This window comes from Chenopodium album, chromosome 3, assembly GCF_948465745.1.
Source record: "Chenopodium album chromosome 3, dcCheAlbu1.1, whole genome shotgun sequence".
Lineage (NCBI taxonomy): Eukaryota > Viridiplantae > Streptophyta > Magnoliopsida > Caryophyllales > Amaranthaceae > Chenopodium > Chenopodium album.
In genome coordinates this window covers 68569433-68641521 of record NC_137836.1, presented here as the reverse complement: position 1 = coordinate 68641521, position 72089 = coordinate 68569433, and the positions used below count along the sequence as shown (strand labels likewise).

General features: G+C 35.8%; 2 protein-coding genes across 4 annotated transcripts; both read left to right on the top strand.

Moving 5' to 3' along the window:
* The first annotated feature begins 25738 nt into the window (after positions 1–25738).
* LOC145624081 (uncharacterized) lies at positions 25739–37498 on the top strand. Of its 3 annotated transcripts, XM_081677028.1 has the most exons (12): positions 25739–25923; positions 32550–32851; positions 32926–33162; positions 33272–33570; positions 33660–34067; positions 35433–35702; positions 35779–36110; positions 36217–36408; positions 36500–36616; positions 36716–36797; positions 36887–36988; positions 37072–37498. In XM_081677028.1, the coding sequence occupies exons 5-12, from the start codon at positions 33846–33848 to the stop codon at positions 37171–37173; spliced, it is 1419 nt and encodes a 472-aa protein (XP_081533154.1). In that variant the 5' UTR covers positions 25739–25923; positions 32550–32851; positions 32926–33162; positions 33272–33570; positions 33660–33845; the 3' UTR covers positions 37174–37498. The 3 variants fall into 3 exon arrangements, 2 of the variants coding, with proteins under 2 accessions (XP_081533154.1, XP_081533155.1); XR_014110379.1 differs by lacking the exon at positions 37072–37498 and having other exon boundaries at positions 36500–36605; XM_081677029.1 differs by lacking the exon at positions 36500–36616.
* On the top strand, positions 28935–31085 carry LOC145625261 (uncharacterized). The gene is made up of 2 exons (XM_081678325.1): positions 28935–29597; positions 29643–31085. Exons 1-2 carry the CDS (start codon positions 28935–28937, stop codon positions 31083–31085), a joined length of 2106 nt encoding a protein of 701 aa, XP_081534451.1.
* Positions 37499–72089: the final 34591 nt, after the last annotated feature.

Below are 72089 nucleotides of genomic sequence, written 5' to 3'. Positions count from 1 at the left end.
GGATTTACCCAGAAAGGACACGGAATTTCCCCGTGTCACAGTAGAGGCACCGTGTCACGGGGAATCCCACCGGCAAACGGGGAAAATTCCCGTGACACGGTGGACAAATGCCGTGACGCGGAAGCCTGTAATCCGTTTTTTCGTCTAAATTCATTTTTAACCCTAATTTCGTTCAGCATTTTTAAGCGTCGATTGATAATTTCGGGCCATTTCTGATTTATTATTATTAATTGGGCCAAAATAAATAAATAAATAAATAAAATAATAAAATAAAATAAAAGGTTTGGGCCAAAATAAATAAAATAAAAAGGTTTGGACTGAAATTAAAAAAAAAGAACTATGCTTTAACTAAACATCAAGACTGATCCATGGACTATTTAAAAATTGAATTTAATTAAATACGATTTTTTAAGCACTCTTGGGATTAAATACTAAACCCGACCAATAATGACAGTTAAAGGTTGTTCATCATCGGGTTTGGTTTCGGGGAGACAATTTTAGGTGTCTACAATTACAAATCTATCATTTAATAGATTCATAATTTAAATGTTGTTGTAAAATTACATTAATTAAAATAAATTAATCATTTGAAGGAATAAAATATGATGTATTCTTTATAACTTGTATGATTTGTTATTATTCTATTATTATTATAAGATATGAGGAATGGGGTAATAATTATAAAGGAATGTATATAGAAGATACATATATACAAAAGATTTGGAATAATATTACAACTAGTTAGGTCTCGTGCCATGCACGGTTATTTCACTAAATTTAATCAATAAAAGAAGAAAAAAATTGTATTAAAAAATAGCATAGATAAAATACATCTATAACATATTTATTATATTCTTATTTTGGGTATATAAAGAAATGAAACATGAAATATAACGAAAGGGTCAATTAGACAAATGAGTATATTAAAACTACATCTTCATGTTAGACCATATGAGTGTTTTGAATATTCAATGATTAATTAGTAAAAAAAATTCTTTTTTTATTACTCAAATAAGTATTTAAAATTGTGTGTTACACTTAGGGCTTGTTTACTTCAGCTTAATTTCAGTTCAATACAGTTCAGTTCAGTTCATCTTAGCTCCTAATTTCCTTCTCTCATAAAATATTCATTCCAGTTCAGCTCCTAATTTCCTTCTCTCATAAAATATTCATTTTTGTTCAGTTCAGTTCAGCTCAATTTAGTAAATGTGAACATGCCCTTAATGGGAAGGAATGATAGCCCCGCTTTGATGTTTAGTCAATTTTTTTCCCTAAATAATGATACTATATGAAAGTATTAGAGATATAAATACAAAGATTTTAATAATATTAACTTACATGACTAAACTCCCTTCATATTTTTATTAGGCTATTCGTATTTGAATTAGGCGATAAACCAATTAAAGTACTAAAAAAACACAATTTCAATTTAATAATAATAATAATAAATCTATTATTTAATAGATTCATCATTTTAAATGAAAAAAAAATAATGACGAATTTGTCATACAGAGTAATAATTATGGAAAACAGAGAATAATAACTAAAAGGAATTTTTTTTTTTTTGGATGGGAACTAAAAGGAATATATTTACTATAAAAGATACGTGTAAAATATTTGAAATAATATATTGTGATAGTTATATTATACCAAACTTCTCAAACAAGATTTTAGCAAAAAATGGAAGGGGTATTTTAGGAAAAAAAAACTACACAAGGAATTGACACGTGTCATTCCTAGTGTCTGTTTTAGTATTATGTTATTATTGATTGATTTAAATTTTAATCATAAATTATTTAAGTAAATAACAAAGGTATCATTGGTTGATTTGATATTCACATTTCATTATAAACATTTATAACTTCTATTACATATTTTTAAAAATAAATATTTTCAAGATAAAAATATATACTCCGTATATGATATGTAATAAACGTAGTACATAATATGTTTTTCCAAAGAAAAAAAAAAGAAAACTACATATATCACAATTATGTTAAGTTTTTTTAAATGTTTTTTTTTTGGAAGGATGTATCAAATCTTCTATTATACTCATATAAATAATCATTATTATTATATATATAAAGATTTATTTCTCAAATATTATAATTTTTATTCAAAAAAAAAAAAAAAAAAAAAAAAACTAGGGACACACTAGGAGATAACAATTAGTATATAGTTTTTTTTTTTTTTTTTTTTTTTTTGTGGACAATATCAAAGGAGCGAAAAATAAACTACAAATGGTTTGAAAGAGTCATCCGACATTTCATTGCAATGTCATTTGCCCTTCCAACCTGATCCCTATGGACTTTTAAGATCGTGCACCTCTAGAACGAAGCCCCCACTTCCCTTACCTCTTTAAGCATCCAGTTAATGGAGATCTCCTTACCAATGGTATCTTTTAAGTTATGTAAAAGGGAAATAGAGTCTGATAACAGGAGTATCCCTTGTTTGCCCTTCGATCGATCCCACTTCATCGCTTCAAGACAAGCCCATGCTTCACATTGGATGACAGAAGCTGCTGCTCCGTGTTTACCACCTTCTTCCATTACAAACCCTTGTGGGTGAGTCTTTAGAGCCCAACCAATACCTGCTCGTAAGGTCTTCCTATCCCATGACCCATCCACGTCCATTATAAAATAATCAAAACCAGTCCTCTCCTTACCTAGGTGCACATAATTGAAACCCGGAGGGATGATAGGGTTATCCTTTCTAATGGTTTCCTCGTTTGGCAAGTGTGAGACTTGCTGGTTATAAGTCTCGTGGTCTTGGACTACTAGGTTTACGAGCTCCCTTACCAAACTTGTCGTTCCCCTAGATCCTCTAAAGAATTTCTCATTCCTACCTTTCCATAACCCCCATAAGGTGGCAATAAACATTACACACCTGTTACTATGCTTACCATCCTCACTATAAAACAGCAAGATATAGTGATGAATCCATCTCCTCAAAGAGTTGGACCTAGGAGAATCAGGGCAAATGTTCAGGGAGCCACCCTCCAAAACCTCCTTTGCCAGAATACAGAAACAGAAAAGATGTTGACTATCCTCCACCTCCTCCCCACAATGATCACAAACCACCTTAATATTAATCCCTCTTTTAGCCAAGTTATCCTTGACTGCAATACTATCATGGAAGAGCCGCCACAGAAAAATTGTCCATTTTGGCTGGATATCCATCCTCCAAATAAGCTTAACGAAATCATGCTCCCTGGCCGAGAAGTTAGCTCTTTCTATCCCCATATCCTTGGATATAAAAATGATAACCTTTAAATAAGATAAATTCATCACATAAATCAAAGTTAACTTAAAATAAACACAAATAACTAAGTTACACGAAAATAAACGAAAAATAACTTATTGATTGAAAACAATTATAATATGCCAATATTTACAACTACCATTGCAAATTTTGTTAATCCATGTCAATTATCTCGGGATTCAATCACCCATATTTCTTTCTCTTCATAGAGCAACCTAAGATACTACTTCATAGTACAGATGGATTTTAATCTCATAGCTTGGATACCACTCCTAAAAATTTATTACCATATAATAATGTAATATATATGTTCACCTTTATATATACTTACATTCAAAAACTTTTTGGCCGACCCATATCAACAGCTTAACCAGGCATAAATTGAGAGAGAGTGATTTTTGTACATCTGGTTCACAATTTATGCAACTATTTTTAAATTTCGATTCAAATATTGGTTTGCTGAACATGATATACTATTTTTTTAGAAAAAAAAAAAAAAACTCTTACCTCACTGCATCAAGCACACCCCCAATATGACCTTGCAAATACTCTGCTCTTGATAGATCATTTAATGATGAATTATACTCCATCACTTGGCCTGGCATAAAATTACAATTAAATGCCAAAGAGTTGTTAATAGTACTTAACTTGTTCATGTAAATCTTCAACGAATAAGGAGAGAAAAAAGAAAAAAAAATTAAACGTAGGTGCATAGTGCTCATGGTGCGAGTGCCTCCCACTCCATGCGTACTAAGGGCCTGTTCTCTCATCAATTCAGGTTAGCTCCAATCAATTTAGTTCAGTTCCTAATTTCCTTCTTTCATAAAATATTCAGTTCAGTTCAGTTTAGCTTTAATCAATTCTGTTCAGTTTAGTTTAGCTCAGGTCAGTAAATCAGAATAGGCCCTAAAAGAAAATAACTTAATGTTACTCATTTACCTAGATAAACTATAATTATGTTTTTGCAGTCTGAATTATATATTTACTAGGTTAGTTCCAATGCCATGCACGATTATTTTAATTGCTCCATATTTTCTTTTTATAAATAAATTTATAGCATACAAAATAAAAAGTCACTGGTAACATCTTTGCATAATAAATTATATTCCCCCATCTTTCAAAAAAAAAATAATAATAAAATAAAAAAATTAGATTCCACCAAATTAAAATTACATCTTCTTAAAAAAGATTATTTATTTCCTTATTAATCCGTACTTAGTTGCGCAACAACTTAAGAAAGTAAATATTATTACTTATTTATTTGTTTGATAAAAAGAAACTTTATTTTTAAATAAATTCCTTAAATATTTTTTTTTGATTAAATTAAATATTTTTAAAAAAATACTAAGGATACAGCAGAATTCGACATGTATCATTGTTGGTGTGTCTTTTAGTATATAGTTATAGTTATTGCTTTACTGTGTTCTTTTTATTACGACATATTATCTTTATGAATGTAGATTAAACATATCTAATGGTAAGGTGCACGAGTTTAATATTGATGATATTGTCGTTTTAAAACACCCAGATGCATAAATCAAACATTGAATAAAAAATAATGTTACTAAGAGGATCGAGAAAGAGTAACATAAAGGGAGGGGAGAAAAGGTCATAAGCCATTGCAGTTTGAATTATAGTTCATGTAGCAAACAGCAAAGGGGGAAGAATGTACCATTTTCATGGATGTAAACAAGAGGATTGCCATAAACATTCTTGAAGTACTCCAAAAATCCTTGTAAACCCCATGGTAAGTTAGGATATGTATGTTAAGAGATCAAATGGAAAATATATGTAATTAGATTAGAAAGAAGAGAGAAATGCAAATGGAACAACTTTAATCGCTAAAATGTAATTTCATAGTAATTATCACGTCATCAAGAGACTCACTGCTACTGTTAAAAACTGCAGCAAATTAAAAGAGAAATATATCAGCTAATCAGCATATTAAAACACAAATTTCCCTTGTTCTTTTATGTTCTACTTGTATTTGGTTACACAACCACATTCAAAATAATATTAAAATTGTGAGTACCTAGGATAAAATGGTAAGAGAGAAAATGTAGAAAAAGATGGATTTTTACAAGAAAAAGGTATGTGAGAGAATGTATAAGAAAATGTAATTATTGTGGGGTTGAATAGAAAAGATGGTAAAAGGGTTAAACAAAGTGTGTATAACAAAAAAAATAGCCTATATCTTTAAAAAAAAATTAAAAGAAATAAAAAAAAATAAAAAATTAAATAAGGCTATAATTACTAATAACAATAATAGTAGCAATCATGCACTCAAATAAAATAAATAATTCTAATTTTTACCCTAAAAATCTAATTTCATAAAAATTCTTGAAGTTTTTAAACTTTGTTTTTCTAGATTTTTCACCGAAAATTCACATTTATTGATATAAAACAAATAGATATGCAAACTTAATGCTTTTTTTTTTTTTTTCGGGGTTAGAGGGAAGACTATTTATAAGATAAAAGTAATAATATTGGTACAAAGTCCTAAAGTGAAATTATAGTTTAAGAAACACATACACAATTACACATCCATCTTGCTCTCACATCAACTATGTAATCCCTTGGCTCCTGGATAAGCTTTGTGTCTTTGGCAAAACTAATAGTGTAATAATTCAGTCCTATAAAGTCGATTGATCCCTTAATCATTTCTGATTAATTTTTGGTAAAACGAGGAAGCCTTGTGCCAACAATAGTTTTCATTATTCCTGGATAATCTCCATACACAAAGGGATCCATAATGAACCTGGTGACAGACAAACCATGACAATTTAGCTATAAGATTACTTGCATTCATTGTTTAAAAAGCCCTTTCCAAAACCAAAATTATGTACTCATAGTTTTACCATTAATGTATGGATGAACAAAGTTTCAAACTTAACTTTTGATCTTTGGATCCAAAACCTCATTTAAAATTCAAATCAAATGGGAAAATTTCAAACCTTAGCTAAATTTATTTGGTCCAACATGTATGTCCATAACACTAATCTACAACATTTTTGGATGAGAGGAATTGAAAGAAAAAGATTTACATCATTACTTAATAACACATGTTTAAATCCGAAAACTATTTGGAGTTGATTTAAGAAATACAAAAAAAAGAGGTTAAGGTAAAGCCCCTTAATAAAAATAAAAATTGAGTGAAAGAAACAAGCTACGTATGTTGTTGATTGTCTTTTGTGAGTGTCTTTTGTGTTAAAGCCCCTTACATCTTTTAATTTATTTTAGTGTGAATGTCTTTGTGTTAAACCATAGAAGTAATGTTTCGGTGTGATCTGTTAATGTGTTCCCTTTTATCCCATGAAAATTGATTTAAATATTGTGAAAAGAGGGTGAAATATTTTTTGAGGTAAAGATCGAGTAATCTTTATGAACCAATGTTGTTGAATTCCAAGATAATACTAATAGTTTTTTGTACAATACAAGTTGACATGGTTAATTTGAGGACAATGTCAAAGAGAGTTAATGGAGAAATGTGATTCATTGTAGGTAAGTTGGTGATAATGTTCAAGTAAGAAATAGTGCTTTGAATCAGGAGCTAGGAAACTTATGTTGCATAGTTGGGACGTTGCATCAAGATAAGCCCATGACTTAGGGAGACATGGGCATGCCTCGACGGAGAAGTCGCAAAGTTGGGAAGATTCAACGAGACACACCAATGCCCTAGCTAGGGAAACATGGGCGTGACTCAACGGAGAATATTAGCACTCACACTGACACGCCCATGTCAAGACATGCCTGTGTCATTTCGTTTTCAAGTTACTGCTTTTTTTTCTAATCACCATGTGTGACACACCCATGCCTTAGGGAGACATGGGCGTGCCTCAACGGAGAATATGAGCACTCACACTCATGTCAAGATATGTCCCGTCTACATGCACCTTCCAAACCTAATCAAGGTTGTCCGGAGCAACTGGCCTTGTCATTTTAATAATGAAGTCGGCAAACGCCTGACCCTTCACTGCCTTTCTTGGTTCAAGACTTTGAATTTCAATATCCCATTTGAGCATTCTTCCGGATGAGTCCAGGGTTGTCATTGGACGCTTGAGGGGCTGATCAATATAGATCACTACCGGATGTGCCAAGAAATATGGTTTCAACTTCTTAACAGCCATGTATAGAGCGAGGCCAAAATTTTCAACAATGGGGTACCAGAGTTCAGCATTTCTGAGCACATGGCTAATAAAATAGACCGGAAGCTGATTGTCATCTCTCCCAGCAAGGAGAACAATACTGATGGCATGATCTGAGACGGCTAGGGACATGAAGAGCGTCTCCTTTGGCAGAGGGCTAACAAGCCTTGGCAAGGAGTGTAAATGTTCTTTCAATTTCTGAAAGGCCGCCTCAGCATCATCTCCCCATTCAAATCTAATCTTCTTCCTGATTTCTTGGAAGAAGTAAAGGCACTTGTCACCTGACCGGCTGAGGAATCTCCCAAGCGCAGCCAGGCAACCGGTAAGCCTCTGAGCTTCCATGACAGTGCGGAGTGACTTCATGTCAATTACCGCCTATATCTTCTCGGGGTTAGCCTCTATCCCCTTTTAATCAATCAGGAATCTAAGAAACTTGCTAGACTCAACACCAAAAACACACTTCTTGGGATTTAACATGACCTTATGCTGCCTGAGTGTAATGAAGGTTTCTCGGAGATCAGCAAGGTGATCCGTCTGTAGCTTGGATTTGACTATCATGTCATCAATATATGCCTCTACATTCCTCCCAATCTGATTAATGAAGAATGTATTAATCATCCGTTAGAAAGTAGTCGGCGCATTATTCAAGCTAAACGGCATCACGGTATAGCAAAATAACCCCTGATCAATGACAAAGGCCTTCTTCTCTTGATCTTTTTTCCATAGGGGTATCTGATGGAAGCCGTAGTAGGCATCCATAAAACTCATAAAGGCATGACCGGCTGTAGATTCGACCAACCTATCGATCTTTGGGAGCGGATAACTGTCATTTGGACATGCCTTTTTGAGATCTGTGTAGTCAACACACATACGCCAGGTACCATTCGGCTTCTTTACAAGCACAACATTCGCAACCTAGTCGGGGAAGTTACATGGCCAAATGAACCCTGCGTCCAGCAGCTGCCGCCTGACTTCTCTCCTCGCCGTGGTTTTATTTCTTTTGCCGGATGGGCTTCATTTTTGGATCCACGGCGAGTTTGTGGATTGCGAGATCCGGGCTGATGCTTGGCATCTCCTCCACTTCAAAGGCAAAGATGTCTTTGAATTCTTTCAGCAGGTGGTGCAAGTCTGCACCAAGCCTTTCAAAGGCAGTCGTCCTCACCTTAACCATATGCTCTGGACAGTTGTCATCTAGTGGGATATCAATGTGCTCACCAGCCGGCTGGGGACAGAGATCATCTGACCGTTCCTCGGTCAGTGATTACTATTTCTTCTCCTTCTTCACCTCCACTAACTTTTCAGTTTTTTTTTCTTGGCAGCTGCTGTAGGGGGTGAATCAGGATCCTTGACATTGTCAAGGTCTATTGGCTCCTTCAGCTGACCGGCTGCAGAAGTAGTCAGCTTGACGTTTGAGAAAATCACTCTCTTGCCGTCTTCTGATCCCCGTTGAGGGAGCCAACAGTGCCATCATCCCTTTCATACTTGAGAAGCATGAGAGCTGGGATTATGAGGGCCTTGCACTCGTTCAGAGTGGGTCGGCAAAGAATGATGTTGTAGGCGGTTAACTCCTTAACCACCAAGAATCAGACGACCATGTGTCGCCCTTCTCCTTTCTCCCCCAGCCGGATGGGAATGTCAATTTGTCCGACTGGTTGCACGACTCCTTCACCAAAGCCAACTAAGGGGTGGGAGACATCGCGTAGACCGTCCCGCTTGTAATTAAGCCATGAAAGACACTTGTAGCTGATGATATCAAAAGAGCTACCCGTGTCTATGAGGATCCGACCAACCAGCTGGTTGGCGACCTTGCATTCAATGACGACTGGGTCGTCATGCGGTCGGCAAACTTTGCCCCGATCCTTCCTAGTGATGAGGACGTCTCGGAATGTTCCACTTGAGGACGCCTGTCCATCATCAACTGAATGGATCATCCTCTTTAGATGATCCTTGGTGCCCTGAATGGTCGGGTCATTGCTTGCAAATCCGCCTGCTATGGTGTAGACCGGATCCTTATCTGTATCCGAACTACTAGTAGGTTGGACAGTTTTTGACAACTGTCCCGGATTCGTCTTAGAAGCAGCTTTGGACTTCGAGACATAGTACTCAAGCAAGCCCTTGTTAACCAGACGGTCCAACGTCCGCTTGAGATTATAGCAATCGTTGGTGTCATGGGCCACCTCTTGATGGAAGTGGCAGAATTTATTCTTGTTCCGCGACTGAACGGAACTCTTCATTCGGCTTCTCAATGGTTAGTCGGTCCTTCACCTCTGTGAAGATAGTGTAGCAGTCTTTATTGAATTCATACCGCAATACATACGGTTTGAATTCTTTCTTTTTCTTTTTGGACGGCTGATCAGGTTCCTCATCCGCCCAAACTTCTTTTCTCTTTTTTCTCTCTTCAGCTTTCTGAGCTGGCTCAACAGACCGACTCTCCTTTTGTTTGTCAAACTTCTTTGAGTCCAACTGATGGTTGGACGAGCAGAGGTCGGTAGCTTGAATAAAGATTTCCGCCTCTATCAACGCCTCTTGAAAGGTAAAAACCCTCTTACGGACAAGGTCGAACTTAAAGGTCAACCCGTCCTTCAGACCCTTGAAAAAGTCTGTATAGGCCACCTCGTCAGACAGCCCCTGGATTTGGATTCTCACCAGGTTAAACCGCCTGACATAGGAGCGGAGTCCTTCTGTATCTCCCTGTCGGATGGTGCTCAAGTTGAGACTTGTCTTATTGGCAGGGATGTTTGTCGAGAAGTTGGAGGCAAACAAGAAGGCAAGTTTCATGAAGCTCTCGATGCACTCGGCTGGCAGGTTGCCAAACCATTGTTGGGCAATGCCCTTCAATGTAGTCGGGAAGCACCGGCACCACATAACATCCTCTAGCTCCTGCAAGTGCATGAGGTTGGAATAGGCCATGAGGTGGTCCTCCGGGTTGGTGGTACCATCATAAGTACCCACCAACACATTCTTAACCTTGGCCGGTTGTGCGGCTTCGATTATCTCCTTGGTGAACGCAAAAGTTTGTTCACCAAGTTTGAGCAGACGGAGCTGCTAGTCCAAAGGTTGAACATTGAATGCCGCCTGACCCCCAAAGAGGGCCAGCTACATGAAATGAGGGGAATATTGGCCGTAGACCATAGGGGGTACATATAGTGCATTCTCGATCATCTGAGGGCCAGAGTGGACGGTGTTACCGCCTGTATTGCTTTCATTCAAGTATTGAGCATTTCCTGCGGATGTATTCTTAAAGCTATCTGGAAAGCTCGAGGTAGAGGTTGACTTAGATAACTGCTGACCTCTCCTGCGGGTGATGATCTCCCGAGCGTCAAAAACTGATTTGTTGTTACCCACCGGTTGTTCATTCCGGCAAGTGGTTGTTGTATTCTTCTAGGGTAAAAGAATCCTGGACCAGTCAAGGGTCCCGGCCGCCTTGTCCTTTGGATGTGGAGTTGGCTGCCTGTCCCTGACTGGCTTTCTCCTCCCTGGAAGAGTCTTTCTTGCCGACTGACCCTTGATTGGGCTAGTCTTGCTCTCTTGATTTCACCCTTGAAACTATTTCATAAGTTCGTCCCGGGTGACTGGGCCGGATCCGCCTACCGTATGGGTTTCCCCTTCCGGCTGACCAGGGGTCGGCTTGTACCCGCCTGGCTTGCACCTCGTTCTAGACTGTCTCTAGGACGAATGCGCTTGGTTATCAGAGAGCCATCCTTGGCTATATATGTTTCGACTTGAGGATCATCATCCTCTTGGCCAGTAAAAACCTCTGACTGGTTAACTGGGCGGTCAGGAGGTGGTACAGACTCTTGAACGATCCTTGAGGTACTCTCCCCACAGACGGTGCCAAATGTTTTAGGTGTTTTGTCCCTCGGGAGAGTTACAGGTCAGAGACTGGTTGCGCGCAGCCTGTACCTGCAAAACAACGGAGACTCCGGGTGGTTGGAGCTCCGCCTCCGACGATCAAGTTAGTACTTGAAGGTAAACGGAAGAAAGTGCGCAAAAAGAGGTTAGATCTTCTCGGATTCCGAGATCAGGTATTTCTCTGATGTAAGAGAGTGTAGGGTATGCTGTAATAATTGTAGATGCCCCAAAAATGGGGAAATCTCCCTATTTATAGGGTCATTGGGAAATGCGCCCTTGATTAGGTCACTCTGACCTAATCATTCTGGGCTGCGCCGAATTACGACTTTCTCGGGATTTGGGCCATTGAAGGCCGCCTTTTTCTCCCAAGCTCTGGGAGAGACACGTGTCAGAGGGAGATTGGCCTAATTCAGACCAAACTAGGTATGACACGGGTCAAGGTCTGATTGGACCACATGGCATTGGTAAAATTACCCAAAACAGACCCTCCACATGATCATTGGGTCAGAGGTAAGGTGGGCTTCGATTTGGTTTAGGCTCAGTTTATTATTTTGGCCATAACTTATTCGTTATAACTCGGATTTGGGTTTATAATATATCGTTGGAAAACTGTTTTCAAGGCCCATCCAAATATTCCATGATTGGACCCAAATTATTGACCATTATAAACTGGTCTAAACGTTTCTATAAAAATGACACGAAATGAATTATTTTGTGTTTAAACGCACGAAAAGAGGAAAATAAGTTATGGTTTGTGAAAATGGGCTAGGAATTGGGTTGGTTTATGAAATGTATTGGGATTGAATATGGATTCAAGCACTCCAAGAAATACTCAACCCGACCAATAATGGCAATGAAAGGTTGTTCATCATCAGGTTTGGTTTTGGGAAGACATTTTTAGGTGTCTACACCACCTCACTGGTGCAGCGCCCAGCAGAGCATTACTTGGCCCTTCGTCTTCTAATAGTAGATCTCTTTCAAATATAGCTTACATAAAATAACTCGCCGACCGCCGCTTGTATTCCTAGCTTTAGCATTTAAATTTAGAGGTTTTGCATCTAAGTTTGATGTTTGCTAATTATAAATAACAATTAAGCTTTAATATTTTACTAATTATAAATAGCACTAACAACTTGAATAATACATACAGTTTTGTTTATGTACTTTATAAAAGCATTTCCTTTTACTCGTATAATGTTCTATAGCGTTTATTTTTCATTTAATAATTTCGGATCGGATCCGAAATTTTTGGATATCCGAATTTCTGGATCGGATTCGGATCGTTTATTTACTGATCCGAAATTTCCGGATGTCCGAATTTTTCGATCGGATCGGCTCGGATATCCGATTTGGCCAGCCTTAGAGATTTTAATGAAATTTTGCATGAATCGGTGAAAAAGAAAGGGTCGTGATAGAGCTTTGTGGCAAATGGAGAATTTTAGAGATTCGATGGATAGGTGTTGGCATGTGAATTACGTATAATAATGGCCCATGGGGAGATGAAAATGTTCAATGCCGTCTTAACAATGCCCTTGTGTTGTAATGTTGGAGGGATATGTTCCCTAATGTAAAGCTGATTCACCTTGAGCATGAGTGGAGTGATCATGCACCCTTGAAACTAATGCTTGAGCTTGAAGGGGATGAGGCGAAAAGGAAACCAATTAGAATAAAAGGTTAGACGGAGATCGCGGGTTGTGAGGGGATGGTTGATCATGCCTTGGCTATTGAGGGGATATCGGTGGAGAGTAATATAAGTTGGCCTCGCCTGCTATGGAGTTGGCAGCTTGGTGTGAGAAGGAGTTCAGTCACATTTTTAAGGAAATTCAAAAGAGGAAAAGGCTAGGTGTTTTGAATAAGGGGGGAAGGTTAGAGAGCCAAGTGAAGGAGAAAAGAAAGGATGCTAAGTAGATCACTAACCTACTTCATCAAGAGAAATTATACTAGAAGAAAAATCGAGAGCTTTATAGCTAGAAGCACAGGGGACCGAAATTCTATTTATTTCCGCCGAAAGGCTTCTCATCAAAAATAGAAAAATATTATTTTTTGCTTGAGGACGAGTGATGGGGTATGTACCTCACAAAGAGTAGGAGGAGATCGATCGAGCAGGTTGTGAGTTACTTTTAGAGCTTGTTAAGTTTCTCTTCTCCGGAAAATTTTGAGGATGCTCCGGTGGGTGTAGAAAGGTGGGCCACGGATAACATGAATGTTGTTCTAGTGCATCATGTACGGAAGATGAAATTCTTTGTGATCTTAAGCAAATGCATCCCTTGAAGGCCCTGGGTCCAGATGGTATATGTGCCTCATATATTTCCTGACTTGTTGGCATATTGTGGGTCCTATGAAGGAATTATGTCTTCGATAAGTGCAATTACTAGATATATCAAGGATCACTCTGTTGTTTCAATGAATACTACAAGAAGAGGGGTTGAATTGTAGTATGACAGAATAGTCAAACTTTTTGCGGAATTTTAAACTAAGCTAGAGGAACTGAAACATAAGCTAAAGGAACTAACAGAACAAGAGATATTTTTACGTGGAAAACTCCTTGGCCCTAACAAGGAGAAAAACCACGATCACTTGGGATTTAAAGAAAAGAATCTTCACTAGAATAGGGAAAATGGTCCTATTACAAACTAAAGACTCTAACTTCAAGTTCCTCAACGAACTTGAAATCCCGAGGAACAAGTCACCCAACTTGTTACTCTTCTCTTCTCTATCTCTCTTCTCTTTCTCACAGACAGAAGTTCCCTCAAACTTCCCCATTCCCCAAAATACAAATCGAATGAAATAACTCTAGTATAAGAACATAAGAACACAATTTCACTAATGTGGAATTGGACTCTTAACTCGAATAAAGAAGACCAAAGCTGAAAACTATTTATAGAGAAATAAACGCTTTGGAAAACTCTCTTTGTGTAGCAACTCCATTACGCCACTACTCCAACCCACTAAGAAGATCATGTTCCTTAATTCAAGGAAACATAAACTCCTCAATTTTCTTGGCCATGACATGAAGAAGATCATGGGGAGTAGGTCAAAAGTTTTGGAAAACATAAAATCAGATTTTATTTTTGAAAATCAGAATAAAATAAAATCCTTCTTTTAAAAAAAAGATAAACGTTGAAAAACTGTTTTCCTAAAAACATGCTAGCACTATTTAGACCAATTCCACACATCAATTTTCGAGTATAATTCTATCCTTATACTTACATAAATCCTAAAATATAAATATATATTTAGTCTTCATGTCCTCTGATGAAGCTTCTACTACGAGGCTTTTGTTCCTCAAGGGGAACTTCTCTTCTCTGGTGAAGATTCCGCTCTGAAGCTTTTGTTCCCTGAGGGGAACCTTCTCTTCTCAAATCTTCTTTTCTGAAGCACCAGTTCCTCCAAAGGAACTCTTCTTTTTGGATAGCTTTGCTTCTAGCCTTCTTGTTCCTCATGGTATCTTTACAAGACTCTTAGTTCTCCTGGTCTTTGCAACTGATCACACACTTAAACAATCAAGCACTTATTAGTTTGTAAGTAAGTGAGGTTGTGTCATCATCAAAATCATTAAGTCCAATAATAATCCCCCTTTTTGATGATGACAAACAAACCAAACTTACTTACAAGGAAAAAAAGAAATCTAACCTATTCTAAGAAGGATTTCTTCAAAAAAAAAAACCTATTCTAAGAAGGAAAATGCAAAAACAAAGTACAATGCAGAAAGGGGACTAATACTAAGAAATAAAAGCAATGCTAAAATGAAAAACTAAGGAAAAACTTGTATATACATTATACCTGCTTGTAGAGAGTAGGCAGTTTGTGAAGATTTCGAAAAGAGACCATAGAATGATTAAGTTTCCTTGATAGTTTGCATCTCTTCCCCCTTTTGGCATCATCCAAAACCAACACACAAGCAATAGTATACCATAACATAGCACCATCTAGTAGTCTAGTGTTAAGACAAGAAGCATGCATAGAGAGCAAACATTCACAAAGCATATAGGAAGAATAAGCATAGATATTAATCATCCAAAACTGATTTAAAACATCGGCCAAATGTACCAAATTCGCATGTTAACAAATGAAATTAAAAGTGCCCAATAATTAAAGACCAAAATAAACTGTTCACAAAAGCAAATAACATAAGTGTTTCATCAAAATAAAAAGGCTGCAAGGTAAAATAGGTAGGAAGCAATGCTTTGGTCATCATCAACTGCAAGATCCTCCAGCTTCTTGCTGATTTGAGAGATAATGTCCTTGACAGTGGACAATCTCCCCTTCTCAGTGCTTGTGACCAGCTTCTTTACATCATCATCAAGAGTGAGTACACTCTTCTTCAGTTCCTCCATCTTCAACTTTAACTGCAATTGTTCCTTCAGCACTGTCAGGAGCAGTTCCTTCATCTCCTTTACATCTTTGCCGGGATCCTTTGGTGGGGAACTGAATGCTACAAATCATGTACCTACAGTTGCATACTTTCCCGAAGTAGGAGTGCTAGGAATTTTCTGCAAATTGTCCTGCATCCCAGTGATATCAATGCAGATAGGCATTGGGTTCTCCTTTTTCTTCATCAACCTTAAGCTTTTGCTCTTCTTCCTTCCCCCTATTTCAATCACCTCTTCAACCTGCTTTTCCTCTTCCTCTTCATTCTCCTGAATATCTTGCACCACTCCCTCAACTATCCCTATTGCCTTCTCTTCTTCCCCTCAGATGGGGCACCTACTTCCTTCGGCCTTTTCTCCTTTTCCTCCTGCACAACTTCAAAACATCCATCCACAACCATCATCTTATGGTTTTCAAGGAAAATGGGTTGCATGTATTCGGTGTTTTTGAGGGGCAAGGGTTCCTTTTCGGCAAAGGAAATGTCAAAGCTTTCAAACACATAGGTAAGTAGGTTACCATAACCAACCTTCCATCCTTTTAGATCACGGTGGGAAAGGTGTTGGATCATGATAGAGGGAAAATTGATTTGGATCTTTTTTGCTAGGCAATAAATTAGGACAGAGTCAAGCTTGTTGGCACTGTCCCTCTTTTGTGAGCGAGGGATGATATCATTGAACAAAAATTTCAGCAGGATTTTATCAAGAGGGGTAAGGTCATTGTGATTTAATTTATGTAGAAGGGTCACCACAAACATACTCCACAATATCATCTATATTAGCATCAGGAAGAGGATTTCTTCTGACATTATTTTTGAAATACAAGTCATAACCAACATTAGGCACATCAAACAACTCAGCCAAATACATTACATCAAACTCAATCGCCTTCCCATACACTATGATATGAATAGTACCCTAATAATACTTAACATTCTTGCAAAAATCTTTCATAGCATCAACATATAAGCTTTGATTAAAACATTCACTCATCAAATTAACCCAATTTTTAGACTCAAGCAATTAAGCAATTCATACTACTTAGCAGACTTAAACCAAGGTAGATTCATTGCCAAACCTGTCACAAAGTGATCGGCCAATTCCTCTTGCCTTTTCATTGCCGCAGGCTTGTCACTATAATTGACACCCAGTTTCGGAGCACTATCTTCTTCATCTTGCATGTCATCGGATTTCCTTTTGCGAGAAGAGTGAGATTCGGTGGTCAATTCAACTTTTGGTGGCTCCATGGCTTCGTTGGCAGTGTTTTCCGGTAGGTTTTCAATGGTGATGTCTAGAATAGGGTTATGGATTGCTTTGGTTTCGGCTTGGGTTTTTAGTGAAATATCCATGGGAGAGAAATTTTGATCTGAGTGAGGAGTGAGAAGGTGATTTTTGAGGGTGTGAATTTAGGTGAGGTTGACATCCTTTTATGGTGGAGGTAACTTAGAGGGTGTAGACACCTAAAAATGTCTCCCCGAAACCAAACCTGATGATGAACAACCTTTCACCGCCACTATTGGTCGGGTTCAGTATTTAATCCCGAGAGTGCTTAAAAAATCGTATTCAATAGTCCATGGATCAGTCTTGATGTTTAGTCAAAGCATAGTTTTTAATTTCAGCCCAAACCCTTTTTATTTTATTGTTTTATTATTTATTTTGGCCCAAACCTTTTATTTATTTATTTTCTTTTTTTTTGCCTAAATAATAATAATAAATCAAAAATGGCCCGAAATTATCAATCGGCACTTAAAATGCTAAACGAAATTAGGGTTAAAAATGAATTTTGACGGAAAAACGGACCACAGACTCCCGCGTCACGGGAGGTGTCCACCGTGTCACGGGAACCTGTCCCGTCAGACGGTGGGAATCCCCGTGACATGGGACACCTGCCGTGACACGGGGGTTTCCGTGTCCTTTCCGCGTAAACCCTTAACGCGTTTTCTTTCCCGTTCAGCATATATTTCCCGCGTCACACAAAAGTACACCGTGTCACGGGAATGTTTCCCGTCTGACGGTGGGATTTCCCGTGTCACGGTACACTTTGCCGTGTCACGGTATACTTTTTAGGGTTTTTATCATTTTAGGGTTCCGTGTGTTCCCTCAGCACATTTTTTCTATAAATACCCCCTCATTTCTGATGTACGGGGTATCAATTAATTCTCTAGTTTTTTCTCTCTCCTATGCTCTAGCCTAAAAACTAGCCTACCCTTCTTCTTTCAAAATTCCTTCTTCAAGCACTCCAAGGAGTCCATACTTTACTCGTGGTTTTGTCCTTAAGCCAAGGCGTGAAAGGTATAACTGTTTGAGGGTTTGGCCCCAAATCAATTCTATTTAATTTAATTTAATTATTGTTTTATTATTATTTCCTCGAAGTTACTAACTCGTTTATTATTTTGTAGTTGCAAACAAACAGAATCAAAGTGAGAATTATGTTCCTTTTATTTCTATTATTTTTCTAACGATTTTGTATTGTTAGAATTATTGTTAAATTGCTTCCAATATTGATGTTATTCTATTATTTTTATGATCACTATATTGCATGTTTAAAGGGAATATGTAATTGAAAATCACGCCTAATAAGATAATTTGGACAACCGGTTTAGGTTCCTTTTTAATCTTGTTGTTTAATTCAAGTGATCACAAATATTTTAGAATTATGTGTTGCATTAATATTCAACAAATTTAGCTAAATAATAGTTTGGAGCAAATTGAATATTTTGTTTGTATGCCTTTGAGATCGCAGGAATGCTTTTCACTATAAGAATCGAGTAGAGGCCAATACGGGCGAATGTGACTCCATGACTCACTTCGTACCATCAACCCCGATCCTCCTTTCGTGGTTCCGAACCATATGGAGTTAGTAATCTCAAGGATTATGAATGGGGTGTAACCTTCACGGGTCAATCGTTGTTGCCTTCGTTGTCCCTTTATCGTGGTTGTCTTTTATGATCCGTGAACGGCTTACAAGTTCCTAAAAAACTTGTTGGCGGCTCCCTACTTTCCTTGTCCCTAATCGTATTATGTCAATTCCCACTTCCTATGAGTGCCAAGCATATTTACACATGCTTTTAATGTAGGCGCACTTCGAGTATTTGCATTTGCATTTTCGGTTGCTTATGTCTGCACACACACACACTCAAACTATACACACACAATCACAAGTCATACTCATGTCATGTCATGTCGTGTTAAATCAAACTTTGTCAAGTCAGTTGGTCAAGTCAATCATAGTCTATACAAGTCCCCTGGCAAATTTTACTTTGCAGGTCTCAATTACAGCCCACGTCCGAGGACAAGCGGACCATCTATAGCCCACGTCCGGGGACAAGCGGACCATCTACAGCCCACGTCCGGGGACAAGCGGACCATCTACGGCCCACGTCCGGGGACAAGCGGACTACCTACAGCCCACGTCCGGGGACAAGCGGACCATTTACAACCAGCCCACGTTCGGGAACAATCGAACCACCATCATTTCACGGCGCAAGGTTCTCAATACACAGAGACTTGCACTCTCATCATCTTTCGACTTTCCTCAAGCATGGAAAGTATTATCCGGTGAATTTCTTTAAGCATAGAAAACCACCAAATTCATACGTCGACTTTCCTAAGGCATGGAAAGTATCATCCGGTAGGTTTCTTCAGGCTTAGAAAGCTACCAAATTCCTCAGTCGGCTCTCCTCAAGCATGGAAAGCATTTCAACAAACATCATCCGGTGGATTCCTTCAAGCATAGGAAAATACCAAACTCATTTGTCACCGATACACTGGTGTCAGATAAGTGTTCTATTCCTTTACTCTTTTATCTGTGGCACGGGAAACTTTACCGTGGCACGGGAAACTCTACCGTGTCACGGCAAATTTCCACCGTGACACAGTGGATTTCCAAAAAAAAAAAAAATTCCCGTGCCATGTCAAAATCCACCGTGGCACGGGAAACTCTACCGTGTCACGAAAAATTTCCACCGTGGCACGGTGGATTTCCAAAAAAAAAAAAATCTCGTGCCACGTCAGAATCCACCGTGGCACGGGAATGTTTACCGTGGCACGGGAAAGTTCACCGTGTCATGGCAGCTTGTCACGTGACACGGTATAGTTTTCCGTGTCACGGTGCCCTTGAAAAAAGTCCAGTCAGCTTTTTTTAAGTCTTCCGTGTTAATTTGGTCCTCCCATAGTCATTTTGGTTATTGTTCACATGTCTAGCCATACGATCATACCACGAGTCTTATAACATCACTTAGTCACTCACGAGTCAAGTATAGTCCACACACTTTCTTTATGTTCCGACTCGAGTCGTGCACCAGGTCGTTTATGATCGTATATTAGGTTCATGCACCCTTTTTCGTCATAATAAAAAAATGAGTGGAGTTTTCTCACCTGTTTTCAAATGTCTATTTTTTCCTTCCTTTCCTATCTTGAGCAATGAGTCAAACAATTAAGTGAATTATTTTATTTCACAGTACTTGGTCAAGGAACAGGGATAGATTAATACGATTCGAGTCATTACCGCAACAATCTCTCATATCTAATAGGCGTTCAAAGAGAACTTTTCCATCTCCATTATTCATCACCTTTCAATGTCCACTAAAGAAGATATTCAGAACATCAACAAATCCATCGAGGCACTGTCTGCCATGATGCAAACCCTTACCACTAGGGTCACTACCATGGAACAAAACAAGGTCACTGTTTCCACCCTTGACAAACTGAAGGAACAAATGAGTAAGATTTCTGAGGAATTCACTTATGTGGAACGGCCTCCCACTCCTTTGGATGTGAAGGACAGACTCCCTGAAAAGTTCTCCACTGCAGATATTCCAAAGTTCAAGCCTACTGATAATCCAATATTCCATTTGAAGGCGTTTTCTGCAACCATGGCTCTTAAGGGATTGGACGTAACACTCTTCCCTACGGTGTTCCCTCTCTCCTTAGAACATGCTTGCCAACAATGGTTTTATTCCTTAGATGCCAAGCATACTGTGACTTGGCAAGATGTCACCGACAGATTCATGAATCGTTACAAGTGTAACATTCAAACTAAAACTTCTGAACGTGAACTCTCCATTCTCAAACAGAAAGAGAATAAAGGCTTCACCGCTTACCTGAACAGGTGGAGGGTAACATCTTCACTCTTGGTAGATCCCCCCAAAGAAAGAGAGATGGTTCGCCTCTTTATTTAAAATCTGACTCATAAATATAGGGAACATCTCAAATTTCTTCCACTGAACACTTTCAAAGCTGTATACGACATCGGCATCAATATCGAGGATGAGCTAATAAAGACTGCTGGTAGTAACAATAATAACACTTGGAAAAACAAGAAGAATGACCATCCTTCTTCTTCGTCTTCTAATCACGAAAATACTACCAACAATATAAGCCAAGTTGATCTCAATGAAGTGTTAGCTCTTGATACTCCATTGCCCAAGAAGAAAAGAACTTACACTCCTTTAGGAATGACTTATGATGCGGCCTTTGATCGCCTTTACAGTCAAGGCTTGATCACACCTATTGGGCCATTTCCAGAGCCAAAACCTAAAGAAAGCAGCGCCAAATGGAATCCCAATGCCCATTGCAAGTACCATCAAGGAAGGGGCCACACTACGGATCAATGTTGGAATTTGAAGGACGTCATTCAAGACTTGGTGGATGCAAACAAACTTCCTGTCCTTCCAGGCGGCAAGAAGTAATGAACACAAGGCGCACAACAGATCCTTCGTGCAAGATTTCATGATTTCTTTCTTTATCATTCATCTCCATTCCCCCATTCATGTCTAGCATAGGTTTTCCATTCTGAATTTTTATATGTTTCATGTGTTTTGTTCACCTTTTCCATTAATAAAATGAGCAAATTTCCTTTGCATCTCGATCATAGAATTTTTCATTCATTCATTCATTCTCAAAAAAAAATAATGAAAAAAAAAATTCAATTACCGAACTAAACCCAAGGTACACCAATGACTTGAGGCACCTTTGCAACCATGTCATTCCCTGTTAACCGTTCAATCACATTACATTTCTTCATCAACCATTTTGAGCCTCGTCTAACGTTTGGCCTTCATTTCTTCAACCCACATTCACTTAACCCTGGGATTGGAAGATGTGTAATTGTATAACATTCAAAAAGCAAGTAAAAAAAAAAAAAAAAAAAAAAAAAAAAAGCAGCAAAGCAACAATAAAACAATGTCTAAAGGCAAGTGTTCCAATGTCTTTGATATGAACATGTCTCAAATTGCGTCTCTCATCGAGTGCTTGGTACCGTGCCTAAGAAACATGAATGCTAAGTGAGTGATGGACCGCATGATCTGAGATTGACTACATTGATTCAAAAGAATGAAAAAAAAAAAGAAAAAAAAATGTTGAAAATAAACTTGTAAAATTCAAAATTTTCAAATTCAAAATTACACATCTTGGGAATTCTCTCGGGTCTTGAGCCTTTTATCCCTTTCTTCCTTAAACCATCAACTTAACCACATTACAACCCTTGAAAGACCTCTTTGAGGTGTACATACACTTTTGCAAAGTTCGGTTAGAGCTACGTTCGGCCTGATTCCTAGCGGATACGTAGGCAACCTCACATTGAGGTGCGGCCACATTCACATTCATATCTATGCATGATCGAGTCAAAGAATATCCAATGCTTATCTCTATATCCCTACCCATTTAGAGCTAGACTTGGGGGCTTGAACCCACATCACATTAGCTTACCTAGCCTAAAGAGTCATCATCTTTGACTCTTCTCACATCTCTTTCCATCGCCATAACCCTTGCAGCCAGCCTTAGTATCACATTCACACACTTCACTCACACATCCATATCCATATCAATCACCCTTATCTTTAAGAGCCCTTTATCATGAAATCTTGTTTCAACACTGTGCATGTTTCATCATATTTAAAGACAACATTCATTAGAAGAAATATTGTATACTTGCTTAGCTTCCTAACCTGAGCAATATTCATTGTTTCATGCATCGCATAATGTGCTGAGAAACATTTATATATCAATGATTTTTAATCATACAAAGCATATCGTGCTTAGCTCCTTGACCTAAGCAACCTTCATAATCACTTCATCTATATACGTGCTTAGCTTCCAAACCTAAGTGACGTTCAAGATCGCTTCTTTACACCATATATGATGCTTAGCTCCATGACTTAAGTTCATTCATCTATCGTGTCACATGATGTAATTGTCCTTAGCCTCCTGGCTTAAGAACATGCATCATGCATACATTATTTTCAGGACAAGCAATTCAATCCATACAATTTATTTCGTCTTGCTCAAGGAGGAAGTTCAAAACTTCTTCCCTTTTTCATTATTTTATTTTGGGGAAGTTCAAAAACTTTTTCAAATTTTTTATCGAGGGAAGTTCGAAAATAAAATTTCATTTTTCATGTATTTCTTTTTCGGGAGAAAGTCGGTACCCTCCACTCGTCTCATGACAAAAATGATGGAAAATTTTTGCTTTTGCATTTTCGGTTGCTTGTGTCTGCACACACACACTCAAACTATACACACACAATCACAAGTCATACTCATGTCGTGTCAAGTCAAACTTGGTCAAGTAAGTTGGTCAAGTCAATCATAGTCTATACGAGTCCCCTGGCAAATTTTACTTTGTAGGTCTCAATAACAACCCACGTCCAGGGACAAGCGGACCATCTATAGCCCACATCCGGGGACAAGCGGACCATCTACAGCCCACGTACGGGGACAAGCAGACCATCTACAGCCCACGTCCGGGGACAAGCGGACCATTTACAACCAGCCCACGTTCGGGGACAATCGAACCACCATCGTTTCACGGCGCAAGGTTCTCAATACACAGAGACCTGCACTCTCATCATCTGTCGACTTTCCTCAAGCATGGAAAGTATTATCCGGTGAATTTCTTCAAGCATAGAAAACCACCAAATTCATACGTCGACTTTCCTCAGGCATGGAAAGTATCATCCGGTAGGTTTCTTCAGGCTTAGAAAGCTACCAAATTCCTCAGTCAGCACTCCTCAAGCATGGAAAGCATTTCAACAAACATAATTTGGTGGATTCCTTCAAGCATAGGAAAATACCAAACTCATTCGTCACCGATACACTAGTGTCAGATAAGTGTTCTATCCCTTTACTCTTTTATCTGTGGAATTAACATTTTTTGCAGGTATCGGCGTAAACAGAGTGATTTAGGATCGCAGAACGTCTTAAATCATTCTCCGTCCCTATCGGCTACTTTGACTATCATTTTCGAAACTGACGTTTCTACAAACTCAGTCAAAGTGGGGGCTTCTGTAGACACCTAAAAATGTCTCCCAAAACCAAACCCGATGATGAACAACCTTTCACCGCCACTATTGGTCGGGTTCAGTATTTAATCCCGAGAGTGCTTAAAAAATCGTATTCAATAGTCCATGGATCAGTCTTGATGTTTAGTCAAAGCACAGTTTTTAATTTCAACCCAAACCCTTTTTATTTTATTGTTTTATTATTTATTTTGGCCCAAACCTTTTATTTATTTTATTTACTTATTTTCTTTTTTTTAGCCCAAATAATAATAATAAATCAGAAATGTCCCGAAATTATCAATTGGCACTTAAAATGCTGAACGAAATTAGGGTTAAAAATGAATTTAGACGGAAAAACGGACCACAGACTCCCGCGTCACGGGAGGTGTCCACCGTGTCACGGGAACCTGTCCCGTCAGACGGTGGGAATCCCCGTGACATGGGACACCTGCCGTGACACGGGGGTTTCCGTGTCCTTTCCGCGTAAACCCTTAATGCGTTTTCTTTCCCATTCAGCATATATTTCCCGTGTCACACAAAAGTACACTGTGTCACGGGAATGTTTCCCGTCTGACGGTGGGATTTTCCGTGTCACGGTACACTTTGCCGTGTCACGGTATACTTTTTTAGGGTTTTTATCATTTTAGGGTTCCGTGTGTTCCCTCAGCACATTTTTTCTATAAATACCCCCTCATTTCTAATGTACGGGGCATCAATTAATTCTCTAGTTTTTTCTCTCTCCTATGCTCTAGCCTAAACACTACCCTACCCTTCTTCTTTCAAAATTCCTTCTTCAAGCACTCCAAGGAGTCCATACTTTACTCGTGGTTCTGTCCTTAAGCCAAAGCATGAAAGGTATAACTGTTTGAGGGTTTGGCCCCAAATCAATTCTATTTAATTTAATTTAATTATTGTTTTATTATTATTTCCTCGAAGTTACTAACTCGTTTATTATTTTGTAGTTGCAAAAAAACAGAATCAAAGTAAGAATTATGTTCCTTTTATTTCTATTATTTTTCTAACGATTTTGTATTGTTAGAATTATTGTTAAATTGCTTCTAACACTAGTAGAAAAAGTGCTATTTGTAACGCCCTATTAGTAACTGGCGTATATTATGCTAGTTACAGAAGCATCAGTAGTAACTGACTAAGATAATGCCAGTTACAAATTCCATGACATTAGTAACCAACGTAGTAAATGTCAGTTACTAATATGTGGTGTATCTTTATTTGAAGTTTTATTAGTAACTGACTAAATAAATGTTAGTTACAAATGTTCAGTCACAAAAAATTTGACTAAAAAACTTGTAACTAGCTTATAAACGCCAGTTACAAATACTTAGTCAAAGAAAGTTTGACCAAAGCGTTTGTAACTAGCTTATAAACGCCATTTACAAATATTAAGTCAAAAAAAGTTGACCAAAACATTTGTAACTAGCTTAGAAACGCCAGTTACAAATAACAAGTCAAAGAAAAGTTGACCAAAACATTTGTAACTAGCTTACAAACGCCAGTTACAAATAATAAGTCAAAGTAAAAATTTTGTAACTAGCTTACAAACGCTGGTTATAAATAATAAGTCTAACAAGACTTTTTGTTTTTTTTTAAACCAACAAATATTAAGTTTCTATTTTTTATTTTTATTTTTATTTTTTTATTTTTTTATTTTTTTTGAAGGAAAGTTTCTAGTTTTCTAGTTGTAAACTTTCTCTTAATTTTATTTATTTTTCATTAACTTTTTTTTTAAAAAAAAAGTAATTTTCATTTAAATTTTGATTAAAGAAAAAAAAAATTAAAGGTAGCTATTACTGAATTCGCAAAAATAAAAAAAACTAACTAATTTTTTCGCTCCCCCTTCACGTACTGCGCTGCTCGGCCTGCTCCTCCTTCCTCCTTCACTGCTCCTCCTTCTCCTTCACCTCTCTTCCTTCTCTTGCGCTACATCGCACTCCATTAATTGTTGCTTTGGTTTGTTCGAATTTGGGATCATTTTTAGGGGATTTTTATCAAAGTTTTGAGGTATGTGTTTCTTCTGAATTAGGGTTATTTTACTCTCGAATTAGTGTTTTTACATGTAAATTCGAATTGATTGTTGTTGTTTTCAATTACTTGATTAATTTTTAATGAAATTAGATTATAAAAAAACCAAGGAAATTAGGTTTTGATGAACAATTTCGAACAAAAAAATTAAGAAACGCTTATTGTTTGTGAACTGCTTTGTGTAATTGGGGTACATGCATGTCTAATTGGGGTACACTAGCCGATTATATGAGGCTGCTGTTTAACAGATAAAGGTTCTAATTGGTGTACACTAGTCGTGTATATCAGGCTTCTGTTTTTCTCAGCGTGTGTAAATTTGTGTGTGCAAGTTAATTGAGATTACCGTTACATTGAGAATGTTGCTGTTTTTATTATTGTTATTGCATCTATGTTGAACGCTGCTGTGGTTGTTGTTGTGTTGAACGCTATTATTGGCAAGAAAGAAAGGATTAGGATGGGAAATTTGATTCTTATTTGAAGTCATATATGCATGTGGTAGTACACTTAAATAAGTTATAAGCGATTTTAGTTATAGAACTCTTAAGAAGTTTATATGGATTCCATGAAAATTATGCATTATGCTTCGTTTAGATTATGATCTTAGGCTTTTTGGTTGGTTTGTTTGATTTAATTGTTTGTATGAATCCTAAAATCAGGTTGAGCCGTTGAGTTATGTGAGAATCCTCAGTTTTATCAATGAGCTGAAGAGTAGTAGGGGTAAGTATGATTTTACAATGGTTAAAGTCACAATGGTATAGCAAAATTGAGGTATCAAGTTTACATGTAGAAGTTCTAGAGGGGTTGAGTTTTAGTTCATTCATGTCAAACAAAAAGCCTAGTATCATAGTCTAAATCGTTTAATAATGGTCTATTAAAAATTGTCTTTTGAAAGCACATTTTTATACTAGCATGGTATTTAGTTGCTGTCAAGCTTTAAAATTGGCTGCTGCTAGTAGCCTAGTATCAACTATTCTACTACAACAAGTAACAGCAACTTCACCCCTTGTCTATGTCGGTTATAAGTAATAGAGAAAGAGGCCAGCCTAATATGAATTATATTTAAAGTCCCTTTAAGCCGATCAGTTTAAGATGCATAGACCAGTTTAAGATGCATATGCTGTTGTGGTTGTTGGTGTGTTGTAATTGTAGTTTCTTGTTACTTATCTTGGTCTAATAGTTATGCTAATGTGTGTATCAAGTGGCTGAATTTCATCCTTTTGCTTTGTTGTTCCTTCTTGACAGAATATAAAGGCCAGATTGCAATCAAAATCTGAAACACTACTTTGTATAGTATAGTGAGACATAAAATATCCAATAAGATAATGAGCATATGGTAGAGTTTAGTGAGACATAACTCAGACATTTATCAGAACTGATTTTGAGAGCTAGAAGTGTTGACATTTATCAGCAAAGTAGGATATATTGCTTTCGCCGCCACTGTTCAGGCTATCACACTTTAACATCAGAACTGATTTCAGAGCTGAAATTCAGAACTGATTTCAGTGCTGAAACTCATAACTGATTTCAGTGCTGAAATTCAAAACTGATTTCGGAGCTGAAACCCAGAACTGATTTCAGAGCTGAAACTCAGAACTGATTTCAGTGCTGAAACTCAGAACTGATTTCAGTGCTGAAATTCAAAACTGATTTCAGAACTGATTTTAGAGCTAAAACATCAGAACTGATTTCAGAGCTAAAACTCAGAGCTAAAAGTGTTCTTTGGGTGATTTTTTGGAGCTAGTGTTGCTGTATTCTCTGATCCATGCTTTGTATCCCAATTTTCCCAAGCTTTCAGCAGAATGGGATCATAAGGACCTTGACAAACCTTAATACTGAAAAAAAAAATTAAGAATCTATTATAGTTTGTGTGACTGCTCTGTGTGTGTGTGTGATTCTGTGTGTGTGACTGTGTGTGTGTGTAAATCTTGTATTGAATCTATCACTTTGATCTATTAATACATCTATCTCTTCGTCTAAACTGCTAATATGAATTTTGGTAGAATAATCTCTAGTAGGTGTATGAAATTCTACTATTCTAGTCCAGTATATGCTACATCTAGTGCTATTATAAATGATTTGGATATGTTTTATAATCATTGCACTTCATCTAGGTGCCTAATTTATTGACAGTTTGACACTGAAACTGCTCCTATATATGGAAAGCAAAAAAAATAATTATTTCTTTCATTCTAAGTAGTTATAAGTCTGGGTAGAACTATCCTTTGGGATAGTGAAATGGTATGAAATTTGTATTCTGGTAGCCTGGTAGTCATATATGAAGTGTGTAGGCAGAGACTATATTATATACTATCATATTTGATTAAGTAAAGCTCAAATAGGTTAATAAAGGGGGAGGGAATGAGAGCTAAAATTCAGAATTGAAATCTGAAATGAAATGCCAAACTGAAATCAGAGTTGAATCAAAACTGTAATTGTATTTTGGATGGTAGTTGTTATATTTAGAATTGAAAATCAGAACTGAATCAAAACTGAAATTCAAGACTAAAAATCAGAACTAAAATCAGAGTTTTGGATCCTTTTGAGTTTTGAGTGACGAGATAGTACTTGACCAATTCGCTAATACTTCAACATTCAAGTTCAAATCCACAACTTGGTTAGCTGTAAAAATGGAATTGTAATATGCATTAATGAGTATTTCTTTGCTTTTTTTTTTTTTTTTGGTGAATCCACAAATGTTTGTGTCTATGATCCATAGTTAAGTTTGATCAGTGAGATTTCCCACAACCTATCAAATTTATGAAGTGTGCTTGCATTTTGTTCATACTTGTGAGTGGTAGCCTGGTAGTCATATATGAAGTGTGCTTGCATTTTGTTCATACTTGTGAGTTTGACTTTTTTTGAGGTATTTTATCTTGTGGGAGTTGATTGATAATCTCTGGTTGTTGTTCTATTGTAATTGTCTTTGTTTGTTTCTAATGTACTTGTTCTAATAGTTATATGCTTGCTTTTTCTATAATTTGTAGTAAGAAATGAATCGTGATTGGATGTATGTTGAAAATCGAACTCAACCCGAGTTCTTAAACGGGATTGAGGAATTTTGTAGAACTGCTATTGAACACCAAAGGACTGCTAAAGGAGAAACAATCTTTTGCCCTTGTCGTGATTGCAACAATGTGAAGAAGTGGAAGGAAATTAGTGTGGTTGAAAACCATTTATTTCGCCGTGGGTTCATGGCAAATTATACCATTTGGTATTGGCACGGTGAGAAAATAATTCCTACAACTAGTAGGTCATCAATCAATGACGCTGATATGGAGAATAGTGAACAATATGATGATAATGAAAGGGATACCGATGATTTTTTCGAGGAGGATCACATTCCTGAGATGATGGATGGTTTGGGTGATCATGTGAACGAAGAATCTCGTATGTTTGAAAATGTGTCAAAGGCCGCCGAGACACCTTTATATCCAGGATGTGCAAATTACTCTAAGCTTTCAAGGGTTTTAACATTATTTAACTTGAAAGCAAAGAACGGTTGGACCGATACAAGTTTCAATTCGTTGTTAGAAGCTTTATCAGACATGCTTCCCGAAGGGAATGACATTCCTAAGTCTACCTACTATGCAAAGAAGCTATTGTGTCCCTTAGGTCTTGAGTACACGAAGATCGATGCATGTCCTAATGATTGTGTACTTTTTCGAAATGAGTATGAAAACCTTGATGCTTGTCCAAAGTGCGGTGTTAATCGCTACAAGCGCGAGGGTTCAAACCCCAATCGCAAGAAGTGGCCACCAGCTAAGGTGTTATGGTATTTGCCTATAATACCGAGGATTAAACGACTTTTTTCTATCAAGAAGGATGCAAAAAACTTGGTGTGGCATGCACAAGAGAGGAAGAAAGATGGGTACATTAGGCATCCCGCTAATTCGAAGCAATGGAAACATATTGATGATACATTTCCGGAGTTTGGTAAAGAGGCTAGGAACCTAAGACTTGCATTAAGTACCGACGGGATGAATCCTTATGGTACCCTTAGCTCTCAACACAGCACATGGCCGGTGCTTTTGTCAATTTATAACTTGCCTCCTTGGCTATGCATGAAACGTAAGTACATCATGTTGTCGCTTCTAATATTGGGTCCCAAACAACCCGGTAATGACATAGATGTCTACTTGGAGCCTCTCTTGGAGGATTTGAGACTTTTATGGGATAAAGATGTTCCAATGTTCGATGCCCATACAAGTACAAATTTTACTTTGCGGGCCATGATTTTTTGCACTGTAAGTGATTTCCCGGCTTATGGGAACTTGTCTGGTTACAAAGTCAGAGGGAAAAAACCATGCCCTATTTGTGAGGACAAAATGGAACCAACACGCCTCAAGAATTTTGGAAAGGATGTCTATATGCATACTAGACGATTGCTTCGTCGAGATCACCCTTATCGTAAGAAAAAAGCTGAATTCAATGGGTTCCCAGAGAAACAGTGGTTGCGTGAGCCACTTAGTGGTATAGAGTTGTGGGAGAGAATCAAAGATGTTGAGACAATTTTCGGGAAAGTTGGTAAACCTACCTCTATTACGGGTCTTTGGAAAAAGGTGTCTACATTTTGGACTCTTCCTTATTGGAAACATTTGTCTGGTAGACATTGTCTTGATGTTATGCATATTGAAAAAAATGTATGCGATTCAATCATCGGGACATTATTAAATATACCTAACAAGACAAAGGATACTAAAGATGTCCGGAAAGACATGAAGCTTGCAAATATTCGACCACAGTTATGGCCCGTGGAAAATGACGAAACAAAAAAGACATTTTTGCCTCGAGCTTGCTACACATTGTCTAGAGAGGAGAAAAAAATATTTTGTGAGTGTTTGTATGGCATCAAAGTACCTACAGGGTATTCGTCGAACATTAAGCGTTTAGTTTCAATGGCCGATAAGAGATTAATTGGTATGAAATCCGATGATTGCCATGTAATGATGCAAGTGATGTTGCCTATTGCACTTCGAGGTCTTTTGCCAAAACATGTTAGGCACACTATTGTTAAACTTTGCCTATTTTTTAATGCCATATGTAACAAGGTGATTGATCCAGATAAACTTGATGAAATGCAAACTGATGTTGTAGAAACATTATGCAAATTTGAGATGTATTTTCCTCCTTCAGTTTTTTAACATAATGGTTCATTTGGTTGTCCATCTAGTACGAGAAATCAAGGAATGTGGCCCGGTTTTTTTGAGATGGATGTACCCTTATGAGAGACACATGGGAACTTTGAAAGAAAACGCGACCAACAAAGCACATCCAGAAGGTAGTATTATTGGAGGTATTATTGCAGAGGAGGCTAGTAACTTTTGTTCTGTGTTCTTAACTATGGCTAAAGAAATTGGAGTTCCAACATCTCGTCATGAAGGCAGACTTCAAGGGCAAGGGACGATCGGTCGTCAGTTTGTGAAGCCTCCACCAGATAGAATCCAGAGAGCTCATCGTTATGTTCTTCAAAACCTTTCAGAAGTCCATCCTTATATAGAAACTCATCTCAATTATTTGAAAAGAATGAATCCAAGAATAGGTACATATGCTTTGATACAAAAACACAATCATTCTTTTGTTGAATGGTTTCAAAACCAAGTGAAGTGTGAGTTAGGGCAACCGAATAATAATGTATCTGATACGATCAGATGGCTTTCACGGGGTCCTCAATTGTTTGTGAACACTTATGAAGGCTATGACATCAATGGGTATTGTTTCTACACTAGTCGCCAAGATGATAAGAGTGTACATCAAAATAGTGGTGTTATGGTTGTCGCATCTTCTACGGAATACTCAAGCTCTAAGGATGCTAGGCCTATTAATGCAACACAGTCATATTATGGGGTCATTCAAGAGATATGGGAGCTGAATTATGTTGATTTTGTAGTTCCTGTTTTCCGATGCAGGTGGGATGACAACCGGCGAGGCAAAAAGATAGATGAACTATTTGGTTTTACTTTAGTGGATTCAAGTCGATTTGTTGATGGGGAGGAGCCCTTTGTTTTAGCTTCATAAGCAAAACAAATTTTCTATATAAGGGATAACATTGATCATAACTGGCAGGTTGTTGTTCAAGGCAAGAGAAGAATTGTTGGTGTCGAAAATGTTGTCGATGAGGAAGAGTATGACCTATTTGATGATACACCGCCTCTATCTATTAGGGTTCAACCCCTAAGAGAGGGGGAAGACATTGTCGCTGATGAAGAGTATGCCCATGAGGAGGGAGAATATGTTGATACCTAGGCTTAATTTTTAATCAATCTGTAGTTCTTTTTAATTCTTTGATTAATTTGTAACTATAATGCTAGACAATAATGTTAGATGACTATAAAACCTCCAGTTTCACTTGGATTTTAGTCTTTTGAGCTTTGACATATTAAATGGAATTTTACATAGTTCTTATATATGTGGCACAAGCTTGACTGTTTTTATTGGTATTATAACTTCAGGAATTGAAATATAATGTCTCTGCAGGTTACTTTTATTATTTATATTTGCTTGCTTTGTTACTTACTTGTAGATAGAAACCTTTTATAATCTGTAAAAATATAGCTATGTTCATGTGATATTTAATTCTATCAGTTTTTGTATTTTGTTTTATGCAGGCACTTCTAGATCAAGGAGCATAAATATGGCCATTCAACAAAGTCAAGAGCAAACTTCCTCAAGCCAAGATGTTGCTTTGCAAGCCACATCATCTAAGAAGAGGAGTAGGGGACCATCAAAGGCAATACAATCAAGTAAGCCTATGGTGCTTGAATTCAATGATTATGACTTGCCTACTGGTGAATGGGAACCCGTTTATGGAAAACAAATTGGTGCATGTGCTAAGAGATTAGACATCACTGTGAATGAGTATGCAAAAATAGATAAAGTGGATCGGGAAAATATATGGGAGGAGACAAAGGTATAAGCTAGTCGCTTACTAGTTAGTCATGTTGCTATTCAAAATATTAGTTAACTTTTTTTTTTAATCCACAGCGAATGTTCCACATTGAGGATCCAAGTGGAGAAAGGCAAAAAAGGTTTCATAGTGTTGTGGCTTCGCGATTCAGCTGTCACAAGTCGAATTTAAGGGCACGATTCATCACTTTTAAAAACCCATACCCGTCCACTTCTCCTAAAGCAAATATGAAGCCATGGGAAGTGTATGAAGGTTACTTTACAGAGGAAAAATGGAAGAGGTTCGAAATATATAGTAAATCAGTAGAATTCAAGGTAACTACATATTCACATGCACTGTTAATTAATCAAACAAAAACTGATTGTGAAGAATATGATAATGTTTAACTCTCTTTTCTTTTCATTTTTTTTAACAAAAAAACAGGAAAAGAGTGAAAAGGGGAAGGAAAATGCAAAGCTAAAAAATGTCGCCATCACTTAGGTCGAAACAGTTTTCAAAGAGCTCGGATAATTTGGAATAAGCAAAAGAGACTTGAAAATAGATTTCCTGCTCTGGCAGAATCTTCAACTACTGGCAACACTTCCCAGAGCAGTACATCAACTGGTTCTATTTTTTATCGTTGAGCTCTTGAGTGGGTTTTAGCTCATGAAAAGCGGTTGCCAGATGGAACATGGGGCATCGACCCAAAAGATACGAAGACTATTCGATTTACCAATATAGTTGTATGTCATAGTTTATCAAAACAAAGAAATCTACTGGAATTACAGATTTCTAGTCATCTAATTAACTTTTTCTATGTTTTTTCAAACAGGAAGAGAACTTGCAAAAACAAGCAAAGGAATCTGAGGAAGGAGAGTGTAAACAATCAGAGCGAGGTGTTGATGCCCTTACTTTGGCATTTGGGAAAAAGGACCATCGTGGATTTGTGAAAGGACTTGGTAGATGTGGGATTGGTGTCGGCTATAGAAAAGCATTTGGCCCGGTAAAAGGTAAAAACATGTCTAAAAGTGGTTGCTCATTACAAGAACTAGATGAATTTAAAGAGAACTTAACTCGGGAATTTGAAGAAAAATTAAAGGAAGGCATTGCAGCAGTTGTAAATTCTTATCTTTCTAATTTCATACCACACATTACTGCTAATGATTTGCAAGTAAATGATGCTCAACCTTCCCCATCTTCCTCAACCAATCCAATAGAGCTAAGTCCTCGCTTGTTAGAGGTAAACCTTCATTTGATTGAGATTGAACTCTTAATTATTATCACATGAGATGAATGCAGAATTGATAATCAGAACTGAATTCAAAGTCGAATTTCAGAACTGAATGCAGAATTGATAATCAGAACTGAATTCAAAGCCGAATTTCAGAACTGAAACTCAGAGCTGATTTCAAAGCTGAAATTCAGAACTGAAATTCAGAGCTGAAATTCAGAACTGATTTCAGAGCTGAAATTCAGAACTGATTTCAGAGCTGAAACTCAGAACTGATTTCAGTGCTGAAACTCAGAATTGATTTCAGTGCTGAAATTCAAAACTGATTTCAGAACTGAATTCAGAACTGAAACTCAGAGCTGATTTTAGAGATGAAATTCAGAGCTGAAATTCAGAACTGATTTCAGAGCTGAAATTCAGAACTGATTTCAGAGCTGAAACTCAGAACTGATTTCAGAACTGAAAATCAGAACTGATTTCAGAACTGAAAATCAGAACTGATTTCAGAGCTAAATTCAGAACTGACCCTTAGTGTATTGACCTTTTGTTGTTCATACAATGGATTGTATCTAAGCTTCTTAATTTTATATCTAAGCTTTTTCATTCATATCTGTGAGAATTTAACTTGACATGTGTTGAAACAGCAAAATGATTTATGATTTCACTCATTCATATCTGGAATGATGCTATTTACCCTACAAGAAATGCAACACAAAACACAAGATCAGTAGTGGAGCCAGAATAGCATTCAAGATATTCTAACCCTTAAATAAAGTCAGCTTTTAAAACACTCACAGTAGCATAATCATTTTTTCTGGATTCTTAATCTTAATTCACAATATTAGGTGGTTATTATAAGTTTATAACTAGCCAGCTACATGATAGAGAAATGACTTGTAATAAGTAACTATCCTCAGCTTTAGTTAATTGTGGATCTTGTCTATTAAGCCATGTGAAATGATCTATGAGAAGTGACTTACATTATTTGAATATTGGATTAAGGTTCGATGGGAAACACCCTCCTTATAATGTTGCAAGGGAAAGGCTACGTACGTACATCTGGTCCCCTTTAACTCAGCCAGGCCTGGAACTTCTTTAGAAGTATTCGGGGTAATATTGTAGATTTTGTAGTAAATAATCGTTGATAAGCTGTCTATAATAAATAAAGTCAGCTTAGATTCTTTTTTTCCTTAGTTCAAAGTTCCTCTTGCTTTCGTTCCTCTTGCTTTGTGATATATATATATTCTGCAAATACATCATACTGTGAATTTTGCGGAGGTTGTCCATTAAGTACCTGCTTTTATTTGTCATACTTATTAGTTGTTAACTGTATATTATGCTTTCATGTTTCTTACGACATGATCAATTATGTAGGTCCCAACTAAATGTCGTCTTGCTTTAGTTGATGAGTTCAGTGGGAACTCAGTGATTGTGGCCGATGGAACGGCAGAACCTTGTCCTAGTGGAGTGATTCATAACAAGAAAATGAACCGTGACATTTATAGAGATAGTGTTGACCATGTTTACAGTGATTATTCTCACCTAAATCTCCCAGAAGAGACTGATGACGGTATCACCAAGTTGGGTGAGGCGAAAGGTTATTTTTTGGGGTGGCCGGCAGATTTAGTCTTCTTTACTCATGAGGTAATTCATTGATATGCTATGTAATGATCTAAGATATTTGTAACTAAATTATATTAATATTTATCTTTTCTTGAAGGTTATGAATTTGGCAAAAAAGACGGATAATGAATTGGTGCAAACCAAAGAGAAAGTTGATAGTTGCGGACCTATCAACTCAGAGCATTCAACTATTAAAGGCAAAGGCATAACTATTCCGGAAAATATTGTTGAGAGTCTTGGTGAACAGTGTTCTATGTTGTATTATTGCATGACTTCAGGAAGTGGAGATTATGATACTACGACAATTCCATTGAAGGCTGCATTGTTTTATCAAAAGGAAGAAACACAAATTTATGTTACTAGTGATGATGTCTCTGAATTACTACGAGGAGCATGGGCTAATATTTCATTAATCCATGTCTACATATTGTAAATACTAACATTCATTTAAGTTATTTGAATTTGTTTTACTATGAAATATATTTTATTAGATCCATTTATTATACTAATTATTTATTTTTTCTGTAAAATGCAGGTACTTAATTGAAGAGCATATCTCATTATTTCAGAAGACTAGAATCAAATTCTTATGCCCCCAAAAAATTTCTGCAGCTGAAATCAAGAAAGATTTCCTTGAAGTCCAAATGTATTTGAAAAATGCTTTTCTTACTGAGTTAAGGAAAAAGGATGCACAATGCAAATTCATTTTGGCTCCATATATGGAAGCGTATGTACTACTGATCCTTGAAATCTTTACTTTTTCATAATTTTATTATTTTAATTATGTGAATAATACGAAAAAGTTTATTAAAATGTAGGAATCATTGGGTACTCTATGTGATTGATTTGCGTATGAGTCTTGTGTATGAGTTTGATTCTGTTATTCAATCACCTCCGAACGCTCGAAACTCAGAGTTGCCCAAAGTAATGAAGATGTTAGTACACAACATTCGTAGTACTACGTATTCATATGCATGTGATTTAAATTTATTTTTCATTCGTTTAATCTAATGATTTTTATGATTTTTTTTTAGACCTTACAATGTATATAGGTCACACCTTAAAGGAAATGCTTTCAAAACGAGTAAGCCACAATTACTACACATAAGAATGGAGGTAAGCGTATAATTTTTGCCTTTTCGTTCTATTAGTAATGAAAGTATATTTTATATATTAAATAATTGTACTATGTTAATTTGAATTAGTGTGCTCAACAATGTGGTGGTACCGAATGTGCTTATTATGTGATGAGATATATGTATGAGATAGTATCTTTCCATAGCGATTGCAAGGGTAATTTGAAAGAGGTTGGTGATGAGATATATTACGAGTTTTGGTTGATGTTTTATTTTTATAAAGTATAATATATATACACGTATTTTTTTTTCAGGAGTATTTGGCAAGACTTGCAGCCTACAACGATGTAGAATTGGATGAGATTCGAGAGCAATGGGCTAAGTTTTTTAGGCTTAATTTTTTGTTGAAAGACTAGTTATCTTGTTAATCGATGTTATGATTTATCGCATTTAGCTTAATAAAATGATATAACACATTTTTATATATCTACTTTAATTTTATTTAGCCTATTGGTTATTGTTATTACATTTCTAAATTATAAATCAATGCTTTTTTAATTCAAGTTTAATTGTTTTTTGGAAATTATAGTATAATTAATTTTTTTGTATTGTATTGGTTATGGATGAATAATTCGAGTTGCGCGGAACTATTTAGAGTGTTTGTATTGTATGGAAGTATTCGTAGTACGTGTTTTGTTGGTTGAATTGTAACAGGTTATAACCCATTTGACGATGGGTCATTTGGTAGGATATACTACCACTTTTGTATTCGAATCAAATATTTAAAAAAATATATATATATTTATTAGTAACTGGCGTAATCTAGTTCTAGTTACTAATAGTATTTTTTTTAAAAAAATAAAAAATATATTCGTAACTGGCGTTATGATTTGTCAGTTATTAATAATACCCTTATTGTAACCGACGTAACTTAATGCCAATTACAAATAGTGTACTGTTTTACTTGGAAAATAGACTTTTTGTAACTGACGTTGGGTTATGCTAGTTACGAATATACCCTTATGGTAACCGACGTAACTTAATGCCAGTTACAAATAGTGTGATTTCTTACCTGGAAAATAGACTTTTTGTAACTGGCGTTGGGTTATGCCAGTTACGAATAATACATTATTTGTAACTAACATGAGCCGGTTACGAATAATTTTCACTAGTTGTAACGGTGGCATTCGCAACCAACAATGCCAGTCACAAAAAGTCAATTTCGCCAGTTACAAATAGCACTTTTTCTACTAGTGCAATATTGATGTTATTCTATTATTTTTATGATCACTATATTGCATGTTTAAAGGGAATATGTAATTGAAAATCACGCCTGATAAGATAATTTGGACAACCGGTTTAGGTTCCTTTTTAATCTTGTTGTTTAATTCAAGTGATCACAAATATTTTAGAATTATGTGTTGCATTAATATTCAACCAATTTAGCTAAATAATAGTTTGGAGCAAATTGAATATTTTGTTTGTATGCCTTTGAGATCGCAGGAATGCTTTTCACTATAAGAATCGAGTAGAGGCCAATACGGGCGAATGTGACTCCATGACTCACTTCGTACCATCATCCCCGATCCTCCTTTCGTGGTTCCAAACCATATGGAGTTAGTAATCTCATGGATTATGAATGGGGTGTAACCTTCACGGGTCAATCGTTGTTGCCTTCGTTGTCCCTTTATCATGGTTGCCTTTTATGATCCGTCAACGGTTTACAAGTTCCTAAAAAACTTGTTGGCGGCTCCCTACTTTCCTTGTCCCTAATTGTATTATGTCAATTCCCACTTCCTATGAGTGCCAAGCATATTCACACATGCTTTTAACGTAGGCGCACTTCGAGCGACGTCTACAGAGGGGTGAATATGTGAGGTGTCGTTTGGAAGTTGAGGTGAATTTAGTTAATTTGACACTCATATTTATTGCTTAGGGAAACGCAAACTGTGTTTAGCATGTAGGCAACTTTTTGAATAAAGATAGAGATGAATATTAGATGTATTCATCAGAATTTTGTGTTTAGAAAAAAAAATTGGAATTTTGAAAGTCAGATAAACACAAGAATTTTTATCTTTTGAATATTCAATAAACCATACTTGCAAATACAACTTGGTACACGGAATAATTCAACAAGGCTCCTGCAATCAATTAGGGATTTTCATTGTCTATGCCTTTCAAATTTAAAAGCCCTTAATAAATATTACTCCTGCTCACAACTTGTCTCAACTATGTAATTAAACATATAAAACTTGCGCACATTATACAATGATTAAGCACGTCAATTTGAGTTTCATACCTGGGGGAACTTGATGCATTTTTCTTAGTTTAACTTAATCATCCCAAGTTCCATTCTCATCTTCTCATGCCTTTCTCTATTCAAGGGTTTTGTTAAAATATCTGCAATTTTATTGTCAGTTTGACATAAATCTAATTTAATCAAACCTTTTTCAACATTATCCTTAAGGAAATGATGCCTTATATGAATATGCTTGACTCTTGAGTGATGGACTGGATCTTTAGATATGCAAATTGCACTAGTGTTATCACGATAGATAGTAATGCAATTAAATTTAATACCAAAGTCATGCAACTGTTGTTTGGTCCAAAGGACTTGAGAGCAACAAGCAGATGCTGCTACCTACTCAGCCTCTGCAATAGACAATGCAATAGTATTTTGTTTCTTAGAACCCTAAGAAACCAGACAAAAGCTAAGGAACTGAACCATACCTGAGGTGCTTTTCTTGTTGACTAAGTCACCAGCATAGTCAGCATTTGTAAATCCTCTAAGCATAAAGTCATCACTTCTAGGATAGAACAGACACGGGTCATCTGTTCCTTTAAGGTATCTCAAAATTCTCTTAACAGCCGTTAGATGTGATTCTTTAGGATTAGATTGAAATCTAGCACATAATCCAACACTAAAGGAAATATCAGGCCTACTGGTTGTTAGATATAACAATGAACCAATCATACCTATGTAAATAGTTTGATCCACGCTTGTTCCTTGTGGATCCTCATCAAGTCTTGTTGTTGTTGCCATAGGTGTGTGATTTTTCTTAGCATTCTCCATGTTGTACTTCTTCAGACATTCCTTGACATAATTCTGTTGGTGAATCATGATTCCTTCTGCAATTTGCTTTATTTATAATCCAAAAAAGAAATTCAATTCACCCATCATGCTCATTTCAAACTCACCACCCATTAGCTCAGCAAAGTACTTGCACAAACCATTGTTAGTAGCACCAAATATAATATCATCTACATAGATCTGTACAACTAACAAATCAGTTTCTCGAGATTTAAGAAAAAGAGTTTTATCTACTTTTCCTCTTTTGAAATCATTTTTTCGTATGAACTTTGAAAGCCTTTCATACTAGGATCTTAGAGCTTGTTTAATCCCATAGAGAGCTTTATCAAGCTTAAAAACATGATTTGGAAATTTATGATTTTCAAAACCTGGAGGTTGTTCAACAAACACCTCCTCATTTAAGAAACCATTAAGAAAAGCACATTTCACATCCATTTGATAGAGTTTGAAACCAATAAAAGAGGAAAAAGCTACTAGGATTCTAATAGCTTCTAATCTAGCTACAGGAGCAAAGGTTTCATCAAAATCAATACCTTCCTGTTGGTTGTAGCCCTTCACAACCAATATAGCCTTGTTCCTTAGTATAGTGTCATGCTCATCAAGCTTGTTCCTGAACTCCCATTTAAGCCCAATGACTTTCTTATCCTTAGTCTTTGGCTTAAGGTGCCAAACTTTGTTCCTCTTGCATGGATACTATCCATTCAACATCTCCCAAGGCCTCTTGATGATTTATTGGCTCTAGGATGGACAAAAATGCATGGAACGCACAGAAGTTTCTCATTTGCGATCTTGTTCGAGTTCCTTTTCCTATATCACTGATAATGAGATCAGTTGGATGGGAACCGTGATACTTGAATGGCCTAGGTTGAAATTCCCTTTCTGGAAGTCCAATTTGAGGAGCTTCTGGTTCTGTTCCTTCTGCTTCTTCTTCTTCAGCTAGTTCCTTATTCACCTGTACATCTGGTCGAGGAAATTCTTCATTCTCTTGAGGATTCTCTTCTGAAGCAGGCTGCTTTTCTTTGGTTTGCTTCTAAATCTCTTCTTCATTCCTGTCTCTTATCAATCCAATTTCAAAATCATTATCATCTTCTTGTTCCTGCACTCTCACAAACTGGTTAACTTCATCAAAGATTATGTGAACGCTTTCCTCAACACACATTGAAATTTTATTGTAAACTTTATAAGCTTTGCTATCAGAGGCATATCCAAGAAATATGGCCTCTTCACTTCTTTCATCAAATTTCCCTAGGTTTTTCTTACAATTATTATGTACAAAGCACTTACAACCAAAGGCTCTAATATGAGATATGTTTGGCTTCCTTCCCCTAAATAGTTCATAGGGAGTCTTGTTGATGATACTTTTGATTGTTACCCTGTTAAGGATGTAACATACTGTATTCACGACTTCAGCCTAGAAGTTCCTTGGCAATCCACTTGCAATCAGCATCATTCTAGCCATTTCCTCAAGGGTTCGATTTTTCCTTTCTACAACTCCATTCTGTTGGGGAGTCCTTGGAGCTGAGAAGTTATGATTCATGTCATTTTCCCTGCAAAACTCATCGAATCTTGAGTTCTCAAATTCAGTTCCTAATCTGATCTAAGATGGACTATGGAGTGACCACTGATTTTCTGTATTTTCTTGGCAAAAGCAACAAACTCGTTAAGAGTTTCATCTTTACTAGCAAGAAAAATAACCCAAGTGAATCTGGAATAATCATCAACAATAACCAAAACATATTTCTTGCCACTCTTGCTTTGAATTTTCATGGGGCCACACAAATCCATATGGATCAATTCCAGAGGCTTTGTGGTGCTTACCATTTTCTTCAATTTAAAAGATGAACGAACATGCTTGCCTTTCACACATGCATCACAAACTTTATTATGTAGGAACTTAATTATAGGAAGCCCCACAACCAAGTTCCTTGACCTTAGCTTGTCCAGTAATGAAAATCTAACATGTCCAAAACGTTTATGCCATAGCAGGGGATCATCTTCAACAACACTCAGACATGTAAGGTTGTTCCTTGGGATTAAGTTAAGGTCTACTTCTTGTTCCTTCTAGAACAACCTTTCCTGACTTTTTGTTGCAAGAGTCAGAGGTAAAACTTACTGTAACACCACCTAAATTTGAGTCTTTTTAAAACAATAAGAGTAACCTTTAACTTTCAAAAACCCAAACATCGAACTCTGGAAGTGTTACTGCTACACTTATTTTCCGTAGAAAATAAATGCAAAGCAAATTAAAATAATATTTAAATAAACTAAGTGGTCTAATTGGTGGCAAAATAAAATAGTCATTACATCAAAACTGCAATTATTTTGAAACCAATAGTTGAAAGAAAATAATTAAATTCGGAAATAAACTAAAATGTCTTAGCTACGTGATTATTCTAGCGTCTCCTCACACGTAACCCAGTACCCTCTTACCAACCTGGAAAATAAATCAAAAACAAGAAAAGAGATAAAACTCCCAAAATCAGATAAACCGAGTAATTCCAACTCCATCCCGTAAAATAAATAATTTTAGTTCAAAACATTTTATACATAACTTAGTCTCATGGAAAATATAATACTCAACCAAAATAAACTTGTCACATAACATTTTATTACTTTAGCTAAGAGAGGGAAAGAGAACGCCAATAAGCCAGGACTAGTCCCTGTCACCACCTACTTTACGAAGGGTCGCGTGTAACACCAAATGACCATGAAATAAAGCAGAATGTCCCTAGTGTGCACACCCCTCACTAATACCCAGTGATTAGGAGGAAGACTAACAGCAAAGTACAATAATTTAAACTAACTAGTAGCAACCCTAACTACTAGTGGGCAACATGTTCTTCACCCTTTCAGATTTCATTTTCCTTCTCAGATTAAAATTTCACTGTACATTTTATTAGATTAAATCATCCGATTACATTGTACACAAGTATTCCAAATAACAATACTTCAATTTCAGTATTATTAGACCTTAGTCATCCTACATGACATGTAGACTATCAATAACATATAATCAATCATCCAATTCCCAAGATCTTATTTATTTAAGAAAAAAACTCATACGATATCAAATTATCAAATTTTTCGAAAATACCTATACTAGTACACAAAATAGAAAACTAGTATATGATATGATTCCATAATATCATACGATAGCACACTCATCACATATAAATACATAAGCACGTAGTTGGCACACAATATTTCAAAACAATTTCATAACGGAATTCTAAAGATGATGGACATTGAAAATTACCTTGACCGTGCGTGATATCTCAAGGTAAATAACCTCCGAAACGTTCACCTAGTAGCCTCTGTCTACAAATAAACCGATAACCAATTAGTTCTACTCGTCACGAAGCTATATAATGCTCACGAGGGTTAGTAAGCTAGTGTACTACTTTTTTGTAAAGAAACACTACTTTGTAATAAAATTGAAAAAAAAAAAAAAAAAAAAAAAAACAATTTATAAAACAATGTTCTCATTACAAATTAGATGCTAAGGTAGACTTTTCTTATTAAAGTAATCTTAATACCGTGCTTTTCAAGCACATCCCACGTGACCACAATAGCTTGACTTCATCTTCCTTTCATTCAAAGATAGGATATTTTCATAGTTTTGTTCTGGTAAATTATTCGGATCGAGATTTTCAAGAGTTATCAAATAGGATGGGCTCAATAATTTGAACGGGTAAGAGATAAAAACAGAGGGTGAGGTTCAAACGTTGCTTGAATTTTCCAAAATAAACAAAATTTATTTCATGAGAATCATGGTGGTGAATTATAGCTTACCAGCCAAAGATCAAGGTTGAAGATAACAATGCAAATTGTTGATTACTTGAGAAATACTTTTTAAAAAGTGGGTTTTCTTTTTGTACGGTATACGACTTTGGTATTTAGGAGGTGTGTATATAATGTAGGGATTTTAGAGATTTATTTCTCTGGAAAGTTCAAAAGATAGAACCCAAATTAGATTGAGTTGGTAGTACTAGCTCATCTCTATCCGGTAAAACTAATCACCCCTCTTTTCTAAAAAAGTCCAAAACAGGTTTTGAAAATTATTCTCAGTCAGTTTTTTTTTTTCCAAAATAAAATAATAATTATAAATTATAAAATCTATTAACATAACATATATAATTAAAGTTTAAAAGTTTATACTAGCTAGAAAATTTTGGGGTATTACACTTACAAAGTTTCCTTTATCACAAAATTGTGATATGCTGAGCAAATAGTGCATTAAGCCCTCGACCGGGAACACATTATCAATGGAATAAGATTTTAATCTTCCGATTTTGCTTTTTCCAATGATCTCGCCTTGCTTATTATCCCCAAAGGTTACTGTTCTTCCAGGGTAGTCTTCTAGTGAAAGGAATTTTGATTTATCACCTGTCATATGCTTTGAAAACCCGTTGTCGAGATACCATGAGTTGTTCCCCCTCACTAGGACCTGCATGAAAACTAAGTTGTACACACCTAAAAATGTCTCCCCAAAACCAAACCCAATGATGAACAACCTTTCACCGCCATTATTGGTCGGGTTGAGAATTTAATCTTGGAGTACTTAAATCCATATTTTCATTTCATAAACCAACCCGATCCCTAGCCCATTTCCCCAAACCATAACTTATTTTCCTCTTTTCATGCCTTTAAACCCAAAATAATTTATTTCATGTCCTTTAAAATCATACATTTCGTGTCCTTTTTATAAAAACGTTTAAACCTGTTTATTTTGGTCAATAATCTGGGTGCAATGATTTAATATTTGGATGAGTCTTGAAAAGATCTTTCCAACGATATATTATAAGCCCAAATCCGAGTTGTAACGAATAAGTTATGGCCACAATACTAAACTGAGGCCAAACCAAACCTAAGTCCATCTTACCTACGACCCAATGATCATGTGAAGAATCCAAAAGCTTTAATCCTATCCCTAAACCAATTAGGATTAATTGGAAGCTTCTATAAGTTTCTAAAAGATATTAATTATCCTTTTTGAAAAGATAATATTAAAGAGTTTGAAATTGAATAAAACTTTTATTTTTGAAAGTCCTATTTCTATTCGAATTGAAAGACGTTCAAATATAGTCAGATATTATTTTCTAGCCTCATTTTTTTTTATCCAAATCTTATATGGTTGGATAGCCCTTGAAATTATCTTTCCAATGATATATTATAATATCAATTCTGAGCTATAACGGAAAACATATGAATGAAATACCAAACTCTATCCAAAGTTATCACCGTCTCACTATTTCGGCCATATCTTTATCAATAACGGTATATAAAACCTAAATATTTTAATCTGATTCTAATTGGGATAGAAAGTAAACTTCAAGAGATTTCCAACAATATATTATTTATCTTATTCTAATTTTTGTATCAAAAGATATGATAAAAACAAAAACCGCAAAAATTGTTGTCTATCGCAAGAGTATTATTCCAATTCGAATTCTTATCTTTTCTTGATTCTTCGACCCTCTTTTTTCCTTATAATAGAGGTCATATATCCCTTTTTCAATCATCAACAAGCTTGATCACCAGATCATTCTCTCTTCCTCTCTTCTACACCAAAAATCACTCTTCTCTCTCTCTCATACTCTAAGCCTTAAACCTATATTTCTAATTACATCATTCCTTCCTTAAGCACTCCAAGGAGTTCATACAATACCCAAAGTTCTATACTTAAACCAAGGCGTGAAAAGGTATAATTAACTGAGGGTTTGGACCAAATCAAATTTACTTTTAATTTAATTATTTCAATTTGATATATTATCTATTGAAGTTACTAACAATTTATTCATGATGTAGCAATTTTAAGGAACGCGCCTAATGTGAGTAATAATTAATTTAATTACTCTTATTTTATTTTAATATTTCTAGTATCATGATTAGGTTAAGTTATATTTGATTTGACTAACGCTATTATTGTTAAATTGCTTCCAATTTTAATGCTTGTTTTATTATATTTATTGATCACCATAATGCATGTTTAAAGAGAATATGTAATTGAAAATCACGCCTAATAAGATAATTTGGACAACCGGTTTAGGTTCCTTTAATCTTGTTATTTAATCAAGTGATCACAATATTTTAGAATTATGTGTTGCATTAATATTCAACCAATTTAGCCTGATAATAGTATGGAGCGAATTGAATCTTTGTTTGCATGCCTTTGAAATAGCAGGAATCACTTTTCACTATAAGAATCGAGTAGAGGCCAATACGGGCGAATGTGACTCCATGACTCACTTCATACCATCAGCCCCGATCCTCCTTTCGTGGTTCCGAACCCTATGGAGTTAGTAATCTCATGGATTATGAATGGGGTGTAATCTTCACGGGTCAATCGTTTTTGCCTTTTGTTCTCCCTTTATCGTGGTTGTCTTTTATGATCTGTGAACGGTTTACAAATTCCTTAAAAACTTGTTGACATCTCCCTACTTTCCTTGTCCCTAATCGTATTATGTCAATTCCCACTTCCTATGAGTGCTAGGCATATTCACAACATGCTTTAACGTAGGTGCACTTCATACGACGCCTACAATTTGGCGACTCCACTAGGGAGGATTCTTGATTATTTATCGATTTGAGTGATCGGTATTTAATTGAGATGAGTGGATGAGACTTGATAGATTCTTGAATTATATTCCTGCGATTTAATTGGCATTGTCACATATGCATATGCATTTTAGCTTACCTATTTTGCCACAATAGTACGTGTTCTACGTATGTGGCTAGCCTGGGGGATTTAAGCTCTATCAACTCGAAAACGCTCATGGCAATAAGGGTTCATCCGAGTTATTAAATCCACCCAAACTATGGACACTACAAAAAAAATGAGAATAGGCAACACTTAAGATTGCAACACTTACAGAAATGTTACTCTTAATAATCTAACGCAACAATACTTATTTGTTACCTTGAACTTAAGTAACAGAAAAAAAAAAGTGTTGCTCTAGACTATATAAGGCAACAGTCGCTTAAAGTGTTACCTATTTCTTGTCTAAGACAACAAATATAATAATTGTTGCATGAAAAGATAACAATAACAAAACTATTGTTTGAAAAATGTAACATTAATATCTATGTTGCCATATATAGCAACATTTATATTAAAATGACAACATATATAGTTGGAACTCACCTTGTGACTCTGAGGTCACAAGTTCAAGCCCTACCAACTACTAAATGCTTGGGAGTGACAACATTTTTGAATTATCTTCTTAGATGGCAACATTTTTCATTTGTTGTCTTTGTTAAAGTGTTGCCTTATGTATCATTTTACCTAAGCTTTCAAAATTGTTGCCTTTGAATAAAAATGGGTTGCCTTATGAATAGACAACGGGGGCATAAATTACGCCTCATATGTGTTGTCTTAGCTACAAGGCAACACTTTTTTTATATTAGGCAATGGTTTTGCATTGTTACCTTTGCTTTATTTTGTTGTAGTGGGAGTCGAGTTCGATTTCATCACGAACTCGAGGAGCTGCCCGTTGGCATACCTCCTCAAGGGAGGCTACTGAGCGCGGGGAAATTAGGTCGTTGACTAACCTCCTCACGGCCAAAAAAATTTTATTATAATCCTAAACTAACCCCTAAACAAGTCTAGTGATAAGTTCGGAGTCGAACCACAAGGAACGGTAATGTTAGATTGTTCTCGATCTAATGCTTAAGCTACGCCGAAGTCGGTTTATGGATAGTGGACACTACAACTACACTAACACACATATAAAGATCAAGATATTATAAAGTCTCCTAGGGGAAAAGATCCACTTTGAACAATTAACAAGTTAATGGGAATCGATTTGATAATCAATCATGTAAAGAAAGAATTAAAATGGGAATTAATTACACTCAAGAGCAATCTCTCAAATTCCTAGCCTAGTTCCCTCATTGACTAGGTGCATAGAAAAAATTACCCAAAATGCAATCAAATATATCAATTCTAAGTCACAATCCCTTGTCAAACTAGATCTAATATGCAATTAAGTTTGTTATCTTGGGAGATCAATCCAATCTAAAACAAACAACATGCCATCATCAATTTAATCACACAATTATCATCAAATTTATCTCAAATAACTCAATTAACCATAACAAAGCTTCACTCAACACCTAGTAGAAGGAAATATACTCAAACATGATTAACAAAGCAATTAATAAAGCATAAAGAGAAGAGAGAGTAAGAAATGCTCATTGATATAAAATGGAGATCTTCAAATCATCAAATTCCTCCTTTGATTATCCAAAATCCATGAAAACCATTGTTTTTCTCACTTTCTCTCTCCAAAATTTGAGAGTTTTCTCTCTCTAAAAACCTAAAACTAACCTAAAAACTACTAAAATATGAAATCCCCCCTCTAAAATGAGCAAAAAAAACTATTTATAGCCCTTACTAGATTGCCTAGGAAGCTCCGCAAAAAGTCGAGCAGCGCGTAGAGGAGCGGGCGCTCCAATTTCGTGCACGGGCGCTCCTAGCTGCAGCAAAATATGGCAGAATCGTTCCAGAAAGTTTGGAGCGGGTGCTCCTCACAGGTGCGCGCCCACTCCTCACAGGCTGGGCAAACTGCTCATCTTCAAATGAGCATATCTCCTACGTTTTACATCGGAATTGGGCATATCATCTATCTTTGGAAAGCTCTCGAGATAAGCTTTCATCTACAATTGGATTCGCCCCAAAATGTTATGTAGATCAAAAGATATAGGGTTTGAAGTATGATCTTTGCAAATCAAGTGCACATTTCTTAATTACTTGTTCTTTTATGTTTTATATTTCTTCAATCTTAAGCAATGAAATTATCCAAGTGTTCCTAAACATAAGAGTAAAGCAATAAAGTTTAATCTAATGTCATAAGCCACCAAAATATGCAGGAAAAGCCAAAATTGAGCAATAACGATATTTCACACACAAACATGACAAATGTAGTAAAACGTTATTAAAACTAAGTAAAAAGATAGATAAATTATGAAAAACTAACTAGAAAACTCCTAAAAATAGCAACATAAATGACACTTATCAAATTCCCCCAAGCTTAACTTTTGCTCGCCCTCGAGCAAAACAAAAGAAACACAAGGGAATGTGATGCATTTTATAAAAACAATGAAAACTAGAAGGGAAGAATATACACTAACTCACTTTCGCAGGAATCACGAATACATTTAGCATATGAATCAGGCACTTTAAACCCCTTAGATTTCTCTAGAGGACGAGTAAGCTCTCGTAAGGGTGTCCTAAGAGTTTAACCCATAAATATTGACAAAAATCAAGGCAAAGCAATAAATAAATAAAATAAAATAAATCAAAGTAAGAGAAAAGTTACAAGCGTTCTAGAGTGGACTTTTATGATGGAACAAACATTAATGAATATCAATCTTTCTAAAATAATAAAGGTATGCACGTTCTAAGATGTTCAAGGTTGATTGAAACATAACATATGCTAAGCATGGAGAACTAAAGGAAACACATTCCACCTTTTGTTCCAACCAATCAAACCACGTTCTCTCTACTAGTTTCAAATCCACTTTCAAGTTAGCTTCTCATGATTCCGCGAAGGAACCGGAAAATAAATAAGAAATTAAAAACATTGAGAAGGTAACCCGACATCTTGGCTATGCAAACTCACTCTATAGGCTTGATTCCTATTTCCCGCCATCATTGAATGACTTAACCTTCTAGGATCACAAGGACTTTCAAGGTTGTAACATATAGGCTAGGAGAGTAAAGGTGTGGAGAACTTTTGAAATTGGTTGTAAACCTATGTGAAGCCCGGGTGGAATTTCTTCCACAAGATCCAAACGATTCCAAAACAAAAGTACCAAGTATGCTTATTAAATAACTTTCCCCCAAGCTTATTTAACACAAAATAACAAAAAAAAGGGAAAACAAAAATAACAAAACCTTTTTTTGTGCTTTACATTCTTCTTTACTTTTTTTTCGATATTTTATTTTTCCAAGCTTTTGCTTCTTTTGCTTTTTTTTTTTTTTTTTTTTGTCCTTGCCTCTTTTAACTTTGGACGGCTTTTTCTCAAAATGCATTTGCTTTTGTGCACAAAATTATATACAACACATACTTGCTTTGCAAATGAACTCATAATTCTAAACTTTCACCATAAACAATAAAACAAGCTCCAAAACAAAATTGCTTCACAAACTAAAGGTAGAAGTTAAAGTGAAACCAAGGCTGAAAGGCTTGTATTGTGGTTAGAGAAAAGAATGTATATGGTTCAAATGGGCTAGTAATAGAGGCAAATCCGAACCAAATCCAAAAATTGAAAATTAATCCTATAAAAAGAGAAATGTCTTGGGACTTACCTCCTCACGGCCAAACAAAATTTATTATAATCCTAAACTAACCCCTAAACAAGTCTAGTGGTAAGTTCGGAGTCGAATCACAAGGAACGGTAATGTTAGATTGTTCTCGATCTAATGCTTAAGCTACGCCGAAGTCGGTTTATGGATAGTGGACACTACAACTACACTAACACACATATAAAGATCAAGATATTATAAAGTCTACTAGGGGAAAAGATCCACTTTGAACAATTAACAAGTTATTGGGAATCGATTTGATAATCAATCATGTAAAGAAAGAATTAAAATGGGAATTAATTACACTCAAGAGCAATCTCTCAAATTCCTAGCCTAGATCCCTCATTGACTAGGTGCATAGAATTTACCGAAAATGAAATCAAATATATCAATTCTAAGTCACAATCCCTTGTCAAACTAGATCTAATATGCAATTAAGTTTGCTATCTTAGGAGATCAATCCAATCTAAAACAAACAACATGTCATCATCAATTCAATCAATTTAATCACACAATTATCATCAAATATATCTCAAATAACTCAATTAACCATAACAAAGCTTCACTCCACACCTAGTAGAACGAAATCTACTCAAACATGATTAACAAAGCAATTAATAAAGCATAAAGAGAAGAGAGAGTAAGAAATGCTCATTGATATAAAATGGAGATCTTCAAATCGTCAAATTCCTCTTTTGATTATCCAAAATCCATGAAAATCATTGTTTTTCTCACTTTCTCTCTCCAAAATTTGAGAGTTTCTCTCTCTAAAAACCTAAAACTAACCTAAAAACTACTAAAATATGAAATCCCCCCTCTAAAATGAGCAAAAAAAACTATTTATAGCCCTTACTAAATTGCCTAGGAAACTCCGCAAATAGTTGAGCAGCGCGTAGAGGAGAGGGCGCTCCAATTTCGTGCACGGGCGCTCCTAGCTGCAGCAAAATATGGCAGAATCGTTCCAGAAAGTTTGGAGCGGGCGCTCCTCACAGGCGGGGCAAACTGCTCAGCTTCAAATGAGCATATCTCCCACGTTTTACATTGAAATTGGGCATATGACCTGTCGTTGGAAAGCTCTCGAGATAAGCTTTCATCTCCAATTAGATTCGCCCTAAAATGTTATGTAGATCTAAAGACATAGGCGTTTGAAGTATGATCTTTGCAAATCAAGTGCACATTTCTTCATTACTTGTTCTTTTATGTTTTATATTTCTTCAATCTTGAGCAATGAAATTATCCAAGTGTTCCTAAACATAAGAGTAAACCAATAAAGTTTAATCTAATGTCATAAGCCACCAAAATATGCAAGAAAAGCCAAAATTGAGCAATAACGACATTTCACACACAAACATGACAAATGTAGTAAAACGTTATTAAAACCAAGTAAAAAGATAGAAAACTATGAAAAACTAACTATAAAACTCATAAAAATAGCAACATAAATGACACTTATCAGCTGTTTTGCTAACGCATCCAAACTCTTAATCATGGTAACCTTTGACACCCAAAAGCTTGACCATAGAGGAACATAGAACTTGACTTTAGGTTGCGAAATTTATTGCATCATTCGTGACAATGTGCTTATAAGTGCATTTTTTGACTTTTTATTTATTTATTTATATTTTTCTCTTATCAAACCCTTTTTTTGTAGAGTCGAGTCATAGATTTTTTTTATAAATTTTTTAGTCACCCGGATTTTTATTCCCGTATACTGGACAAGAGTCAACTTGTTTTGGTTATATCCAGAGATTTAGAAAGAGTTACGTGTCGTGCGACCTATGGATCTGTAGCCCCGAGTTTTATCTTTCATTTGGAGTTGGTTTCGTCCCAAACAGAGTCACTGATCAAAAGGTATAACCGATATACTACAGCCTGTCCAATTTAGCTGCGTCAACTTTCTTTTTTTTTTTTTATATATCTTTTCGTGTCAAGCTAGTCTTAGCCAAGTCCTTTAATCCATGACAACTCATATAATATAGGATTATAGATTTATATTTATTTATTTATTATTTTTATATCCATGAGTCCTAACTCTTCTAGAATTCTAGTCCTCTTCCTAGTTTCTTGTGATTTTTTGTGCTAACCTTAACATGTGTTCTTTGTCTTTGATTGTGGTTAATCTTATTTATGACTAACGATTTCCAATGGACCATTTTCACCTAGTAAATAGCATAAAAATTAAATTGGACAAAATTAATCAAGTTAGTTTGTCTTTTAGTCTTCCGTGCTATTTGATCATTGGGTCCTTTCACTAGTAGAAAAAATCAAAAAGGCACCCCCTAATTGCCACCGGTTCAGTCCAAACCGGTGGAAAAAATGGGCTAAAAAATGCGCGGATTAATGAACCAGGACATATGGCACCGGTTCACTTCAAACCGGTGGCAAAAACATAAAGACCACCGGTTTACCGATGCCAAATTCAAAAAAAAAAAAAAAAAATCGCCTTCTCTCCTTCCTTCCCCCTCCTTTCTTCCTTCTCTTTCCTTTTTCATTTTCGTTCTCAGCAGCCACCTACTGTTGCATTCGAGCCAAAACCCACAAAAACCCTACTGTCCTCCTCCCCTTTTCCCTCCACCACTTCAGCCACCTTGAACGACGGAGGTTCGAAAACCCTCCAACCACCCTTCTCTTTCTCCCCTGTCCTTCTCTTTCTCCCCTCAACCCCCTCCACCTCTCTTCGTTTCCCTCTTCATTCCAGGCCAGAAAATGCCGCGCCACCGCACCACCGAGCACGGCTGCTGCTCCATCTCTCCTTCCCTTCAAGCTCTTCAACCACAATTCCAAGGTTTTAGGTATAATTTTTTTTGCTTTATTCACAATTATTTTTTTAATTATGTACTTATATTAATTTCTTTTGCATGTTGAACAATTGTTAGGCAAATTAAAATTTAGATTTGAATATAATTTTACTCCAATTTTTATCAATTTTTGGTTTTTTTTATTGGGAAATTGTTACTAACCTTGTTACTCAATTAGTTGGATTTTAGTATATTTTAATGGTAAATTTAATTTGTTTTGATGGGTAATTTTGACTAAAGTAGAGAATATTAACCTTGTTACTTAATTAGTTGAAATTTGGTATGTTTTAATGGTTAGTTTTAAGTTGTTTTGATGGGTAATTTTGAATAAATTAGAGATTAGAAACCTTGGTATTAAATTAGTTGAATTTTGGAATGTTTAAATGGTTAATTTTAAGTTGTTTTGATGGGAATTTTTGAATAAATTAAAGATTAGTAACCTTGTTACTAAATTAGTTGAATTTTGGAATATTTTAATGGTTAATTTTAAGTTGTTTTGATGGCTAATTTTGAATAAATTATAGATTAGTAACTTGTTAGTTTAGCAATTTTGAATTAATTAGATGAATTTTGAACAAATTAGTGAATACATAGTTTAGAAATTGTTAGTTTGATGAATGATGTGCTTTAGCTTAGAAATAAATTAGTGAATTGACATGTTATGAGAAAGAAATAGTACATACATAATATTTAACCTAATTTTTGTTTTTTTTTTTTAATAGATTCATATGTGAATTGAAGCACGAGTTTAGCTTGAGGACTACATATTGAGCTCAAGTGGGTAGTTCATAAGTGTACATCCATTGTACTTGCTATATTGGTATGAATTATAAACTTTACTAAGCTATATTTCTTTCTATTTATCCATTTAATAAAAGTTTATTCATGATATTGCAACTTGTGTATTGTTTAATTGCAAATAAATACAACAATATATAGAATTATTGCATCATCATATGCCTAGATGCCTGTTCAAGGCTTTCTCATTAGGAGAAAGTCTTGAATAGTCCCCGGTTGGGACTATTCTTGAATGTGTACTCTCAATTAGGTGGTGAATGTATGTCTTCTTTTCGATTTTAAGGAACATCTTGGCTTACCATTTCCTTACTATGTTCTCTGGGTACATATGTGGGTAATTAATTATCTACATCGTGTTTTTAGAGAACTAGGGGGAAACGCTGCCAGATTTTCCTTAAAATTGGAAAGTTGACATACATTCACTAGTGAGAGTAGACATTCAAGGATGGGTTAGGATGGAGTGATAAGGACCCTTTGGAAACATGCATTTTTTCACTATATGAATGGTATATTCACGATGTGTACTTGAATTTTATTTACATAAAATATGTAGCAATTACACATTATTCATTATACGTTGCTATATATATGTTTAGAGACAATTTACTAAATGGAGAAGGATAGTGGTTGGATGTATGGTAGACGCGATACATTGGAATTTTGGAATGGGGTTCAAGAGTTTTTCGAGAGGTATTTATCTTATCAACGCAAACTGGGTTACAAAGGTCTTTATTGTCCTTGTGTTGATTGTAATAATGTGAATGTGGTCGATAGTGTTGAAATCATTAGAGATCATGTATTGTGTCGTGGGTTTAGGCATAAATACCATGTATGGATTTGGCATGATGAAGGTGGAGAGTACAGTGGGGATCTTGATAAAACTAGGTAACATTGAAATGTTATGAGAAATAAATAGTTCATTTGATAAGAAAGGTAGAAAATGAGCTAAATAGAAGTCATATAGGCCATATTTAGGCCATTTTTTGTTAATATGCTCTTTTGATGTGATTTCTTTCCTTATACACCTAAAACTAGATAATATTGACATGTTATGAGAAAAAAAGTTTATTTGATAAGAAATGTAGGAAATGGGCAAAGTAAAGTCATATATGTCATATTTGGGCCATTTTGAGTAAAATGCGTCTTAAACCTTAATAAAATGTTCTTTTGATTTAATTTTAAGCCTTAGACACATAAAACTAGGTAACATTGACATGTTATGAGAAAGAAATAGTTCATTTAATAAGAAATGTAGGAAATGGGCTAAATAGAAGTCATATAGGCCATATTTGGGCCATTTTGAGTAAAATGCGTCTTAAAACTTAATAAAATGCTCTATTGATGTGATTTCAAGCCTTAGACACCTAATATTACCCAACATTGACATGTTATAAGAAAGAAATAGTTCATTTAATAAGAAATGTAAAAAATGGGCAAAGTAGAAGTCATATAGGCCATTTTTGATAAAATACATATTGTTTAGCCTATTTAATTAATTCTAACATAGTTTTTTTGTATTTCAAGTTTTGCAAGGTACAAAAGGATGGTCCGTTGACAATCAAGGAACTTAATGAAGTTCGTGACATGTTGGCGTCTTTTATCACCTTTAACATGTAAATGTCATTTTTATTGTAAATTTATGTTAACTTTTTAATTATATTATTATTCATTAATTACTTACTATCCTTTGTGTGTGTGTGTGTGTGTGTGTATATATATATATATATATATATATATATATATATATATATATATATATATATATATATATATATATATATATATATATATATATATATATATATATATATATATATATATATATATAACACCTTTTTTTTATTGTATTGCATTTAGGAATATTTATATCTATATATGAATTATTGTTTTTAATATTATTTGTATCTTATTATAATATTTAATAATATTATTATTATTATTGGTAATTATAATAATAATATTATTAATTATTTTTGTTAATATTATTGCTGGAATTACAGGCCTGAAAACAGGTTATTATTGATGGAACTACAGGGTGTTTTTTTATTTTAATATTATTGCAAGAAAACAAAAAAAAAATTATACTGAAATGGCCCCGGTTAACCATTGCCAAAAATGGCTGGCACCCAAAAAAAAATTACGCGGGGTTTTTTTTTGGCACCGGTTAACCGGTGGCCAAAATAAATAAATACCACTGGTTTTGAACTGGTGGCAAAGTGGGGAGGTGTTGGCACCCCTCACATTGTGACCGGTTCAAACCAGTGCCTTAAGCCGGGTATGAACCGGTGCCAATTAGCATTATTCTACTAGTGTTTATTTTTTCACAACTTACTCATGTCTAGCCATGTGATCATACCACAAGTCTTAATAAACTCACCTAATCACACATGTTGAGTCATTGCACACACTTTGTCTTCGAGTAATGCACTATATTGTTTACAATCATATATTAGGACCATGCATGCGTTGTTTTTCATCGTAATAGGAATGAGTGGAGTATTTCCCGTCAGTTTTCAAAATTGTTTCATACACTCTTCCTTTCCAATCTGTGTATTGAGTGAATGCATTAACAGAGTTCATCCTTACACAGTACTTGAGTGTAGAATAAATAGGCCATAGTTGGAAGAATTACGGGAACGCTACTCCTTCCTTCTTTCCTTCCAATCAAAGCATCAACAACAACAAACTTTTTTCCTCACCTGGCAGCAAGAAGTAACTCATAAACAGTCATGAAGACAAAGCATGATGCAAGCTTCTCACCAAGATTTCATGTTTTCTTCTTCTTTTGTTTCAAACCCTTCCCCCTAAAAATTATAGCATAGGTTCTCCTTATTCATGTGTCTATGTGTCACATTTCTTACCTTCTTCATAAGTGAGCATCTCTTTCTTACATTCGATCATATGATTAGCAAAAAAAAAGAAAAAAAAATCAAAAATTGAACTGAACACAAGGTATACCAATGATTTGAGGTACCTTTGCAACCCATTCATTCCCCCATTAAACATTCAATCACAAATCCATTTCTTAATCATTCACTTTGAGCGTCTAACGATTGTCCTTATTTATTCAACCCATATTCACCTAGCCCTGAGATGGGAAAGTGTGAAATTTGTGTAACATTCAAAAAGCAAGTAAAAAAATACAGCAAAGCAATAATAAAATAATGTCAAAAGGCAAGTGTTCCAATGTCTTCGATATGAACACGTCTCAAATTGTGTCTCTCATCGAGTGCTTGGTACCATGCCTGAAAAACATGAATTCTAAGTGAGTGATGGACCGCATGATCCGAGATTGTCTACATTGATTCAAAAGAATGAAAAAAAAAGAAAAAATTCAATACAAAAAAAAAATATATGTAAAATAAAACTTGCAAAGTCCAAATTTTCAAATACACAATTGCATATCTTGGGAGCTTCGCTCGGGTCTTGAGCCTTTTACCCCTTTCTTCCTTAAACCTTCATCTTAAACATATTACAACCCTTGAAAGACCTCTTTGAGGTGTACATACACTTGTGCAAATTTTGGTTAGAGCTACTTTCGACCTGATTCTTAACGAATACGTAGGCAACCTCACATCGAGGTGCGGCCACATTCATATTCACATTTATATTCATATCCATGCTTGATCGAGTCAAAGAATATCCAATGCTTACCCCTATCCATCTAGAGATAGACTTGGGGGCTTGAACCCACATCATTTAGCCTACCCATCCAAAAGAGTCATCATCTTTGACTCTTCTCACATATATTTCCATCACCATAACCTTTGCAGCCAGCCTTAGTATCACATTCACACACTTCACTCACACATCCATATCCATATCATCTTTCCCTTTAAGAACCCTTTTTCTTGAAATCTTGTTTCAACACTGTGCATGCTTCATCATCTTTCAAGACAACATTCATTAAACGAAACATTGTATACTTGCTTAGCTTCCTGACCTGAGGAATGTTCATTTTTTCACGCATCGCATAATGTGCTGGGGAACACTTATATAACAAAAAATTTTAATCATATAAAGCATATCGTGCTTAGCTCCTTAACCTAAGCAACATTCATTATGCAATAATCACTTCATTTATATACGTACTTAGCTTCCAGACCTAAGTGACGTTCAAGATTGTTTCTTTACATCATGTATGATGCTTAGCTCCATGACTTAAGTTCATTCATCTATCGTGTCACATGATGTAATTGTCCTTAGCCTCTGGGCCAAAGAACATGCATACATTATTTTCAAGACAAGCAATTCAATCCATACGATTCATTTCGTCTTGGTCAAGGAGGAAGTTCAAAAATTCTTCATTTTATCATCTTTTTCTTTTGGGAAGTTCGAAATAAAACTTCATTTTTCACGTCTTTCTTTTTCGAGAGAAACTCGGTACCTTCCACTCGTCTCATGAAAAAAATGACGGAAATTTTTTTTCTTTTTCATTTTATGTTGCTTGTGTTTTCACACACACACCATATACACACACAACCACAAGTTATACACATGTCATGTCAAGTCCAACTTGGTCTCAGTTGGTCAAGTCAATCATAGTCTATGCATACGAGTCCCTTGGCAAATTTTATTTTGCAAGTCTCAATTACATCCCACGTTCGGGGACAAGAAAACCTTTTACAGCCCACGTTCGGGGACAAGAAAACCTTTTACAGCCCACGTTTGGGGACAAGCAAACCAACTACAGCCCATGTTCGGGGATAAGCGAACCATCATCATTTTAGTGATCATCTCCCAAGCAAAGACGATTCACGACGCAAGGTTCTCGATACACAAAGACTTGCAATCTCATAATCACACAAGTTTTTCCTTGAGCATGGAAAGTATTATCCGGTGGATTTCTTCAAGCATAGAAAACTGTCAAATTCATATGTCAACTTTCCTCAAGCATGGAAAGTATTATCCGGTATATTTCTTCAAGTATACAAAGCTACCAAACTCATCTCTCGACTTTCCTTAGGCATGGAAAGTATTTCAACGAAACGTCATCTGGTGGATTCCTTCAAGCATAGGAAGCTACCAAACTCATTTGTCACTGATACACTGGTGTCAGATACGCATTATATCCCTTTACTCTTTTATCTGTAGAACTAATATTTTTCTACATGTATAGGTGTATAAAGAGTGATTTAGGATCGCAGAACGTCTTAAATCATTCTCCGTCCCTATCGACTAATTTGACTATCGTTTTTGAAACTGAAGTTTCCACAAACTCAGCCAAAGTGGGGGCTTCTGTAGACACCTAAAAATGTCTCCCCAAAACCAAACCCGATGATGAACAACCTTTCACCGCCATTATTGATCGGGTTAAGTATTTAATCTTGGAGTGCTTAAATCCATATTTCCATTTCATAATCCAACCCAATTCCTAGCCCATTTCCCCAAACCATAACTTATTTACCTCTTTTCGTGCCTTTAAATCCAAAATAATTTATTTCGTGTCCTTTAAAATCATTCATTTTGTGTCCTTTTTATAAAAACGTTTATTCCTATTTATTTTGGTCCATAATATGGGTCCAATGATTTAATAGTTGGATGGGATTGAAAAGAGATTTCCAACAATATATTATAAGCCCAAATTTGAGTTATAACGACTAAGTTATGGCCAAAAACTAAATTGAGGCCAAACCAAACCTAAGCCCACCTTATCTACGACCCAATGATCATGTGGAGGGTCCAAAAGCTTTAATCCCATCCCTAAACCAATTAGAATTAATTGGAAGCTTCTATAAGTTTCTAAAAGATACTAATTATCCTTTTTGAAAAGATAAGATTAAAGAGTTTGAAATTGAATAAAACTTTTATTTTTGAAAGTCCTACTTCTATTATAATTGAAAGATGTTCAATGATAGTCAGATATTATTTTCGTGCCTCATAGATTTTATCCAAGTATTATATGGTTGGATATCCCTTGAAATTATCTTTCCAATGATATATTATAATATCAATTCCGAGCTATATGGGAAAAGATATGAATGAAATACCAAATTCTATCCAAAACTGACACCGTCCCACTATTTCGGCAATATCTTTTAATCTACAAAATATTTTAATCTAATTTTAATTGAGTTAGAAATTATACTTCAAGATCTTTCCAACGACATATTATTTCTTGGGGTTTGGTGAGTCCGACTCACCGCGGAAACAACCCCGACCCAAGGAACCACTCGTAATTAATAAAACCATAAAGCATAAATAAATAAGCACAAGAAAGGGAAGAAAGAATCATACCCTTGAAGCGAGCTTCGCCCTCTCAAAACGGGCTCTTACTTGAAAGCCTTGAGCACCGCAAATGCCGTGCCTCCAACGGTATCCACCCACAAAGGACGAACACGACTTTTTAGGTCCGCGACCTTGGAGTTAGCAAGGTCCGACCAAAACCCAAGTGTTAATGGAGTTTAAGAGTTTTTCCAAAATATGGAATGCTCTTTCTAACTCCCACTCAAGCACTTTACTCCAAATCCCAAGGTTGGTATTTATAGAGGAAAGTATCAGTGGGAATTTCTATCCCATCAATGTGGGATCATGAAATTCCACAAACTAATTTAAAGCTAAATTAAATTAAAATTGCAAACTACTAATAAATCTACAAGTGGCATTACCATGTGAAATGGGTTGGTGAGGACCACATGGAGAGTAGGGGACCATACTTGCTCCCCACTCAATACTCTCCTTGTGCCACATATCCTTACCAACTTGCTCCCATATTCCTCAAGCTTCCCCAAAGTGACCGGCCCTATGGCCCAGCCACGAGCACAGCCCGAGCCCAGCCCCGCACCAAGATGCGGGCTGCTGCTGTGCGCGCAAGCCACGCACTTGGTGCGAGCTTGCTGCTGAGCGTGGCTGCTAGTGCGTGCACTGCTAGCACGCCTAGCTTGCGGCAGCTAGCTGCTGCTGTGCGTGGCAGCTAGCACGCACCTAGCCAGCCATGCTAGGCTCGGCTTGGTGCGCTTGCTAGCCACCTATGCTTGGACATTTTTTCCCCTAGCATTCGGATGCGGGGCATTCCGATGCTAGGGGTATTTTGGGAATATGGTCGATTTATTATTATTTTGCGCGTCTCGTCTTTTATTATTTTTGACTCGACTTCCGACGATCGGTTTTGACGCTCCAACCTCGAATTATCGACGTCTAAATATTTAACACTCGGGCGACGAATTAATTTCTTAAAATTAATTCGTCGAGTCGGTTCGTATATTTTGCTTGGGTGTGACCCGAAGGGTTCAGTCAAGATTAAGCTGTAATATTAAGTATATTAATATTACTGATCGGAAGCGGCCTCCACCCAGGCATTCCGATCACTTGACCTTACTGAATATATTAGCTTTCTAATAATTCTGAACCCGCTATCAGAATAATACACTTGTTCGAAGGAAACCATTCCACTACTAGAAAACAGCTTAATTCCGACGGAACCGTTCCGACAGACAAGAAAATTCGTCGTAAAGTACGAAATTTCCGACGGAATTAAAATCCGTCGTAATATATGGGCTTTCCGACGGATATTTCCGTAGGAAATTACTTTTTCCGACGAAGTTTTAGTCCGTCGGAATTTTTTTTTTTTTTTTTTTTTTTACAAAAAAAAATCAACCCTAGAATAACACTCCTCTCTTTTCCGCCTCATCTCCTCCTTATCTTTCCTCTTCTCTCTCCTCCCCTTCTCTTTCTCTGAATCTCACTCCCCTTCTCTTTCAATTCGTTCTCACTCCTCTCTCTGATTCTCTTTTCAATTCATTCTCTTTCAATTCGTTCTCACTCGTTCTCCTTCTTTCGTTCTCTGAATCTCACTCGTTCTCCTTCTCTATCTCTCCTCTACTCTACTTTCCCCTCAAATCTCCCACCATAGCCGCCATCAACAACGAACAACGAACAACACCAACATCAACAACACCATCGCCGGCATCAACATCAACAATAATATTCATTTATTTCGCCCTTACTCTCTCTCTTCATGCTTAAAACAAAGGTTTTTGGGTCAAATTCGACCATGAAACCTCTAGATCTAGAGTTTTTATGGTCGAATTTGGCCTCTTAAACCCAATTTCGAGGTTATGTGTGGTCTAATTAAGGTATGTATTTCGTTTTTTTCAATTTTGATTTTATTTTGTTGTTTTATTGGAATTTTTTTTTACAATTTATGGTGGTGGTGGGTGGTGGCTGTTGGATGGAGACCGTATTTGTGGGTTTTATTTTGTTGTTTTATTTCGTTTTTTTCAATTTTGATTTTAATTTTTTTTTATTTTTTTGTTAAATTCTGGATTGTGATGATTTTTGGTGGTGGCTGTGGTGATTTTTGGTGGTGGTTGTGGTGATTTTAGGTGGGTGGTGGGGTGGTAAATATGGTTAGGTGGCGGTGGTGGTTGTAGGTGGGTAGTGGGGTGGTGGATCTGGTGTAGGTGGCTGGTGGGTAGGGTTCTGGTGTGGGTGGTGATACGGTTGGTGGGGTTGGGTGTGGGTTAGGTGACTTGGTGAGTTGCTGGTTGTGTGAGGTGGGGGTAGGTGGTGAGGGGTGACGGCTTGCGGTGGCGTTGGCTGGTACAGCGTGGCGGTGGCTTTTTTTTTTGTTTTTTTTAAAGCATTTTCCGACGGAAATTCCGTCGGGCATTTACGACGGAATTCAATTCCGTCGGAATTTTACGAGGGACTTTTCCGTGCTTGAAAATGTTCTCGGCGGACTGAAATCCGTCGAAAATTCCATCGGAAAACCCATTTAAGACGGAAATTCCATCGGAAAAGGGTGTTTTTCCGACAACAACTTTTCCGACAACCGGTTACGACGGAATTCCGTCGCAAATGGGTTTTGCGACGGAAAACAAGGTGTTTCCGACGAAAAATTTCCGTCGCAATCAACCTGTTTTCTAGTAGTGTTCCTTTCATTATTTATCTTATTCCAATTTCTAGATCAAAAGCTATGATAAAAACAGAAACCGTAAAAATTGATGTCTATCGCAAAAGTATTATTCCGATTCGAATTCTTATCTTTTCTTAATTCTTCGACCCTCTTTTTTCCTTATAAATAGAGGTAATATCTACCTTTTTCAATCATCAACAAGCTTAATCACCAAATTATTCTCTCTTCCTCTCTTCTACTCCAAAAATCATTCCCTTCTCTCTCTCTCATACTCTAAGCCTTAAACCTATATTTCTAATTACACCATTCCTTCGTTAAGCACTCCAAGGAGTTCATACAATATCCAAAGTTCTATACTTAAACCAAGGCGTGAAAAGGTATAATTAACTGAGGGTTTGGACCAAATCAAATTTACTTTTAATTCAATTATTTCAATTTGATTTATTATTTATTGAAGTTACTAACAATTTATTCATGATGTAGCAATTTTAATGAACGCGCGTAATGTGAGTAATTAATTTATTTATTTACTCTTATTTTATTTTAATATTGCTAGTATCATAATTAGGTTAATTTATATTTGATTTGACTAACGCTAGTATTGTTAAATTGTTTTCAATATTAATGCTTATTTTATTATATTTATTGATCACCATATTTCATGTTTAAAGGGAATATGTAATTTAAAATCACGCCTAATAAGATAATTTGGACAATCGGTTTAGGTTCCTTCTTAATCTTGTTATTTAATCAAGTGATCACAATATTTTAGAATTATGTGTTGCATTAATATTCAACCAATTTAGCCTAATAATAGTTTGGAGCGAATTGAATCTTTGTTTACATGCCTTTGAGATCGCATGAATCACATTTCACTATAAGAATCGAGTAGAGGCCAATACGGGCGAATGTGACTCCATGACTCACTTCGTACCATCATCCCCGATCCTCCTTTCGTGGTTTCGAACCATATGGAGTTAGTAATCTCATGGATTATGAATGGGGTGTAACCTTCATGGGTCAATCGTTGTTGGCTTTCGTTGTCCCTTTATCCTTGTTGCTTTTTATGATCCGTGAACGGTTTACAAGTTCCTTAAAAACTTGTTGTCGGCTCCCTACTTTCCTTGTCCCTGATCGTATTATGTCAATTCCCACTTCCTATGAGTGACAAGCATATTCACAACATGCTTTAACGTAGGCGCACTTCAAACGACGCCTACATAAGCATTAGGTTTAGGAACCTAAGTTTCCTTGGGTTCCTTAGACGTTGATGCAATATCAGTTTTCTTGACCCACACTTGTTTTACATTTCTTTTATCAGCTTCTTCTTTTATTCTACATTGACTATAGAGATGTCCAGACTTACCACAAAAAGTGGATATTTTCATGCTAGGAAGCTCAACATATTTCTTTTGCTTACCTTTTCTCTTAGTCATCTAACCAAGACCTTCGTTTCGTTTTCCTTGAGCTTCATCTATCCACTTAGGTATGACTTTGGGGTCTATACTTCTATCCTTCCTAGCATTCAGTTCCAATTTAAGTTGATCCTTTTGATTTTTTAAAGTAGAGAGCTCATTTTTCAAATTTTCAAATCAACATTGTATTGAAGCAACTGATCGCTTGAGGAACTGCTAGAACTGATATTAGAATTCATGGCTTATACTGAGTTAATTCAACATTCAGAAGAATACTTTCATTCTTGATTCTATCAACTATCTCTGTTATGTGTTTATATTTAAAATCAAGCTCACTTAATTTTCTTTGAGACTTGGCGTAGGCTGTTTCCAACCAAGCACCATGTTCTTTGCAAACCTTAAGAGATTTTTCACACTTATTCAATTTCACACAAGTATCTCTAAAGAATTCTTATTCTTCTAGACATATATCTATTAGAACATCTTTAGAGAGAGTTTTAAGATGTTTTATCAAGAAATACCTCTTTCTGGAGTTCCTGAAGGTAGGCTTTTTCATCATCTGATTTAACCATGAGAGAAAGATTAGTTGTCTCCTCTTCTGGTTGGTCATCCTCTTATTCTTCACTGTCTGAGTCTTCCCAGGCTGCTATCATGGCCTTCCTCATGTCTGACTTATGGTAGTTTGCTTTGCTGAATTTTTCTTTTCCTTGCTCCTTAGCCTTTCCTTTTCCTTTATCATTTTCCCAGAGGGGACAGTCTCTGATAAAGTGATCTATGGATCCACACTTGTGGTAGCTGTAGTCAGGTTTTAGATTTAAGGTCTTTTCCCGAAGTTCCTTGAGGTGCGGCCTTTCTTGAACATCCGTTTGAATCTTCGCACAATCAGGGCAGCCTCATCCTCGTCCACTTCTGAGTCTTTCTCCTCTTTAGCCTTGAGAGCCAACCCCTTGTTCCTCATGGATTCGTTGTTCACTCCAAGGTGCAACTCATGAGTCATAAGAGAACCTTCTAGTTATTCAATATTAAACGTGGTGAAGTCCTTAGTTTCCTGAAGGGCTGTCACCTTATCTCTCCATCTCTCATCTTGCGGTAGACTTCTAAGAACCTTCCTAACCTGCTCATATATAGGAATCTATCTACCAAGGGAAACCAACTCATTTATGATATTAGTAAAACGGGTTAGCATCTCTTGGATGGTTTCCTTAGGTTGCATCACAAATCTTTCATACTTAGACATAAGCAGATCGATTTTTTAGCGTTTAACCTCATTGGTTCCTTCATGAGTAATATGCAACAAATCCCAGATTTCCTTAGCGTTCTTGCACCCCATAACACAATTGTGTTCTTGAGGTCCAAGTCCACAGTGGAGCAATTTCACAGCCATAGCATTGATTTCCATTTTATCAAAATCTTCTTTCTCATATTCAGACATAGGCTTAAGGATTACCTCATTTTGAGCATTTGTTTTGGTGACTTCGAAATCACCTACTTCAATGACCCTCCAGACTTGGTAGTTCTCTGCCTTGATAAAGATCTCCATGCGGTTCTTCCAGTAGGTATAGAACTTGTCTTTGAACATAGGAGGCCTCTAAGTTTAGTATCCTTCCTCGAGATTAACATGAGTATTCATCCTTTCCAAGACCTTTCTTCTTCAGGGTTTCCTGATTCTCCTAGAAGTTAGGCTCTAATACCAATTGTTGTTTCAATGAATACTACAAGAAGGGGGTTGAATTGTAGTATGACAAAATAGTCAAACTTTTTGCGGAATTTAAACTAAATAAGCTAGAGGAACTGAAACATAAGCTAAATGAACTAAAAGAACAAGAGATATTTTTACGTGGAAAACTCCTTGGCCCTAACAAGGAGAAAAACCACGACCACTTGGGATTTTAAGAAAAGAATCTTCACTAGAATAGGGAAAATGGTCCTATTACAAACTAAAGACTCTAACTTCAAGTTCCTCAACGAACTTGAAACCCCGAGGAACAAATCACCCAACTTGTTACTCTTCTCTTCTCTTTCTCTTCTCTTTCTCTTCTCTATCTCTATTCTCTTTCTCTTCTCTTTCTCACTTCTCTTTCTCACATACAAAAGTTCAATCAAACTTCCCCATTCCCCAAAATACAACTCGAATGAAATAACTCTAGTATAAGAACATAAGAACACTCTATTTCACTAATGTGGAATTGGACTCTTAACTCGAATAAAGAAGACAAAAGCTGAAAACTTAAAAAGGGTGAGTTTTTCCATCTTAGATTGAAAACTATTTATAGAGCAATAAACGCTTTGGAAAACTCTCTTTGTGCAGCAACTCCATTACGCCACTACTCCAACCCACTAAGAAGATCAAGTTCCTTAATTTAAGGAAACATAAACTCCTCAATGTGCTTGGCCATGACATGAAGAAGAACATGGGGAGTAGGCCGCAAGTTTTGGAAAACATAAAATCATATTTTATTTGTTAAAGATATTTTTGAAAATCAGAATAAAAAAAATCCTTTTTGTTAAAAAAAGATAAACGTTGAAAAATTGTTTTCCTAAAAACATGCTAGCACTGTTTAGACCAATTCCACACAGCAATTTTCGAGTATAATTCTATCCTTATACTTACATAAATCCTAAAATATAAAAATATATATAGTCTTCATGTCCTCTGATGAAGCTTCTACTACGAGGCTTCTGTTACTCAAGGGGAACTTCTCTTCTCTAGTGAAGCTTCCGCTCTGAAGCTTCTGTTCCCTGAGGGGAACCTTCTCTTCTCAAGTCTTCAATTCTGAAGCACCAGTTCCTCCAAATAAAATCTTCTTTTCGGATAGCTTTGCTTATGGACTTCTTGTTCCTCATGGTATCTTTACAAGTCTTAGTTCTCCTGGTCTTTGCAACTGATCACACACTTAAACAATCAAGCACTTATTAGTCTGTAAGTAAGTGAGGTTGTGTCATCATCAAAATCATTAAGTTCAACACACTATTACGGAGATAATTATTTCATTCTATAGGGTCGTCATTGTCTAGTGCTAAATGTGGAAAATGATCTTGGGGCTAGTTAAATAATCCAAAGACAAATATAATGGATCCTATTAGGTCACAAAACAAAGGTATTGGGTCAAAAAAATAAGAGGCCCATTAATGGGCCTCATGAGATCATGACATACCATAAGGAGTGTTGGGCTAAAGTAGTTTGATTAGGACAAGGATTTTGGGCTTAACATGGACTCTTATCTAGAGATATGATCTATAAATAAGATTCATGAATTAGATTGACAATATAATTCACAAGTCAGTCAATTCTAATTCAAGAAACCAAGTCCCAAACCCTAATTCTCTCCCTCATTCTCACGGCCCTCCCCTCTCTCTCCCTATCCGTACGGCCGGCCACTCTCCTCGGTGGCTCGTGGTGTTTGTGGTGGTGGATCTTGGTTAGTTCGTGTCTCACTTCTCCGTTGAAGGTTGATTAAAGGGTTTGATCACAACTAACTGGCATTAGTAGAGGTTTCATCTGTGCATGTGGAATAAGTAGAGGAATCACACTTGGGATTCTATAGCTCCCGTTGTTCGTGCTTGATTGCACGTGGATTCACGTTTCAAAGGTGTTATTATTTGTTCTTTATGTGTTATGCATTGATTACTTATGAATATGATTCATGCAATTCCGCTTATTAGTATCTAAAGTCCTACATCCTATTGTGACTAATTTGATACTTGGAGTTCTAAATGGTGGTAATATTCTTGGATCGAATAATAAACTTCTATTGTTTTAATCTTGAAAAAACAAGCGAGCGTCGGACAAAATGGTTAATTTTAGGCCAATCAATTTGCGTAATGTGATATATAAATTGATCACTAAAATTCTTGATAATCCTAGACTAATAAGCTGGGCTTTTAAGGTTGGGCAACAGGTGGGTCGGTGGTCCTAGATACTTACTATACCTTTACAACCCAAAGCCATCTTTACCCAGGTTTAATATAAATGTTAGTTATATCATTAATTTGCATTAAAAAAAAGTACTCCACAAATATTCTAGAGATATTATCATTAATTCATTAGAGAACTTAGGCTCTATTCACTTCACCTTATATTTGCTAAACATAAATTATTTTTACTAAACTATTTTTTGTTACCGAATTTAAATTATTTTTACATAATGAAATTATTTTTACTAATTCTCTATTACATTTCTTTTTCAAAATTAGTGATTTTTATTGAACAAAACTTCTTTTTACTAAACTGAAATTATTTGTATTTAATAATTCTTCCTTAATATTATTTTTGTTAGGTGAAGTGAACAGAGTCTTAGACGTTGTATTATGCTTCTGTTAATGATATCTAAATCTTCTCAATGAATTTAGAGCAACATCAGAATGACGTAAAAGTAGTGAGTCAAAGAAGTGTGTTGAAATGAAGACATTACAATCTTAAGAAAGGATATGTGTGTCTTTGCTAGATAAGAAATTGATTTTTATTTTATTGAAATTAATGCGTGATAAATTATCTAACAACAACATATTTGTGAAAAGACCGAAAAATTCATACTTAATGAAATTGAAGATATGAGATAACTAGAACATTTTCTAACATGTTTAACTTAAACCTCTAATTTCATAGAAAACCTAGTGTTGTTGAAAACCATTTACAACAAAAGCTCAAAAAATAACTAGCTTGGAATTAGAACAAAAGTGATTCTAAAATTGTCTAGCATTGAAAAGGTATGTGTTAGGTTCTTTGGGATTTGAAGTGATAACAAACACCTGAGTTGGTTGTTGCTCACTTTGTATCACCAACTGTTTCGTATGAGTTTTGAAGTGTTTCAATCCTCTTGCTGAAGAAAAAGAAAAAAGTTATTCGAAGAATTCAATCAAGGAAGTCTTCAAGGCTTGAAGATCATGAAGATAACTAAGATAGGGCTTTGTATTGTCTTAGTAATTCAAAATGTTTGTAAGTGTGCATGAATAATTATGTATAATGGCGAAGATTTTTCTATTTAGGAGTTAAATGTGCAAGTACAATTAAGGAATAGTTGAGCTCAGTGGCGGATCCAGGATTTAACAGGTGCTGGGTCATTGTCTCCCATCGACCGCATACAAATCAATATTTAATACATAAATATTCTAAAAGCTTTTTTAAAAAAAAGTCACTCCAAAAATATTAAATCTCTCGTGAGAAAGGAGAAGGAGGATTTGTGACGGATAATGACAAATAACCAATGAAATTACCAAAAAGTTTAGAACGATGAGGTTTAACAAGTTACCTAGTGAGAACTAAGAAGGTAGGATTTGAGAGATGAAGCTAATAAATAAAAAATAAATTTTAACAAGTTGCCTAATAAGAACTAAGAAGGACAAAAAAAACTAATAATGTGGGATTTGAGCCTTTGTGGGATGAAGTTAATTAATAAATAAAGAAAAAACCAAAAAAAAAAAACAATGGAAATGCTACTTGTGGAATCGAACCAATGTTCTTTCCCTAGAAAAGTTATGCCTCAACCACTAGTCTGGTGAGCATATTTAAATATTCATCGCGATATTTAATATTTATAAACTTTTTGCTTTTTTGCTGGCTCACGTGACCCACCATGCCCAAAGGTAGATCCGCCACTGGTTGAGCTAGTACTTTGGGCACTATTAGATTAAGAAATAGAACAAAAGGTTAATATATATACTGAACATGATATACTCTCTCTGTTTTTATATACTTGCTCCACTTTTCTTTTCCGGCCGTTTTTAAATACTTGCTCCATTTTCTTTTTTGGAAAGCTTTTACAATATTTAATTCATTTATCACACTTAGTGGACCCAACATAATACTCTCTCTCCTCCTATTCTTCCACTACTTTTACTTTTTACAGTTTTCTATTTTCTCAACTACCCCACTACCTCCATATTTTATTATTTTCTCCAATTTCTCCTAAAACTCGGCGCATGGAGAAATTGAGCAAGTAATTAAAAATGGAGGGAGTATTAGTTAGCGAATCAGGGGCGGAACCCCCGTTGGATCCGAGAAAAAAAATGGGAATTTTATTATATAAAAAAAAAAAAAAAAAAAAAAAAAAAAAAAAAAAAACAGAAAAACTATATAAATAATATTTGAAACACTTGTACACAATGTTTTGTGCGTAATTCACTTGGATAGGTTACTGTAGAGTTGGGCAGCAGGTCTTAGGTTCGAGTTTACCAAGACACATTTTTAGTTTTTTTTTTTTTGGTTTTTTTTTTTACTTTTTTGTTCCCCCCTATCCTTAGTAGCCAATCTAAGCTAGCCATCCTCAATAGTCTTCTCAATAATATGAACAACCTAACTTAGAAAATAGCCAAAAAAAAAAAAACATGTAGATGTCGTGATTTAAATTTTATTTATTTTTTATTTTTATGCTTCATCTCTTATCTCTTTGAGTACATATAAATATGCTGATTTTTTTTTTCTTCAAAACAAACATCATAAAATAAATAAGAATCTTTACGAAACAAAGTTTTATTTTTCAAAATTTATTTCACAAGTAGATGTCATGAATCAATTTCAGATTTAATTGCTAAATGTAATAAACATTGTAGCCTAAAAGTAAGGAGCCATAACTTCAAACCAGTCCCGGAGTCACTATTAAGAGGCTACTATGAATACTTAAACATCAATCCCTGTTCCAATTAAGCCAGTTTAAACTTTAAATTTATGAATTATTGTATCTGATCATTTTATTTCGCAATTTTATTAAAATTTGAACTCATTTTTTTGTGTACTTGTGTATTGGTATTTATTTGAACACTCTATTTTATACTTGAATACCCGATTTATATCCGTGCATTCAAACATCGGGTGTTTGATGAAGTTCAAACCCCTAGGTACAATTCCTGGATCCGCCACTGTAGCGAATATTCATATTTTCTAATGGGTCGGGTAAGGATTTTCCTTAAATGTAGTTTCAGCAACAGGAATATTCACTGACTAAGGAGACCATAATTTTACTATTTAGGATGATGAAGTATTCCACATGTATCATACGATATTGTTTAGGTTATACTTATGAAAAGAGCATAATATAGTATGTAAGTCCTTTTCCTGGTGCGATTTGTGTAGTGTGGAACGAAATAATTCATCTCCTAAGAATTATTTAACTTAATTACATTTTCAATATTTAAGCTTAAGATTTTCACGCACAAGCTTAAGATAATCGTTTGAAAAGCTCAAACACACCTGCAAAATAAATTATGTCAATTTAATTATACACTTATATTGCACACACTGTTAGGATTTCATTGTTTTGTACCTTAGCTTTGTGAGAAGCATTATTGAAAGATATTGAATCACTACAGGTTTAGTGATTGGGGAGTATTGTTGGAATAAAGGAAGAAAAAACCAGTTTAAAGGAGTAGTTTGTTTATTTCTTGCTTGCCCTGGCTGCAAGGGCAATTCCGCCCTAGAGGGCGGAAGATGGTAGAAACTAATTTTCAAGAAAATCGAAGATTTCTCTTGTGCCCGGGCAGACCGGGCAAGCTCGCCCATTCGGGCGCGAGAAGCATTTTTGCTTGGTGATCTCGCCCGGTTGGGAGCCCGGTCCGGGCACGTGGGATACCGATTTCTTGAGTGTCTTTTAGCCTTCTTCTTGGATTCCTTTCTTGCACTCTTTTGATTCCTTATAACCCCCGCACTTAAGAATATGATTACGGTGATTAAATCATCATCTTTATTCTGATTTATTCACCCTTTATTGATGCTTGAGATTCTTCATGTTCCTCCATACATCTTTATATATTGAAGAATCATTTTTCTAAGAAGAGACACTTGATAATAATAATCAAACACAATAGCTTAAACACATTTTCTATATTGGGCATAAGTTACCTGGCTCCAACCTTCCACCCAAAAGTGCCTTTGTGTGGAAGTGGTGTGTTAACCTTAGGGAACGTGCCGGCGAATACAATTGTGCACCTCGGTTGCGCCGGAATTTCGTTTTCAAGTCAGTGATTTGCATCACGACATATCGTACTCTTTCATTGTCATAAGATCATCTTTTCGATCTTATTTCTTTAATTTCATTATAGCCTTGGAAATTCTTCTTATATTACAACAAT

Bases quoted from the DNA above. Each gene is read 5' to 3' on its own strand.
- LOC145625261 (XM_081678325.1), top strand. From the start codon at position 28,935: ATGAATCGTGATTGGATGTATGTTGAAAATCGAACTCAACCCGAGTTC. The intron at 29,598-29,642 runs GTACTTTTTCGA...GCTTGTCCAAAG, and splicing joins ATGCATGTCCTAATGATTGT to TGCGGTGTTAATCGCTACAA.
- LOC145624081 (XM_081677028.1), top strand. From the start codon at position 33,846: ATGTCTAAAAGTGGTTGCTCATTACAAGAACTAGATGAATTTAAAGAG. The intron at 36,111-36,216 runs GTAAATACTAAC...TGTAAAATGCAG, and splicing joins TTAATCCATGTCTACATATT to GTACTTAATTGAAGAGCATA. The intron at 36,409-36,499 runs GTATGTACTACT...ATTAAAATGTAG, and splicing joins TTGGCTCCATATATGGAAGC to GAATCATTGGGTACTCTATG.